This window comes from Rhinatrema bivittatum, chromosome 8, assembly GCF_901001135.1.
Source record: "Rhinatrema bivittatum chromosome 8, aRhiBiv1.1, whole genome shotgun sequence".
Lineage (NCBI taxonomy): Eukaryota > Metazoa > Chordata > Amphibia > Gymnophiona > Rhinatrematidae > Rhinatrema > Rhinatrema bivittatum.
The window spans coordinates 25,169,009-25,241,097 of NC_042622.1; the positions used below are offsets into that span (position 1 = coordinate 25,169,009).

The 72,089-nt window shown below is 45.0% G+C and overlaps 1 long non-coding RNA gene across 1 annotated transcript; it reads left to right on the plus strand.

The window, feature by feature from the left end:
• The first annotated feature begins 2,978 nt into the window (after nt 1–2,978).
• LOC115096505 lies at nt 2,979–49,926 on the plus strand. Its single transcript, XR_003858091.1, has 3 exons — nt 2,979–3,097; nt 48,585–48,763; nt 49,593–49,926. It is a non-coding gene; the product is annotated as an uncharacterized LOC115096505 (long non-coding RNA).
• The last annotated feature ends 22,163 nt before the right edge of the window (nt 49,927–72,089 follow it).

Here is a 72,089-nt window from a genome sequence, read left to right on the forward strand (position 1 = left end):
TTCCACATCCTTTGATCTAGATCCACCTTCCCTTTTCACAAAACATTGCCATAAACATTATATAAATAATTCAAATCAGATGATGAGCTTGTTTTTCACAATACAGGCCCCCCCCCCCCCCCCCCTATTTCTACACTCTCCTCTAAAGGTTTAACCAAGTACTGTACGTGGAATAAATCCTTTTGCAATTGTACCCGGTACTAGCCGGAATCTGAAATTCCTCCATTAAGTCAGAGGAAAATTAGTTCTTACCTGTTAATTTTCGTTCCTGTAGTACCACGGATCAGTCCAGACGTCTGTCTCCACCTGCTGGAAAGGAAGCTCAACCCACTGTTTGGACTGATCCGGGTACGTACAGGAATAAAGGTTTTAAACTTGCCCCTCCTCTCACAGTTGCCCCATAAATTGCATGTCCTGTGATGCCCAAATCCCAATATCCGGCAAGAAAGTATATTGGGAGACATAAGGGTTACGTGCTAAGGAGGTCATGTAGGACCAAGGTTTGTCTACTGTGCCAAATCACCGTTGTACTGCCCTCCACAATGTGCAGTTATGCGTTGACTACCGACCACCCTCCTTAGTATGTTGGAGGACCACGGCATATGTAGCAAGGCTGCCAAACTGCATCCTCCTGTCCACCCCTCCTCCAGGGTTGCCCATGCCTGTGCCAGGTCCATCCCAAGCCAAACCCGGAGGCAAGTTAGCCCACATGTCCAATAATGCCACTGAAAATTAGGAAGCTCCTCCAGATAAAGCTCAACACTATCCTCTGCAACGTCTGCAATACTGCAATCAGCACATCACATGGAAAATACGTAAGTGGGTAAATCTATCTCAGCAATATTGCCATTTTAATCAGGATCACGCTACCTACTAAGAGTATAGGTATATGAGGTACAATTTTGGAGGTCCACCTTAATACTATTTATGATAGGGTGATAATTATTCTTGCACAAGTGTTTATATTGTTTTGAGATCCAAACTCCTAGGTATTTGAAACCTGACCCAGCTGGCCGAGGATACTGTTGAGGTAGTGATCACAGCTTTTGAAGAGAGGGAATCCAGGTCATCACACAACAGTGACATCTAGAGGCTGGATTTTAGCTCAATGATTGCAGGCATCAAATCCTCAAAGTTGTGCACCTCCGTTCTGCAAAACTCAGAGGTGTGCAAAAAAAAAAATTATGCACTTTCAGGTCAATGCAATCTCAGCGCTTAGAAAGCAGGTGCTCAATGCTGAGCACCCACTTTCCTAATGTGCGCCCAACCACCTCTCCTGGGCACCCAATGTCATATTTAAATGACCTGCTGCGCTAAAAAGGATGCACTACGGAAAATTGTGTGTCCTTAGTGCATCCTTGGCATCAGATGCGTAGGAGACAAGGCTGGGCACCCAGCGACTGTCCTGACTTAAGCTCTCTCTCCCATGATCTGGCCAATATTAATTTATTCACTCCTACACTTATTGCTGATTGGTCCGTTCACTGTCACATGTCAGTGAAAGGACCAATCACCTTTCAGAAGGGGATTGGTCCTTTTCACTGACAAATGTCAGTGAAAAGGACCAATCAAGAACACCTCTGCCAGAGGAGGGTCCCTGGCAGGGGTTCCTGGCCAGGAGGGAGGAGATTTGCAGTCTGGCAAGGGTGTTTGTATGGTAAGGATCTCTGATTCTTGAATTCAGGTACTAGGCCCTCAGGTCTGACCCAGACCACCTGGCCCATTGGGTCAGACCTCGGAGATGGTCACACCATTAAAAAAAATATTTTTGTTACCTTTCTTCTTTTTCTGCTCCTCTGACTTAATATTGCCATGATATTAAATCAGAGGAAGTGCAGAAAAGCAGTATTTTCTGCTTTTCTGTACACTTTTTGGGCTCCTCCAAAATTAAGACATGCTCGGGGAGAGTAAAAATATGTGCGTCGGGTGCACTTTTTTTTTTTGCAACAGGGGACATGAATTTACGTGTGATGAGCGTTATTAGCTACGCGCGCAATTGGACGCGCTAACTCCAGTTTTGCGGCCAACCCTTGGTTCTTTATTGGCCAGTTCGTGGGACAGAGACAAATATCTCCTTTTCCATTCCCCACCCCCGATTCTCCAACCACTCCTCCTACACAGCGACCTGACCCAATGATCTGGTCCTGCTGCAGCAGAAAAAAAAATACAAAGAGCAGCACGATATCAGACCATGTGAGCAGCTCTGGGATTCTGAAGAACGGAGAGCAAAGCCCCCATCCCTCAGAGCTCACTAGAATGTAAGCCTGAACCTGAAGGAGGTTAAGTGGCTTGCTCAAGGTCACTCAATGGGTGGATAAGGGAATCAGGGCCTTCAGAGCTGCTGTTCTGTGCTTCCACCGCTACTTCTATTCTGCCATCCACCTATTGACCCCGTCCTCCCCAGGGCATAGACTGGCAGTGGACAGCAGGCTTCTTTGTTTTTGTTTTCCTAAATGTACTGTGGTAATGATTGCCAATATTGACTGACCCTGAGCTGCTTTAAGTTATTGAAAATTATTTTTTTAAAAATCTTTTCTTAAATTCAACAATAGGTTTCAGGTAGGACAGGTTATTACAGCCCTCTCCTAAGACTTGAACACTGTATCCAGGGCTGCTCTTTCCTGTACATGGAAATGTTCTCAGATTAATTTGCTATACTTATCTGCTGCTTTTTATTGTGCTCTCGGTAACATGCTGTTAATAATACATTTTACCGGTGTTACTTCAATAAATTTTATTTTTGAAATATGCTTATAGAAACACAAATGGATCTATCGCACCAGCTGAAAGTAAAGAGAAGTGAAAAAAAAAACCAACTCAGCAAGTCATCAGACTTTTCAGTGCGAAAAGGAAGTGGTCAGAAGCTCTTCAGCCATAAAGAAACTGCAGTAAAAAAAAAAAAAGTGACACAGATTGAATTCACAGGTTGACCTTTTTCTCTGGGTGAAGTAGGCACTTTTTTCTCTTTCTTTCTTTATTTTTAAAGTCTTATATATATATCGCTACCTACAAAGAGTTGCTCAGGGTGGTTTTCAAAGACTGTGCCTGGATCTTCTTCTTGCATAAGGCCTGAGGCCTAACCCAATAATTCACAGAGGTGAGTGGAAGCCATAGAGCCGGTTCTGGTTGTCTCAGGGGGGGGCCACAGCAGAGACCTACACTCAACCTTCCCATGTCCCCTTAAGCCCAAAGTCATTTTCTATCTGCCAGGTCATCAACCCGGAGTCTTTTCCCAGCTTCCTGCCTTTTCTCCGTTGGGTAACAGTGGAAAGAGGAGTCTGCCCAGTACGGTTTTTTTTTTATTGTGAAATTTAAGCCCTGGGGTGTTTTGTTTTGGGGGTTTGGGTTTTTTTTGCAGCTGGGAATGGGTGCAAGTCCTTTCTTCTTCAAATGCATGAATATTCCCTCTCGGATTTTACTCAGACAATCAAAAGGAGCATCGGGTTTGTTCAAATCTGAATTTTTAGAAATGAAAAAAAAAAAGGTAGACTGTTCTAGCATTTCATATATAGTTTTACTCTGTCAGCAAGGCCTGACTTACTAGGGCTTCCCTCCCGTTCTACATCTTAAGGGGTAAAAAAAAAAGCCTTGCTTTCAGCTGGGTCCTAGAGGCACAGGGAGGCAGAGTATTTCCCCCAAGATCACACAGAAGGGCCTTGATAGATACCAAGGTTGTAAGCTGACCTAGGCCAGTCCTAATTGGCTGAGCTCCCTCCTGATTTTGCCCTGGTGCCTCTGTGGGCTTGTACTTCCAGTTATCTCTTGGACAGACTGTCTACATATCTGTAAACACCAGTTCATGGATATTTGCCCTAACAGAGGCAAATCTGGAATTAATGGCCCCCGGACCTTTCCTGAATCAGAATCTAGTCCCTCCCACCTCTAGGCTGCACCTCCTCACCCTGTATAAAGAAGGGGTACGCGGCAGGAGACGTTGTGTTTGTGCGTTATTTTTCAATAGTCTGCGCACTAAAAAAAATTGGCTGCCAGCCCCAGTCCTTCCCATCCCCTACTGGTGGTTAATGCACCTAAATTATAAAGAAAGCTCCCCACTCCTTAACGTGGCCCCCATCTGAAGAAAATGGGGCAGGGGTGGCTCCTGCTCCGCTGATGCTGTACGGGCCCAGTGCCATTTTAAGGTGGAGCACTGGCAGGGCAGAAGTGCCTGGGGATCGCTCCTGCACCTTTTCCTTCAGATGGGGTAAGTTAAGGGCTGAGGAGGGTGGAGGAATATTTTTCCAACCCTGAATGGAGGGGGAGGGGGATGCATTTTTTTTTTTCAAAGTGGGGGTTTTTTGTAAATGAAAGTAAAAAAAAAAAAATAAATCTCTAACTAAATTGTATTCGTTTTCTTTTGTTTCGTTTACAAAACCAAAGGAAATAAAACAGGACGCTTCGATTCCAATGAAAGCATATCCCTATTATAAACGTGTCCCAACAAACAGAAGGTCTGAATGAGGTGGATATAGAGATTTGAGCTGGGAGACTGGTGCCGTGGAACCGAACCTGGTGAATAGTGGCATAGATCACGCATGCGGGACTCCTGTGGCTTTGCCACATTTTGCGGCAAACTCCTCTAGTCCATGGTGGGGATCTACTGTGGAATGTGCCAAAGACCCTGTCCTCGGAGTGCGTTGATTTGGTTCACAAGTGAATCCATAGCCCAGAGATTTTGCAGATTATTAGCAGATTTACTCTCAAATCAATTTTCTAATGGGCTGGGACATTCTTACCTTTGATTGTGCTGCGAATGTCCCAGCTTTATCAGAACTGACTTGCTGCATTTCCCAAATTGACTCTGTGTCCGAAGCTCTTTTCCTCCACCCTCCAGTTCAAATGGGGTTCTCGTTTGTTCAACATCATCTCGCCTATTTGGCATGACCAAGTTAATTGTTGCATTGAGAAGATTGAGCTGGTCACTGAAAGCAGGCAGGCAGAGAACTGCCCAATTAAAACCTCATGGGCCAGGGAGAGAGGAGAAAAATGGTAGATATAGTGCCACGCTGTTTGGACTCCACAGGTAGGCCTGGCCTTGAGCTGTCTCTTGACCTCTGCATCATCATGGTTAAGATAAAGGGAAATTGTAGATCACCCTGCTGAGTCGGCAATATTTTGGTAGGTTGGTTCAATTGATGTCTTCATTTTGCAGACAAAAATGGTAAAGGGTAGGGACCAGTGGAGCGAGGAGCCCCCTCGACTAATGTCTCTTTGAGCCTTAGGGGCAGATCTCCCTCCGCAATATTTTCTCAAATTTCTGAAAGACTGTGGGGCAGATTTTCAAAGGCTACGCGTGTAACATACGCGCGTAACCTGAGAAAATATGCCCCTGCATGCGCCGAGCCTATTTTGCATAGGCTCGGCGGCACGTGCAAGCCCCGGGACACGTGTAAGTCCCGGGGCTTTCAAAAGTGGGCAGTCCGGGGGCGGGTCCAGGGGTGTGTCCGGGGGCGTGATGGCGGTCCGGGAGTGTGTCCCGAGCCCTCCTCCGTTCCGGCCATGTCGGGGGTTCGCGCGCCGGCAGCTTGCCGGCGCGCGCAAGATACGCCTGCCAGAGAAATAAAATAAGGTAGGGGGGATTTAGGTAGGGCTGGGGGGTGGGTTAGATAGGGGAAGGGAGGGGAAGGTGTGGGGGGGGGGGCCGGAAAAAAAGTTCCCTCCTAGGCCGCTCCGATTTCGTAGCAGATTTGGGGGGAACGGGAACAGCCATCGGGGCTCCCCTCGGGCTCGGTGTGCGCAAGGTGCACATGTGTGCACCCCCTTGCGCGCGCCGAGCCTGGATTTTATAATATGCGCGCGGCAGCGCACGCATGTTATAAAATCGGGCATAGATTTGTTCGCGCCGGGTTGCGCGAACAAATCTACGCCCGCGCATAAGTTTTAAAATCTGCCCCACAGTGTGCAAAAACTTTCTTTTTGTGCAACTTTTTATAAGCCAAGTTCAAATTTGTGCACTACGAGCCAGTATAATGCAAATAATATCATGATCTGTTGTGTGCACTATGTATTGCTGTGTCCATGACCTGCCTGTGTGTGCACATGCACGCAGCTCAGAGGGAACAGCGGCCCTCACTCCTGTTGAGCAGCATGGAGCTGCTTGCTGACTTTGAAGTCACATGATGATGTCAGACACCAACAGTTGGTGGAGTAAGAGCCCAGAGTTAGCGCTGCAGTAGCTGCATCTCTGGAGCAGGCAGCAGCTTGCCCTGTGTATCCTTGATCGGGGGAACAGATGGAGGGTCCTGAATCCATGAAAGCTCTTTTGGAGAGGGTATGATCTGATGTGCAAGATTCTTTTGTTGGAGGCCCCTAAACTCTTAGCATTCAAATTTGGCTGCTATGCCATAGTTAGTCAAGTTTGCGGCTTCCTCCACGCCACTGGTCCCCAGCTCAGTTTCACTCCAGGAGATCTGGTCCATTGTGGCTAGGATGGAAGGCTCGCTGACTGGTCATGTTAACAAACTGTTGGGCCGATTCAGTAAAGTCCGCGGGAGAGCGGGTGAATGCCCGCTCTACTGTGCGCACGATTCTGTATTTAAATGAGTCCCGGCGGTAAAAACGGGCAAAAGGAGGCGCTAGGGACACTAGTGCGTCCCTAGCACCTCCTTTTGGACCGGAGCGGTGGCTGTCAGCAGGTTTGACAGCCGATGCTCAATTTTGCTGGTGTCGGTTCTCGAGCCCGCTGACAGCCACGGGTTCGGAAAACAGATGCCGGCAAAATTGAGCGTCTGGTTTTCAACCAGACAGCCGACAGCAGACTTCAAATTTTTTTTTCTTTTTTTTTTTTTACTTTTGGAAAGTTTCGGGACCTCAGACTTAATAATCCCATGATATTAAGTCGGAGGGTGCACAGAAAAGCAGTTTTTACTGCTTTTCAGTGCACTTTCCCGGTGCCCGAAGAAATTAGCACCTACCTTTGGGTAGGCGCTAATTTTAGAAAGTAAAATGTGCGGCTTGGCTGCACATTTTACTTTCTGTATCACTGCGGGAATACCTAATAGGGCCATCAACATGCATTTGCACGTTGCGGGCGCTATTAGGCTCGGTGGATTGGACGTGTATTTTCGGCCCCTTACTGAATAAGGGGTAAGGGAAAACGCCTGTCCAGTGGCGGGTTGTGCACTCCGTCGGAGCACACTGTACTGTATCGGCCTGTGTGTATCTTATTGAGTGATAGCTTTGAAATTGTATGCCCAGGATTCAAGAAGTTTATTGCATGATATTCATCTTCAGGGATGTGAGGAGAAGGTGATGTCCCTTCAGACAACCTAAATTTGCATCATAAAGTAGAAATATTAGAAAATACTTATAAAAGTAATCGTCCATGTTTTAATTTTCCTAAGTCTTCTTTAATTTCTCCTAAAGATATGTTAAATAAATATTTGTTGGAGATCTTGAAATTTTCCTTGGAGGTGTTGCCAGGGCCGGTGCAAAGTTATTAGGTGCCCTAGGCAAACCTTCTGCCTTGTGCCCACCTCTCCCCAGTCACGCCCGCCCCCCCATCATACCGCCCCCCCCAGGGATGAAACCCGCCGCACCACGGCTGGTTGTTACTCCCCCCTCCATCGACTTCCCCATCATCTGCAGTCTCCGGTGCTCCTCTTTGCTGCTCTGCTCGCGGCCCCACGTGGCTGCTCTTCGGCACCCCTAATGGTCGACGCCTAATGGGACGCGCCGGCCCCGAGTATTGTAATATATGACAGTGTTTTCCCAAGATGTTCCACGGGACTGTGGAGCAAAGGAGGTACCAGAGTCTGGAGAGAATGCTAATCTGAGGGCACTTGTGGAACGACCATGGGAAATGGTGGCGACGAGGGCACAATGATAGTTTCCTGTATGTTGGAGCTGGACAGGAAGTGGAAAATGATTTTTTGTCATAAGATATATATGTGTGTATGTGTGTGTGTTTGTGTTATGAGCTTTCTATTCTCAAAATTCAGAGGCAAACCATTAAGCACGGAAGTAAATCTTTGCCACGTGGAGCTGAATATCCCCAGGTCCTCCTGCGGCCCAGGAAAAACTACTGCGGGCCAGATGTTTCCAGATGTTCATCCACCTTGCTCAGCTCAGGAATTCTGCAGAACAGAAAGTGGATAATGGCCGGCGGAAGGTGACAGCGGCTTTCCCCCGTCCTGTTGTGGAATTAGTCAGAAGAGAAAACCTGTTTTTATTTTAAGTTCTGGAGTTTTGAGCGGGTCTGAGGCCGAGGCAGACAGAAAGCCTCCTCGCTGGGTGCAGGAAGTGGGCTGAAAGTGGCTGAGATTCCTTCTGCATTGTCGACCAGAAGCAGATGGTGGAGGAAGTGGCTCTGCACTGAGCTCTCGCTTTCAGGGAATTCATTCTTGCACTCCTCCTTGCTTTACTTCCGTTTATCTGCAGCCAAGGTGCCACTGTCCCTTCCACCCCCTTCCCCCCGGCTCTCTCCCCACCCCTTGTACGGTTACTGAGGGAAGGGGGAGGAACTTGTTTCGTTTGCAGTTTCGGAATTGACTTCTCTCTGCACTTATTGTAATTCTCCTAGCGTTGACACTTAGGTGGCCGAGAGGTGGCTCAGACACTTGCTAGCTAAGCAAATCTTCTTAATCAGAAGTGCACTTACTACAGTCATTACAGAATCGCTGCGGTTTGGAAGATTATTCTACATACACATAACATACAGGCAAAACTAAGAGAAATCGTTCATTAAAGGGGTTTTCGCGGCCAGCCAGTGGCAGACAGTACGGAGAGCCCTGTATCTAGCTGCTCGATCCTGTTCAGGACAGAGGTGCAGTGCTTCCTTGCTCAGTGGCGGGGGATATAGGAGGATCCTTCAGACGTCGGAAAAGTGCTCAGGACAGATTCTCTGAACTTTTCAGTGGCAGAGGGATGTGATCCAGATGTGTCCCAGACAGAGCTGCTAACCGGCTCTGTCTTACGAGGAACCAGCTAACCTAGTCCTGGCTTTACCCTCTTGCTTGCCTGCACCGGTACTTCTTCTGGTTTTCCTATTTGTGAATGAAGGGGAGGCATCCTTGGAGTCTGGAGGGGGTGGAGAGGGCCACGCTCGGGACTATAGTGCGCCTGCTGCCATGGTGTCCTTTGGTTCAGCAGATGCTGCCTTTCCCGACCCCTGGGCAGGAACTCACCCTCTGAATGGTCAATGTTTTCTCTCTGATGATTTGCAGGGCACATCCTAACTGGAGCATGTTTCAGTTTTTCTTTAGATTTTATTTCTCTCAGTTCCCCTTTGAAAGGGGAACTAACCCGGTCATTCATCAAAATGTGTTATGGTGTTAATGCATGCAAGGAGAATTGTAATGCAAGTTTTTGGAAAGGGTGCTATCATGTGATTTTAAGGATACCTTCTTTCCTGGCATTAGGCTGACATTTACAGAGAGAACCTATCTACAAGGCCCTTCTAGTAGTTATATAGTAGTTAAGTATTTATATCTCTATAGGAAGGCCATCTAATAGGTCGAGGTGAGGTGTTGGTGGTGGTTTAGTGTTTAGGGGCCAGTTTTGTATGTAGAGTGAGACTTACGAACAGTATAGTACATCTTGGAGAAGATTTGATGTCATTTGGAGTGAGGAAAGTCTCAGAAAGATGAAATTTTATACTATGTTATCTCACCCTAGCTTGATGGCACCCTGTTATAGAGTCCATCAAGCTAGGGTGAGAGAAATTAGTAGAAATTAGAGATGTGAATCGGAACCAGAATCGGTTCGGATTTCAGTTCCGATTCACATCTCTATAGATGTGAATCGGAACCAGAATCGGTTCCGATTTCAGTTCCGATTCACATCTCTAGTAGAAATTTCATCTTTTTGAAACTTTCCTCACTCCAAATGACGTCAAATCTTCACCGAGGTGTACTGTGCTAGTCGTACATCTCACTCTACATGAGAAACTGGCCCCTAAACCCTAAACCCCCACCAACACCTCACCTCGACCTATTAGATGGCCCTCCTATAGAGATATAAATACTTAACTACTATGAGGCCTTTGTAAATTCATTTTCTCTCTCTCTCTCTCTCTCTCTCTCTGCAGTAATTCAAATATTTCCATAAACACACTAGGTGGGATCAACAGTATTGCTCTAAAATAGATCTGTGGTTTGTTTTTTTTTCCTTTCCTTAGAGCCAGGATCCTTAAACTCAGCCTAATTCCAGAGCCTCTTCCAAAATAAAAGTAAATACTACCAAATGCTTCAGCAAGGCTCTTGTTAGGATCCAGGAAATTCCATCACATTACACCCTTGCTGATTTCACTACACTGGCTGCCAGTACAATCCCAAATCTATTTTAAATAGAGATGTGAATCGTGTGATCGATCGTCTTAACGATCGATTTTGGCTGGGGGGGAGGGAATCGGATCGTCGCGGTTTTGTTTTTTTTTAAATCGTAATTCGGGGGAGGGCGGGAAAACCGGCACACTAAAACAACCCTAAAACCCACCCCGACCCTGTAAAATAAATCCCCCACCCTCCCGAACCCCCCCAAAATGTCTTAAATTACCTGGGGTCCAGTGGGGGGGTCCCGGTGTGATCTTCCACTCTCGGGCCACGGTGCGTTAATAGAAATGGCGCCGGCGCTACCTTTGCCCTGTCATATGACAGGGCAAAGGTAGCGCCGGCGCCATTTTGGTTCCTGTCCCCTGACGTCACGAGCGCAGGAGATCGCTCCCGGACCCCCGATGGACCCCCAGGGACTTTTGGCCAACTTGGGGGGCCTCCTGACCCCCACAAGACTTGCCAAAAGTCCAGCGGGGGTCCAGAAGCGACCTCCTGCACTCTAATCGTATTGCCGTATTGCAAAATGGCGCCGGCCTTATGGCCATATTGCCGTATTGCAAAATGGCAATATGATTCGAGTGCAGGAGGTCACTTCCGGACCCCCGCTGGACTTTTGGCAAGTCTTGTGGGGGTCAGGAGGCCCCCCCAAGCTGGCCAAAAGTCCCTGGGGGTCCAGCGGGGGGCCGGGAGCGATCTCCTGCGCTCGTGACGTCAGGGGACAGGAACCAAAATGGCGCCGGCGCTACCTTTGCCCTGTCATATGACAGGGCAAAGGTAGCGCCAGCGCCATTTCTATTAACGCACCGTGGCCCGAGAGTGGAAGATCACACCGGGACCCCCCCACTGGACCCCAGGTAATTTAAGACATTTTGGGGGGGTTCGGGAGGGTGGGGGATTTATTTTAAAGGGTCGGGGTGGGTTTTAGGGTTGTTTTAGTGTGCCGGTTTTCCTGCCCTCCCCCTTCCCCTCCCCCTTCCCCCGATTTATGATTTTTGACGATAAATCGGGGGAATTCCTATTGTATATCGCCTCTAACGATTTTTGACGATTTAAAATATATCGGACGATATTTTAAATCGTCAAAAAACGATTCACATCCCTAATTTTAAAGTATTAATTCTAATATTCAAAATCATTTATTCTTGTAACTCTGGTATGATAGGTGTGACATTACAACCATACACACTGCAGCAACCACTAAGATCCCAAAATAAAGGACAATTGACTGTTCCAACAATACGAAGCACACACTGATGCAGGTAAGAGATGGTGCATTCTCCATAGTGGGCCCATAACTTTGGAATTCTTTACCTGAAATGTTATGTTTGATACCAGACAGAAAGAAATTTAAATGTGAACTAAAAACATGGCTATTCAAAAATGCATATAACCTAAATTAAAATCGTCTGAATGTAGAGATCTACAAAAACAAGAAGGACAAGAAATACTAATTAAAACATGAGAAAAAAAAATTAATGAGAGATTGTAAGAATCTCAATTCTACGTACAGAATAATATGTGAAATTTATTTTATTTTTGTACTTCACGTCTCATGTCCTGATATGTATTTGAACAATTCAATTGATAGATAGTAATGCCTGTTGATGAATACGTCCTATGTAACCAGGCATAATTTGCTGATTTATACCTAGGAACATTAATATTGTAAACCTTTGTGATCTTTACTTGGAACGAAGGTATTTAAAGTGTCTAAATAAATAAATACATAAATAAATAGTTCTAAAAAAATTTTTTTAAACCATTAAAAGTCTTGATTTAGGGCAATTAGATTCTATATGGATTTTTTTTTTTTTTTTTGCAGAATAAAAATTCCAACTCTGGACCCCAATCCAAAAGAAATGGGGCTCCAGAAAATTCCCAGTTTTCACCCTTCCACCTTGGATCCTGATTCTCAATATCCACCAAATGCGACTATCTCTAGCCGCAAGTGCATTTCAGCAGAATAAAAAAAACCAATCTATTTAGTAGCAATGGCAACTGGCTCCAGATTTTCAGGACAGGCTGATCCAGTCCTGGTTTTCTCACCTGCCTGCAGGTACTTATAGTCTTGCTTTTCTTAGGGAATGCAATAGGGAAATCAGAATAAGTTTCAGTGTGCAATGGGGTAAAACCAGGACTGGATCAACCTGTCCTGAAAATCTGGAGCCAGTTGGCAACCCTACTATTTAGGTCACAACTTGATAATCAATAGGTAGAAGAATCAAATATTGGTTACTTTGTGAGTTGTCTCTTTACCCTTCAGCAAAATCCTACGTAAGAGTGGTGTGGTATGCTGTAACAATACTGTTATCACATTTTTGGAGCATTGTGATATATTAAAAATGTTGTTTTCTGCCATATCTTTGATGGCAGTAAATAAATAAATACCGATACATGAATTGCTACACAGCAACTGGTGCCTGGAGGGGATCCCTTCATGTACAGGAAAGAACAGGGGTGGGCAATTTCGGTCCTAGTCCTAGTCGGGTTTCATGATGCCCATAGAGCCATATTTTAAGATGTACACACAGACGTATATTTGTGCACGCAACCCGCATGCATGTTATAAAATCCGAGGTTGGCGCGTGCAAGGGGGTGCACACTAGTGCACCTTGCGTGCGCCGAGCCCTAGGGGAGCCCGATGGCTTTCCCCGTTCCCTCTGAGGCCGCTCTGAAATCAGAGCGGCCTCAGAGGGAACTTTCCTCCCCCCCCCCCCCCCACATTCCCCTCCCTTCCCCTACCTAACCTGCCCCCTAGCCCTACCTAACCCCCCCCCCAACCTTTGTTTTACAAGTTGCGCCTGCCTCTGGGCGGGCGTAGATTGCGCACACCGGCCAAGTGCCGGCGCACGATCCCCCGGCCTAGCGGCCCTACGGAGGTCTCTGGCCCTGCCCCGCCCCTTTTTTCAAGCCCCGGGACATACGCGCATCCCAGGGCTTTGCGCACATTGTCGGGCCTATGCAAAATAGGCTTGGTTCGCGTAGGTAAAATCTGCCCCTTAATGAATACACATGACATTCTGCCTCAGTTGTAAGCAAATCTATTTCATGCATATTCATTAGGGATATCCTGAAAACCTGCCTGGTTTGCGGCCTTCAAGGATAGAAAACATTGCAACATTCTTTGAGGATCCATGCGATAAAGACATTGATCCTTTAACGCTGAGGCCCCTCCAGAGCACAGGTACTGTCAGAGGCTTTCTTTGGGTGGAGACAGAGGCAGAGTCATTGCTAGGACATCTCCGGGGACAGTTAATTTGATTTCAACTTAATATGAGACCATTACACATTCACCTTTTTTAGCACAGTGTGGGAAGGGGGAGAAAAAAAATGTACAAGAGACAAGAAGTTCTACATTCCTGAGATATATTCCCTGATGAATTTTCCCTTCATGTGGGCTGTTATGACTTTGGATTTCTTGTTTTCTGTTATGACTGATTTTATTTGTTGTTTTTTTTTAATTATTCTTGCTATTTCTAAGTGATGTTTCTTTTTGAAAATTTTTCTGAATGCAAATTTGGAAAAATTTGAAAAAATACAATTGGTAAACAGTTTTAAGAAATTAAGCCTATGTAACAAGTACTTGGGATAAACAAAAATTTAGCATGCCGTCAGTAAAAACTTTAAAGTGCATGCTAAACACCAGTTAACATGGCATGCGATACAATTTTCCATGTGCATGGTACGTTTTTTCCATGCTAGAATGGCTATGGTAGAAGTGTGTACAGTAGCCAAAACAATTTTACCATGCATGTTAGCCAAAATGCCTCATGCTAACTGGCCCTTTCATGTTGGGCTGCTTAACACAAGTGATTTCAGCTGGCACTAGACCCGCTAAAAAGGTAGCCCCTGGTCCAAGTCAGATGTTATGAGGTCCATGTTCAAAGGGCTTTGTACGGCTAAGTGTGGACATACCCGTTTTTTTTTTTTTAACTTCCCACCATTCTCACTGCCTCTGACTTCTCCGGGTACAGGCAACAAAGGACTTAGCTGGATAAAACTTAGCTAAATAAGATGGAGGTGTTCCGGGGGAGGGGTATTTCTGGGCAGAGTTAAGTTAGACAGATAACTCAGAAATTCAGAGTTATCTGGCTAACTTTGGACGTATGGAGAGGAGTCCTAAAGCTAGCTGGATACCTTTACCTGGTTAAGTAGGAATTTATCTGGGTAGATTCAGTGGATAAGGTCAAGACAATTGTCTGCTGGCTGGTTTAATGAAGATCGACCCCTAAATGTTCTGGCTCTATGGAGCTCACGGGACATAATGAGCATGGCCAGCATACTACATGGTTTTCTGTGAGACGGGTATAGTTTTATTTACATACGGCACTCCCTCATTTACATTCCGGCAGGTGCTAATTTTAGCACTTAAATGTTAATATGAAGGGGCCATCTTATCATGCACGTTAAAGCCTTACTGCATACAACAGTACCCTGTTTTTAGCATTCACAAAAGACCCTTGGTGTGCACATTAAACTGTATTGCATAGGCCTCCTTATCACACATACTGGGCATAATATTTCTTTCCACTTAAATCCCAAAAGGAAATACTTTTTTATACATGGAGAAGAAAAGAGATATAACCAGAGCATTGGAAGAAGGAAACTTACCAATCCTGTCTAGCCAGCACCGCCGCTGGAATCTAATCGAGCACACCCACTAAAGTCATTCATTTGGTAAATTCCAGCCTGAGCCTGGTGCGGAGAGCCCGGGTTAAATTCTCAGAACTGTCATTCACAGCTCCTGGAGGTTTGGTTGATGGGGAGGATAAAGGGGAGAACTGGCTTTTAGTCGACCGAAATTAGGGTGCACATATGTTGTGGCCTGCGATCCCCTGGCCAAGGATTGTCCCAGCAATTTACAGGGCTAAGGAAGTTTATAAAAACAGGGGGGAGGGTGGATTACCCCGCTTATGTGAAAGTGCTAAGGGAGTATGGCACATCAACTCAACGAAAACTGGTTCCAACTGAAGCCTAAGCCCAAAAGAGCAGAAACAGATTTTTCTTTTTGCTAGCTGAGCCTTCAGTGTGTAAGATGCTTCCCGTGTTACACCTCTCCGGGCACTTCTCCATGAATCTGCTCTAGGGGTCAGTGTCCAAGGGTCTTTTTTACAGTGACATGTGTTCACTTCTTTGTGATGTCAGTGTGAGGCCTAAGCAGCATTAATATACTGAGGGGTGAATTTTCAATACGTTTGTTTGTTTCTTTCTTTCTTTGTTTATTAAAATATCTTTATCGCCTACTGCGTACATTCTAAGCGATTAACAAATCACATACACAATAATTAAAAAAATATTTAAAAATTAACAAGCCACATTACAACAAATGAAGTCATATCATCAAAATAGCGACCAACAGACGAAAGGACCGGTGAACACCAGGAAATCTTTATTCTGCACAAACCATCATAAAAAGCCCAACTCAGGCCGAGTTTTGTTCAGATGAGCTGCTTCAGGGGCTTAGGTAAATCTGTCACGGAATGAAGCCTGCATGAACGCCGCTGGTTTGTGCAGAATAAAGATTTCCTGGTGTTCACCGGTCCTTTCATTTGTTGGTCGCTACTTGCAATATTGGACCGGTTTCTGGTTTGCTTCTTTATATCATCAAAATAGTCCAGATCCTAAAGGGCTAAGAAGGTTAGCTGAACGCACGCTCAATCAGGAAAGCCTTTAATGCTGCTTTAAATTTTTTTGAGCATTCCATGTCTCAGTGATGCAGGAATAGAATTCCACAGGGTAGGAGCAGCAACTGAAAAAGCAGAGTCTCTTGTAGAAGATAACCTCGCAGCCCGTATCGTAGGTATCTCAAGGAGGCCTCTCTCTTGTGACATAAGATTCCTGGTTGGTTGATATATACACAATAAAAAATGTATCCAAGGACATGAAGAGGTGCTTAGTAATTTATGAGTCAGGAGTAGAGTTTTTGATTGAACTCTGTAGTGGACAGGAAGCGATTGAAGATGATACAAAGATGGTGTGATGCGATCAGAGCATTTGGATCCAGTAATTAATCGTGCTATAGAACTGAGGAGCAGCTGAAGGGGTTTTAAAGTCAACTCAGGAAGACCAAGATATAGAGCGTTACAATAGTCTATGACTGGTAACAATGCTGCTTGGACCACCAATTTAAAATCATTTGGTTTAAGCAAATTTCTTAAATCATGCAAAACCCTCAACTTAAAAAAGCCATTCTTTGTCACAGTCTTAATGTGATGATGAAATGATAGCGATGAGTCAATCCAAACACGTTACGCACAAATGCGTGTAAATAGCCTTTACCCATGTGCTACGTATTTTGTAAATGTGTGCACATATAAGCATGTACGGTAAATAAGGGACGGTCTGGAGGAAATCTGGGGCAAGGCCAACATGCACGTAAGCTGCTATTTTAAAAAACATTTATGCACAAACTGGTCGATTTTAAAAGCCCTACGCAAGTCAAAGTCGGGAGATACGTGCATGACTCGCCCTGGCGCATGCCGCAAGGATTTTAAAAACTGTGTGAGTACACACTTATCTGCCGGTACGTGATCAACAAAAGTTTTCACAAAAAGGGGTGGGGCGTGGTCTGGGCGGGGCATGGGTGGACTGGGACTGCCCCACAAAGTCAGTGCGTAAGCAGTTACATGCACAAGTGCTCGCTGAGGGTCCCCTACTGGTCAATTTTAAAAGCCCTACGTGCGCCTAAGCTGGGAGATACGCACGTGATTCAGCCTGGTGCATGCTGTTCAGATTTTTAAAAGCGCCCAAGTACGCGCCTATCTCCCAGTAAGCGCATTCAAAAACTTTTCTCAAAAAGGGGTGGTGCATGGGCCTGGTCTGGGCAGGGCATGGGCGGGCATGGACTGCGCCATGAAGTCAGCACGTAAGTAGTTACGCACACAGGCGTGCGCCGGGGTCCCCTACAATGTAGATTTACTTCTGCTATGGACGGCATATGAATCATGTAACAAAAAAAAACCCAAAATAGGCTACTCAGTGGGATTTTAAGGATTGGGGGTAATAGGGTAAAAGGGAGGCAAGTTAGCTAGGTGGATTAGGAAGTCTCTGTACTGGAGCGAACTGGGGGGAAACTGGGAAAAAGGGCTATTGCATCGATGCACGTAACTACTAAAATTCCTCCCACTTGCGTGCGTAAGGCAGCATTTGCTTGCGTATGCGCATGTCAATATAAAACCGTGCGCATATGTATGCGTGTATAGCCAATTTTATAACACATGTGCGTATATGCGCATATACATGTGTATGTTATAAAATCGCCACGTCCATGTGCATGCACCAGCAAATGCACACATAATAAATACATAAATAAATATGTGCACCCGTGCGTGGGTCTTAATATCTACTTCATAGATTTGCCAACTTGTATGATTTTTCACCTGCTAAGTATGTGGCATAAGTGATATTAAAATGTTTATTGAGTGGCACTGACTGGGTGGGTGAACTGGGGGGAGCTCAGGCTGAAGAACCAGGAGGTCTTGATGACCTGGAGAAGGACTGGGCGAACTGGTGGGCTAATTGGTAAAACTGGTAATTTCCTTGACACCTGCATATTTTAAAATACACCGTGTCCTGTTTTATTTTCACGTGTACAATATATAGACATATATTTTTAAAATAGATGGGGAAAAGTCCACATTGATATGTGCTCTTTCAATGAATTGCATGTATTTGCAAGTAAGGCTACATATGCATGTATGTTGCGGGATAGAGATAAGTGTATTTTATAAAACGCGCTTATATCATCTGTGCAGGTTATAAAATACTAGAGATGAGCTTAAGGTAAAAATTTCATGTTGGGCTTCGTTTTGGCGCCCCCCCCCCCCCCCCCCCCCCGCGGGAATTTCATTTTTCCCGTGGTTCAGGATTGTTGTTTTTTCCGGGGGCCCCGATTTTCTGGTTAGTGCGCGCTATCGGGAGTTAGCGCGCACTAACTGAAAAATGAATTTTTTTACGAAATTTCGGAAAAAATTCAATCGTTTTTCGGTTCTCCCGAACCATTCCGAATTAGGCAATTTCATTGACATTGCCTAATTCGGGAAAAATGATTGCACATTCCTATAAAATACTAGTATAGATCCGTTCCCGCCCATATACTCGCATACTGTATATGCCGCCACGCGCAATTGTTTGAAAGCTAGTCAGTATACTTTTTTTCCCTACGGACACAGAATGGGAGGAAAGCCTTAGCAAACCAAGCCTTTGATGGCAATAATTATTGTTATCCTTAGTATATAAAGAAGCAGTGGTGTACACATCACTTTGGTCCTGATTCATGGCAGATGTGCTATTTATTGTACAGGTTCATTAGTAGGGGTACGCACAAACACCTTTTCTTGTTTTGTTTTGTTTTTAGTTTCGTTGATTTTGTTTCTTTTTATTTAAAATGAAAAAAAAAAAAAATCAAACGAACTCAATTAAAAACAGACAGAAAAAAAAGAAAAGAAAAAGAAAAATACATTAAAATGTCGGCCCCCATCTTAGAGGGGAAAAAAACCTCCCAGGCCTCCCCTCTGATCCACACCGCCCCCTCTTTACAGAGTAGGAATATGTTTTGAAATAGTGCCGGCAGGCTGAGGCTGCTGCCACTGTTAATCTGATCCATAAAAAAAATGCTGCTGCCGCGACGCATGAAACAAATTAGCAACAGTGCTGGCCTTGGTCTGCCGGCACCGTGTCTAAGCTTAGCACTGGTGTGGCAGGAGCACCTGAGGATTGCGCTTGCTCTATGAGCAAAGGAAAACGTGCTGAGAGTTTGTAGGGGTGGGAAGAAGAGCCACAGGCAGGCCCCTGCTGTTTTTTGTGTTTTTTTGCTACTGGCAACAGAGGAATAGCCTAGTGGTTAGAGCAGTGGGTTATGAACCAAGAGACCAGCGTTGAAGTCCTGCTGTTTTCCTTGTGACCTGAAAGTAAACCAATGTGAGGTATATAGAACAAAAAGAGTGAAACCCTCCCAAATTTTGTTTTTCTGTTCATTTCATTTTAAACATTAATTGAAACAAAGTGGGAAAGACCTGATATGTTTCCCATTTCATTTCAAACGAATGCACGTCCCCTTCAGTAATAGATCCGTACCTGTGTCCCATAATAGTCAGCGAAGGCAAATAGTGTGAGTCAACACTTAATGGCAGTTGTCTGCTTTTCGTTCAGTGTTTCCAGAGAAGGAACTGCATTTACAAAGAGACCTGTACTTGCTAAAAGGTTAAGGGCCGATGAAGACACCTTCATTCACAGCAGGGTGAGCCACAGGCGAAAGAATTTGGAGCCATGGCACTTAGCAAAACAATTGAGAGTCAATTGGAGAGAGGAAATCACATACTGAGGCGGGAATTCCAGCTCTTTCAAATCTTCATTCAGGACTGCAAAATCAGAATTGTACCTTATCAACAACTGGACGTGCATGGGAAAAAAATTCTGCTTTGGATTTTCTGTTTTATTTTGTTTGTTATTTTTATTTATTTTCAGTTTACAAGTAAAAAAAAAACACCCTAGAATCCCCCCCCCCCCCCCCAAGAAACAACAAAAGAAAATTAAAGGGCTGAATTCCCCCCTCTCCGTACCACCAATTCTACCCACCCCACCAAAATAAAAAATGTCAATCCCCCTCAGCCCCTCCCCCACCGCTTCCCCTTCTCAGTCCCATCTTGCTTCATTTGTAGGTCACAAAAAGTCAAAATGAGGGAGTAGTGATCCCCAGTTGCTCCTGCCTTGCTGGGTCTCATTTTCAAAATGGCGGCAGCCAGCCCTACAGCTCTGCATCAGAATGGCACCAGCCACAAGGCTGTCCGGAGCCATTTTAAAAATGGAACCCAGTGGGGCAAGAGCAACTGTGGATCACTTCTGCTCCTTTTTGACTTATTGTAACCCACAGAAAAGATATATCTGTTATGCGGGTCAGCCGCACAGCAGGGCATCCGACCTCGCTTACTGGCTCGGCGGGGACCTCATCTGCCTCCCTTGTTGCGGCGGGGGATCCCCGCCAACGCTCCGCACAGCCCTCAACCAGCTTCGGCCCCGCCGCGTTCCACAGGACACCGTGGCAGGGGCGCCGTCCAGCACGCAGTCTCTGGCCTCTTCCTTAGGCACATGCGCGCCGCTCTCCCACATTTAAAGGGAAAGTGCCCCTGGTCCACCTCAATGACGTCAGACCCAGAGGCCTTTTTAACTCCAGCCTTCACAACCTTCAGACGCCTCAGCAACAGTCGAACTCCTTAGGAGCTGCTAGTTGCCATGTCCCTGACTCCGTGTTCATGTTCCTCCATCCTTGATCCTGTCTCCGCTCCCTTGGCTTGACTTCTAGCTTCTGACCTCGGTACGTGTACTGGACCTCTGCTTGTCTTCTGCCTGCCCTGATCTCTGGAACTTCCTTGGACCTCAGCTTGACCACCGCCTGTCTCGACTGTAGACCGTGCAACTCCATCTTCTCCTCTCATCGTGGGATTCCTCATCACCAGAGACCCGCACTTAAGTCCAGTCAGCCCCAGTACCCAAGGGCACAACCTGTGGGGAACGAGGGCTGGTATTGGTGAAGGTCCAGTTGGGTCTCCGCACTACCCAGTTCCACCTGCTGATGATGAGGACCTGCCAGGGTTCCCCTGCAGGTGGCGCCAACCTCGTCTCAGCCAAGGGTCCACATTTTAAGTGTCCAGGAAGCGTGGGAGGATAAAAGATGGCCAATGTTGGGAGGGGGTCTGTCATTTTTTTTATTTTGGTGGTGGTGCTGGGAAGGTGTTGGGGGGGGGGGAGGGGTGTTTGAGGACCAAGCTGGGGCTATATTCCAAAAATGAAAAGAATAATTCAATGGATTTTGTTAGCGTTTTCTTTTCATTTTGCTTTTTACAATTATTTCTGGAATTTATAGGTCACCTATGCCAAAGCTCTAGGTGGCAAACAACTCTAAAAGGGGGATTTTAAAAGCCAGATGCACGCCACAACTGGGAGATGGGCGCACATCTAGAACATGTGCATATGCTCCTGATTTTATAAGCCATCCATGTACTCGCACTAGTACTGATACGCGAATATTTCGTGCCTGGCAAAAAAAGGGTAGAATGTGGCCAGGGCGTGGGTGTTTTGGGGTGCGGCCAAGAGATATGCTTGCACGTAGCTACACGCCTGGGCGTGCACCTAGGTCCATTTCAACGAAAAGTTACTTCTGCTATGATGAGGAGTAAGTCCAAATGAAATTATTTCCAGGCATCTCTGAAGTGCATGAGGGGAGTGCAGGCTACAGAATCAGGGGGGGTCTGGAGATCCTAACTCTAGACTGGGCAAAATGGTGGACAAATTGATGAAACTGGTCATGGCTTGGACACACACCTGTTATAAAATTCCCCTCGCTTGCGCGTCTCAAAGCCGAGATTGCCCTGCTATGCACTTATAAGCTTAAAATTAGGTGCACACAAATGAGAGCGGGGCTATGTTATAACATGCATGCATGTGTGTGTGCATAATATAAAACTACAGTGCATCTGGGTGTGCGCCTCTACTTACGAATATATGTGCCCCTGCGCACCCGTTTTAAAGTTACTGTCTTAATGAAATAGCGTTTCATTACGTTTTTTTCCTGTCAATTCAAAATGAATGTACACTCCAGTTTTTATCTATTGGCTACCGTAACTACTATTTCTTTGAACCTGACTTTTGAACCTATTAATGGTACTGGATTTACCTTCATAAGTGGCCATATGAAGATTTACCCTAGCATTGTATAAACTCTGCAGCAAGCTGCTGCACAATTCATAAAACATAGCATCGCTCTGCATGAAAGTACCCACAAATATACCAATTCAATGCCAGTACATATTTTATAAACATACATGTGTACATTTTAGATGCAAAAAAAAATATAAGGTATGTGTAATAATCCCGATTTATATGTGGAGGTAGGTATTTTATAAAATTTGTGCATATAGGGGTAAATTTTAAAAGCTATGCATTCATGTGCGCGAGCTACCTGGCACGCACACATGAATGCCCGATTTTATAACATGCCGGCATGTTATAAAATCGGGGGTCAGCGCGCACAAGGGGGTGCACAACATTAGTGCATCTTGTGCGCGCTGACACCTGCGGCCTTCACCCGTTCCCTTCCCCCTATTCTATCCTTCCTAGCCCTTCCCCTAACCTTCCCACCCCCTAGCCCTATTCTAATCTCCCCGACCTTTATCGTACCTCTTGCGCCTGCCTCTGGGCAGGCTCAAGTTGCGTGCGCCGGCAGCCTGTCGGCACGCGATCCTCCAACACAGCGGCAAATTCCGCTGTGCCGGAGGCCTCTGGCCCCGCCTCGCTTCAGAGCACCCCGCCCCTTTTTCAAAGCTCCAGGACTTTATGCACATAAGGGCTTTGAAAATCTGCCCCATATTGTTTTGAAAATAGTTACTTGTGCATATATTTGAAATGACCAGTTCAGCAATACCGCTGCCAGGTCACCCAGTCCGTTTCCAGTTCACCTAGACCCTCTAGCCCTCACCCTGAGCCCCCACAAGTTCACCCAGGCCTCTCACCCAAAAATTGCTTTTGAAGTGTCATACTGGGTCAGGTAAAGTTTCATCAAATCCAGCATCCTGTCTCCGACAGTGGCCAGTCCGGATCACAAGTACCCATCAGATCCCCAATAGTTGATCGGTTTCTTGTGACTCAGTTCCTGGGATAAATGTTGGCTTTCCCAAGTCTACCTGGCTAACAATTGTTTATGGACTTTTCCTTCAGGAACTCGTCAAATCCTTTTTTTGAACCCAACTAGTGAATTAGTCTTGAGTTCTCAACCAGCTCACTGTTACCTGCCTCACCCTCACTTCTTTCCTCTACCCTTCCCCAGCCTCCGCCACTCTCTCCTCCTTTTTTTTAAGTCATGGGAGAGGAAACTGCTGGTCTTCTCTCTTTCTCCAAACTCACTACTTGCTTCTCTGACCCTGTCCCTACCCAATTCCTCAGCTCTGTCTCCACTGCAGTTACCCCTTCCATCTGTCACATCCTCAATCTGTCACTCTCCACTGCTACTGTTCCTGCTGCTGCGGTCTTTTCTGTGTGTTTGTACAGCACTGTGTATACTGTGTAGCACTCCAGAAATGATAAGCAGCAGTGGCAGTGGCAGTAGCGCTATGTTAGTTGCCTTATCCTCTGGCAACAGATTCATAGCTTCATTGAGCGCTGAGTAAAAAAAGAGTTCCTATGATTTGTTTTAAACCTTAGAGTTGCTGGTGTCATGGAGTGTCCCTTCGTCCTAGTGTTATTTGAAAAGGTAAATAACCATTTTCTATTTACCCGTTCCACCCACTCATGATTTTATACATTTTAAACATCTCCCCTCTCAGTCATCTCTTTTCCAAGCTAAAGAGCACTAATCTGTTTAGCATTTCTTTATAAGGGAGCTTTTCCACCCCATTTATCAATTATGTCATTCTTCTTTGTACCTTTTCTATGTCTGCTATGCCTTTTTTGACTTGGGGGTGGCCAGAACTGCACACAGTATTCAAAGTGCGGTCACATCACGGATCTATGCAAGGGCATTATGGTATTGTCAGTTTTGTTCTCTGTTCCTTTCCAAATAATTCCTCACATTCTATTTGTCTTTTTGACTGCACACTGAGCTAAAGATTTCAAAGTATTGCTCACAAGGAATCTGGGTCCTTTTCCTGGGTGCTGACTCCTAACTCGGAACCCAGAATCATGTACCTGTAGTTGGGTTTATTTTCTCTATATGTGCATCACTTTGCACTTGTCCACATTAAATTGCATCTGCCATTTAGAAACCCAGTCTCGTAGTCTCACAAGATCTTTCTGCAGTTCTTCACAATCTGCTGCTGTTTTAGCAATTCGAATTTTGTGCCACTGGCAGATTTGGTCCCCCTTCTCCAGATCACATACGAGTCTGCTAAATAGCACAGGTCCCAATACAGGTCCCTGGGGCACTCTGTTAAAGACCTTTCTCCATTTGGAAAACTGACCATTTAATCCTTCCCTATGAGGAGGCCCAATTTCTTTTTCTTTTTTGTTTTTGTATTTTCTTTATGTTTATTTCATATCTGCAAAGAAACAGAAAATAAAATAAACATTCAACGAAATTATACTAAGGAAAAACTGGAAAATCACCCCCCCAAAAAAATGACATTTTTGAGACTGCACACCCCTAATACATATTCATTGTGGTACGGATGTAGCAGCCATATTACCTTTCTTGCTCATTTAGGGGCTGATTATAAAAGCCCTACGTGCGTAAATCCAGAGGATTTACATGCACGTAGGGGGGGTATGCGCGCCGGGCCTATTTTATAAAGGCCCAGCAACGCGCGTAAAGCCCTGGGACGCGTCTAATTCCCGGGGCTTTACAAAAGGGGCGTGGCAGGGGTAGGGCCAGAGGCCTACGGCACAGCGGCCATTTGCCCCTGTGTTGGAGGATCGCGTGCAGGCAGGCTGCCGGCGCGTACAACTTGCGCCTGCCCGGAGCAGGCGCAAAAGGTAAGTTAAAAGACTTGGGGGGTCGGGGGGTTTAGGATAGGGCTAGGTGGCGGGAGGGTTAGGGGAAGAGGTAGGAAGGTTAGTTTAGGGGGAAGGGTACAGAGGAAGGATGCGGGCATGGGCACGCACAAGGTGCACTAGTGCGAGTGCATGTTGTAAAATCGGGTGTACATGTGTCCGCTTCTCCACCCTGCGACCTTAGAAAATCCAGGACTATGTTAGCCATACAAGTAGCCACGACCCAGAATGCCCCCTTCCCGCCCATCACTTAGATGGATAACTATTTAGCCAGATAAAATAGGTATCCAGCTAAGTGGTGGCCGCTGAAAGTGGCAGAAATAATAAGTGTTGCACAGCATAAGTTCTTTTAATGGACACCACTTTAGCTATTTTTGTCTTTTTAGCTGTCTGATTATAAATGAATGAACTACATCACTCATCTCACAAAACAGTTAGATAAAAGATTGATATATGTGTACAAATACACACACACACACCAATAAACCTTTGCAACACAAGTGTAAGCTCCTAGCAATGACTGAGGCTTGCAATTAAATACGTTGGGATTTCAATGTGTAATCTGATTTTGCTGCTAAACTGATTAGGTCATTTTTTGCTCATCTAATAATTTTGTTTCAGTTGGATTTCCATGATTTGCTTTTGCATTTTTATTTTCCTTTGTCTGACTCCAAAGAGCCTGATGCACTGAAGGTGTTGCGCTGGAGGTGGACCCTTGGCCTGGTGCAGGATTGGTACGGCCCTCTGATCGGACCCAGACAGCGCCTGCCACCAGGAGGTGGAGCACGGGAGGAGGCAGAGGCTGGCTGGAGCTTCACCAATAGCAACCCGGGGTTCCCTCAGGTTGAGCCCTTGGTGACCCGGGCCACCTGGTCTTAGGTGGGCCTCACAGGGTCTCCTAGAGAGGAAGTACAGAGGAGTGCCCACCATGAACAAGGGTGCGCAGATGATGTCCAAGCAAGAATGTCCAGAGGTCACAGGAGGCCAGAACAGAGAGTCCGAATGGATAGCGAGAATCAAGGTCAGAGTAACAGTTCAGAATGGTCAGCCGAAGCAGGGGTCAGTACCTGTGGGCAATCCGGATGTAGTCAGGTCAGGCAGAGGTCAAGTTCCAGGCAGCAATCAAGAGTAGTCAGTGTTCAGTCAGAGGTCAGTTCCAGTCAGAGAACAGGCAGAGGTCAGGTCCAAGCAGCAATCAAGAATAGTCAGGAGCAAGCAATGGTCAGTACTGTGAGATCAGTCCGAAGGGTACTACCAGGGATGGAGAGATGAAGGAACAGGAGACGCTGGAACAGGAGACACAGGAGACGCTGGAACTGGAGACACAGGAGACGCTGGAACAAGAGATGCTGGAAGGCAAACTAGACACATCAGAGTGTACGACCCAATTGCCAAGGCGAGGAAGTTGTGTCTGACCACTTCCTTTAATACAGCCATCAATCAGGGCGCATCTCAGAGGTGGGATCTGCCCCTGGCCCTTTAAGAGGCCGGGCGGTCCGCGCGCGCACGCCTAGGGGCGGGGCCAACGCCACACAGGACGCCGAGCCCCACCGTGAGGCCTGGACAGGAGCCTGAGCACGGGGGAGCCGGGGACGCCGCTAACTGGCTGCGGCTCAGGCATGAGAGAGCCCAGAGCTCGTGGACAGATGGGAAAGGTGAGCAGGCCCGGCCGCGGAGCGAACGCAACCGGGAAGCGCAACAGAAGGGCTTCCTTCACTTTGTGCCTATGAGGAAAACAAGTTTAGTATGTCTGGTCTTTAGGGGTATTTTCAATTTACCCCCTTCTCCCAATTCCCTCCCGTCACCCTGCTTTTTTCCCTTCCATAAAACTGGGTTCATTTCCCTTTCTTTTCAGCATGTGGAGAAATGCACTTTTGCGCTGCCTCTCCAGTTAGATCCAGCGGTTTTTGCAGGACAGAGAATGTATGCAGGTTGCACACAGGGATATCTGCAGGGGTGAGCACGTGATAGAAAAAAAATTCTTTAAATATTAAGATTTTAATATCATCCGATTATAAAGGCATCAGGGATTTTTTTTGTAAAGAAAGAGCATCCCAGATTCAGAAGTAATTTTTCTACTCCGTGACAGCGTGATAATATATTTGCCATTCAGTTCATCCTTTCAGAAGGTCACTTTTATGTCTGACCTTTAAGTGCTTTAGAAGTTTAGACTTTCAACAGCTGGAAATTCCTTATCATGGTTTGATTTGCTTCCGAGGTCTATTCATCAGGTACTCTCTGAAGTTTTATATCATGTGATCTTCTTGCAGACCATAAGGGGGTCTGCTCTCTCAAGGGGGTTATGTGTCCAGGGTGAAATACATTTTTAAATTAGAGATTTCCAGGACACAACTATTACCCACAAAACATTCAAAAACGTAGACTGCGGGGGGAGCACTGTTCGGTGCACCTGCTGACCCTCTGTGCCAGAGCTCCATCTGCAGCCAGCATTATTCCATTATAGTAGTGTTTCCTCACCACCCAATCACAATAAACTTTGGCTACGCCTGCTGAAATCAGGGAGGATAACTTTAACACATGCGCGAGCATACCAATGAGCGCACGTTGATGGGTGCGCATGCACAATTGCACATATTTGTATCGAGCGTGCAAATACGCGTACACTATGTAAAATGCACTTAAATCTAACAAACAACCTGTTCTTTATCTATTGACTTATTGTCCTCTGCTGAAAGAGGATGGCCCAAAAAGGAAATGAATGTATCTGAGATGGTTGGGTAGGGCAAATGCAATTCATATGAATTGGCTTCCTGGAATTATCTATTTATTATATGCCATAAATGTTGCTTTCCTTCCTTGAATAAGATGGTTTCTAATTTGTTATGGGTGGGTAAAGTATCACAAATTAGCTTGAAGGTTTTACAGAGAGCTAATGTGGATGGGGGCTTCAATTTGCCAAATTTTCATGACTATTATACAGCAACTCTGTTTACTTTCTTAGCCCATGGACTTCCCCTAGTGCTGGTCAAAACTGGATAGAATCTGAACAGAGGGAATTAGTAATAGAAGTGGGAGATTCCCTTGGTGAAGGTGCACACAGAAAAAGATATTCTGCTCTGAGATTGCTACACGGGAATGGTCAGAAGTTTGTTTTTATGTTTTTAGATTTTCTTTTTCAACAAACATTATTGATTTCCTAATTTTTCAAATTATTTACTTTGGTATATATTTTTTTTAGATACTTTTAACTTTAGATTTTTTTTTAATTCTCGTCTTATGTAACATTTTATTTTCATTTCAAAATGATAATTATGTCGGTTTCTTTTTTGACAAATTTTATTGTACCTTTTTAAGTCCTTGTATTTTTAATTGTACACCATCTAGATTGTTTTACAGATTGACGGTATATAAAACAAATAAACAAATAAATAAATAAGACTAGGGGTGGGAGCCATATATTGGTTGTGTGACCCATTTTAGGATGTGAGGAGCTATGTAAGATTTGGCACACCACTGTTTGTGACAGGATTCGCCACTCAACTGTTTGTCTAGGGGACTTTTTTCAATTGCATGGATTTTCAAACAAATTTAACTTGGACTATTTTCCTTTTTTTTGCATTCCTTCAGTTGAGGGACGTAGTTACTAGGACTGAATTACATGCTACATTGACTAGGGCCACCTCGATGATAGAGTGGATGATTTTTCTTAACAAACAATCCGAAAGGATGAATCAGTAAAATTTATAAAGCTTTGCAGTGGGCCAAAGATTACCCTCAGTTCTCTAGGACAGAGATCTGGGTCAAGAAATGCAACTGGAGGATTGAGATCAGATGGTTGATATTTGGAAGTGCCCCAGGTCCTTAGATATTGTGGAGCAGAAATATCGGAACCTCATGTAGGCCAATTTTATGCCCTCTCACATGAAGGGCATAGAGAAGTGTCAGTCAGATATCTGTTGGAGAGCCTGTGGGTAGAAAGGCACTCTTACGTGTCCTGTCCTTAAGAACTAATGGAGTACTGTTACATAAGAACATACAAATTTGCCATACTGGATCAGACCAAGAGTTTATCAAGCTCAGCATCCTCTTTCCAACAGTGGCCAAACCAGGTCACAAGTACCTAACAAGATCCCAGACAGTAAACAGATCCCATGCTGTAGTGACTAAAGTCTACTTGGTTAATAACAGTTTATTGACTTCTCCAGGAACTTGTCCAAACATTTATTAAACCCAGCTACGTTAACTGCCTTAACCAAATTCTCCGCAATGTATTCCAAAACTTAATTGTGCATTGAGTGAAAAAGAATTTTCTCCAATTTGTTTTGAATGTGCTACTTACTAATTCCATGGAGTCTCCCCTAGTCTCTGTATTTTTTGAAAGAGTAAATGATTTACATTTACTCATTTTATTTCACTCATGATTTTATAGACCTTTATCATATGCCCCCTCAGCCATCTCTTCTTCAAGCTGAACAGCCCTAATCTCTTTAGCCTTTTCTCAAAAGACAGCTGTTCCATCCTCTTTATCATTTTGGTCGCCCTTCTCTGTACCTTTTCCAATGCATCTATATCTTTTTTGAGATGCAATGACCAGAATTGTACACAGTACTCTATGTGTAGCCTCACCATGGAGTGATACAGAGGCATTATGACATTCTCATGACCGGGATGGCCATTCAGGGGTTAAGGAGGGTCAAAGAGGACAGAAAAAGGGGAGGAGAAGCACTTTATGTCAAAAACAATATCAATGCAACCTAAATACAAGGGACGTGGGATAGGGAGGAAGCATTATGGGCTATCCTAAAACAAGATGATGGTTCTTCCATTTACACTGGCATGGTCTACAGCCTCCAACCCAAATTGAAGACCTGGATCGAGATCTGGTGAAAGATATCCAAAAGTTGGGAAAGAAAGGAAAAGTGTTGATTGTTGGAGGTTTTAATCTGCTGGATGTGGATTGGAATATCCCTTCTGCAGAATCAGCAAGAAGTAGAGAGATAGTGGATGCCCTTCAAGAGGCTCTGCTCAAACAAATAGTAATGGAACCCATGAGGAAGGGTGTGATACTCGACCTAGTGCTCACTAATGGGGGTAATGTCTCTAATATCCAGACAGGGGCCCACCTGAGCACCAGTGATCATCAGACAGTATGGTTTGATATTGAAAATAAGAATCAGAGAAGTCACACGAGGAGCCGAGTTCTGAATTTCAAAAATACAGACTTTGACAAAATGGGGGTGTACCTAGAGGAAGAATTAGAACACTGGGAGAAAATGGGGGAGGTGGGCCAAATTAAAAGGACCTATTACAAAGGCAACAAATCTAGATGTTACAAAAGTAAATACATGTACAAAGAAAAACAAACTGATCTGGCTCTCAAAGGAAGTGGCTAAAAAATTAAAGGTAAAAAAGAACAGAATTCAGGAAATATAAAGGAGCCCAAAAAGAGGGACCTAGGGAAGAATACCTGGTGAAACTGAGGGAGACAAAGAAAGAAATCAGGAAAGCAAAAGGTCGTGGAAGAAAGGATTGCCAAAGAGGTAAAGAGAGGCAACAAAACATATTTCAGATATATCAGAGAAAGAAGGAAGGGCCTAAGTGGTATAGTGTAAGGCCATTGCAGAAAGAATAAATGAATTCTTTGCTTCCATGTTTACTAATGAGGATGTTGGGGAGATACCAGTTCTGGAGATGGTTTTCAGGGGTGATGAGTCAGACGAACTGAACGAAATCACTGTGAACCTGAAAGATGTAGTAGGCCAGATTGACAAACTAAAGAGTAGCAAATCACCTGGACCAGATGGTATGCATCCTAGGGTACTGAAGGAACTAAAACATTACATTTCTGATTTATTATTTAAAATTTGTAACCTATGATTACAATCATCCATTGTACCTGAAGACTGGAGGGTGGCCAATGTAACTCCAATATTTAAAAAAGGCTTCAGGGGCGATCTGGGTAACTATAGACCAGTGAGCCTGACTTCAGTGCCGGGAAAAATAGTGGAAACTATTCTCAAGATCAAAATCGTAGAGCATATAGAAAGACATGGTTTAATGGAACACAGTCAACATGGATTTACCCAAGGGAAGTCTTGCCTAACAAATCTGCTTCATTTCTTTGAAGGGTTTAATAAACATGTGGATAAAGGTGAACCGGTAGATGTAGTGTATTTGGATTTTCAGAAGGCGTTTGACAAAGTCCCTCATGAGAGGCTTCTACGAAAACTAAAAAGTCATGGGATAGGAGGCGATGTCCTTTCGTGGATTACAAACTGGTTAAAAGACAGGAAACAGAGAGTAGGATTAAATGGTCAATTTTCTCAGTGGGAAAGGGTAAACAGAGGAGTGCCTCAGGGATCTGTACTTGGACCGGTGCTTTTCAATACTTATATATAAATGATCTGGAAAGGAATACAATGAGTGAGGTTATCAAATTTGTGGATGATACAAAATTATTCAGAGTAGTTAAATCACTGTTACGATTGGGTGTTCGCCAAGTGTGGTGAACACCACCTGCAGGAGTGACTCAGGATAGAGAGAACAGGAGTCACAGTAAAGTCTCTGACAACTGCTGGAGAGGAATCTCTGGTGCTGAAGGAAGAGTCTCTGATACTAGGTGCTGGCTGGAAGGAGTCTGCGGTGCTGGGAACTGGCTGGAAGGAGTCTGGTGCACGCTGGAGTCTGTAGAGCTGGGTGTTGGCTGGAAAGGAGTCTCTGGAACAGGGTGCGTGGGGGTAAGGGTGAGCTTTGTGATACACTGGAACAGCATGGGGGTACGCGTGGAAGTGAGTGCAGGTATACGTGGTCTGAACACTGGAACTGAGTGCAAGTAAGGGTGGACTCAGGATAGCGTGCAGGTAAGTGTGAGACTGACTGTAGGTATGTGTGAACTGGAATGAGAGAACCAAGAAAGCAGGACAGACAATGACTGGACTAGACAAAACCAAGACAAGACTTACATTGAACAGAAAACACAAACGCCCGAAGGCAGCAAAGCAGGGAACCAGGACAGGAAGCCTGAAGGCAGCAAGGCAAGGAGCCAGGACAGGAAGCCCAAAGGCAGCAAGGCAGAACAAGAAGGGCAGAGCCACAGACCACGGAACAAGACAGGAGCGCAATGCCCGAAGGCACACTGAAGGAAATAGGAGGCTAGAGCAGGGAGCCCAAAGGAACTCGATGCTGAAGCACTGAGGCATTGGCTAGGTGGGGTTATGTAGGAAGACCAGGTCATGGAGCAGATAGGTAGGCCAGACTGGGCCAGCCAAGAGAGCATGCTCGTGAGGGACCTCTGGTGGTGAGGAGGCTGCACAGCAGCCATAGTCGTAACAATCACAAGCCCACTGTGAAACATTACAGGAAGACCTTGCAAGACTGGAAGATTGGGCATCCAAATGGCAGATGAAATTTTATGTGGACAAGTGCAAGGTGTTGCATATAGGGAAAAATAACCCTTGCTGTAGTTACACGATGTTAGCTTCCGTATTAGGAGCTACCACCCAGGATAAAGATCTAGGCATCATAGTGGATAATACTTTAAAATCGTCGGCTCAGTGTGCTGCAGCAGTCAAAAAAGCAAACAGAATGTTAGGAATTATTAGGAAGGGAATGGTTAATAAAGCGGAAAATGTCATAATGCCTCTATATCGCTCCATGGTGAGACCGCACCTTGAATACTGTGTACAATTCTGGTCGCCACATCTCAAAAAAGATATAGTTGCGATGGAGAAGGTACAGAGAAGAGCAACCAAAATGATAAAGGGGATGGAACAGCTCCCCTATGAGGAAAGGCTGAAGAGGTTGGGGCTGTTCAGCTTGGAGAAGAGATGGTTGAGGGAGGATATAATAGAGGTCTTTAAGATCATGAGAGGTCTTGAACGAGTAGATGTGACTCGGTTATTTACACTTTCAAATAATAGAAGGACTAGGGGGCATTCCATGAAGTTAGTAAGTAGCACATTTAAGACTAATCGGAGAAAATTCTTTTCCACTCAACGCACAATAAAGCTCTGGAATTTGTTGCCAGAGGATGTGGTTAGTGCAGTTAGCATAGCTGGGTTCAAAAAAGGTTTGGATAAGTTCTTGGAGGAGAAGTACATTAGTGGCTATTAATCAAGTTTACTTAGGGAATAGCCACTGCTATTAATTGCATCAGTAGCATAGGACCTTCTTAGTGTTTGGGTGATTGCCAGGTTCTTGTGGCTGACAAGGTGATAGCTAAAACCAGAAGAATGATGGCCTGCATAGGGAGATGAATAATCAGTAAGAAAGGAGGTGATAATGTCCTTGTACAGGTCCTTTGTGAGGCCTCACCTGGAATATTATGTCCAGTTCTGGAGCCCTTATCTCAAAAAGGATAAAGAGAGGATGGAGGCGGTCCAGAGAAGGGCAACCAAAATAGTGTGGGGTCAGTATCGGAAGACTTATGAGGAAAGGCTAAAGGATCTAAATATATATACCCTGGCAGAGAGGAAGTTCAGGGATTTGAAAAGTTTTAATGATGCACGAACTTCAAACCTTTTCCATTGGTGTTCTGTTTGGCAGTCTGCAGGCTAATTCTGTGAATCACCACCTTAACCTCTTGACTGGACCCCCCACTGCCTTCACTCATCGCTGTCTCTATGCGGCAGAATACCGCTGGCCCAAAACTGCCAGGCCTTTGACCAATGCCATCACTGTTCTCTTCGCAGTCAACGCCACTGCCAACTCCTTCACCGCATAGGCCCCTTTAGGCGCACGTGCACCCTCAGCCCTGAATTTAAAGGAACCGAGACAGGAGCCGCCCATGGCCCTATTGATGACATCAGTCAGCTAAGGTCTAAGGAAACAAGACAGAAACCAATCCAAAGTGGCAAAGTAGCAACCGAGAAGAAACAATCGGTAAAAAAAGACTGCATAATAAAAGATTCCTGTTTTTACCGATTGTTTCTTCTCGGTTGCTAATCAGTCAGCTAAAGCCTATAAAAGCCCTCCAAACCCTGATTTCCATGCCTCGGCGATAGGTCCACTTCTGCAAGAAGAGTTAATTGCCTCAGCATGTTCCTGGGCTTCGTTCCTGTGTTCTTGGTCTTTGTTCCTGTGGTCCTAGTCTTCGTCTCTTCAGTCCCTAGTCTTCATCTTCATCATATGATCAGTCTTCAGTTCTTCGCTGCTTTCTCATCTTTCTTGTGGACAGTCTTCAGTTCTTCAGTGTCTTCTGTCTCATTGCCTACTTGCCTGTGCTGTTTTTGCCTCTCTGCCTGCCTATCCCTCCCGCCTTTCTTCAGACGGACTTCTGGTTCTGACTACTTGACACTCGACTCCACAGGTTCTCTGCCTGCCACTGATCACTGCCTGATTCACAGCTCTGCCTGAACTCCGCCTATCATTGACAACTGCCTGACTCTTGACCACGTCTGAATGCTGCCCGCCTTGGCCTACGTCTGTCTCTGACTATGCCTGAACCCAGCCTACCTCAGATCCTGACCTGTAACCCGACCATGTCTCCGGACATCCAGCTCATCAGCAGAGGTCTCTGCTACAGATCTGCTGGCCCCGGCACCCAAGGGCTCAACCTGAGGGGCATGCAGGCTGGTACAAGTGAAGCTCCAGTTGGGCCTCTGCTGCAGCCATCTCTTCCAGCCGATGGTGGGGATCTGCATGGCTTCTCCCTGTAGGTTGTGCCAACTCTACCTCAGTCCTAGGATCCATGCCTGCAACAGATTGCTGAGGTCATGGACCCAACGGACTTGTCCGTGCTATAGGCCATTCTTGGCTTGGCCCAGAAATTACAAGTACTACAGACGGCCTTGGAACTTGTCGCAGATATGAATCCCGCTGCACAGATGGACACCTTGTCCGTACCCACCGCCTTGTCTCCACCAGTAGCAGTACCAGCGTTGGCCCCAGCAGCCAACCAGCCAGTTCTCCAATTGGTGCTTTTTGAATCAGTGCCATATGCACTTTGTACCTCAGGCACTCCTATTTCTGGATGATCTGACCAAAACCACCTATTTTCTGTCACTGCTGGATGGAGCTGTGCTAGCATGGGCCTCCCCCCTCTGGGAGCTTGTGTGTCCTCTGCTACATAATTTAGAGCACTTCGTGGATCAATTAAGACAATTTTTGAGGAGTCTGGTTGGATGAATACCAGAGGCTCCAATTTACTCCATTTCCGCCAGGGCTCCAGGTACGCCATTGAGTTTGAATCCTGGCCACACAGCTGAATTGGAGGGGAGGCAGCCTGCTAGTGATCTGTTTAGAAGGCTTATCACCACAAATCAAAGATGAGCTTGCTGCCCAAGAGATGCCAACTTCACTGGAGGCGCTCATTGACCTCACCGGGAAGATAGATAGACGGCTTCAAGAAAGAGCTTGAGAGAACCGCTCGAAAAGCAATGATACTCCTCTGTCACCCTTCCAACCCATACCTATGCCTGACATAGCTACTCCGGTGTCTCTTCAACTAGGCCGGAGCCGCCTCTCTCCAGAGGAAAAGACCCAGACAATTAGGCCTATGTTTATACTGTGCAGCCTGAGATCAAATCCTAGCCCACTGCCCTGAAAGGATACGAAGTGCACAGTGCACCAGATCAGTGGATCGTGTAACCCTTGGATTTGCATCATCGTCATTCCAGTTCACCTTACCAGTCACCATTGAACAGTCTCGAGTCTGTCTCACCACCTGTGCCTTAGTGGATTCCGGCTCTGGGTGAAATTTCATACAAGACCTGATTGAATGATTCCAAATTCCTATGGTGCCCACGCATCCGCCCCTGGAGATCTTGTCTGCCTTTGGAGATCCTCTTCCCAGACACGTGACCTGGTCCACAGTGCCCCTCAAGTTGCACATTGGGACCGCACAAACTGAGCTCATCAGTTTTTATGTGCTATCTAGAGCAGTAAGCCCAGTTATCTTAGGCTTCCCATGGCTGCAGAAACACCAGCCACAGTTTGATTGGTCCACATCTGGGTACAGAGTAGTTGCAGATTTTAGCCCTCGATGGGCTGTTTGTAAATTACCCTCTAAAAGTCTGTTACTGTTTCAGCATCTAACACCCACTCCTGGAGTGCATACCACGTATCCGCCACACCTTCCATGAGAAAATATTTCCTGAGGTTGCTCTTCCCTCCTCGGAGCCTCATATCATGTCGTCTTATTTTACAACATTTCTTCCATTGAAAAAGGCTTACCCCCTGCGTATCATTAATTCTTTCAGGTATCTGAATTTCTCTGTCATAGCCCAGCTCTACCTGCTCTCCTCACATCATTTTAATAACCCTTCTCTGGACTGCCTTTGGTCTGTCTTTGTCCTTCTGGAGATATGGCCTCCAGAGCTGGACTCGCCAGAGGTCTCACCAACAACTTGTTAATGGTATAATCACTTTCCGATTTCTACTAGCACCGTGGCATCCCTCTGACTCTGGCCACCATCTTCTCCCACTGTTTCACTACCTTGAAATTATTGGATGTAATAATCACTCCCAGTTCTCTTTCCTGCTTTGTGGCTTTTTGAACTCCAAAGGCATAACTCGTCATTTTTTTTTTTATTATTATGGAAAGTGAGCTGCTAAGCATATGACTTCAGCACTCTTCGGTCTTTTTTAGATCACTTCTTGTACCATTCATGATCGTGCCCTCTCTGTTGCAAATCTTTATCATCTGCAAAATGGCAACTTTTGCTTCTAATCCCGCCACAATATCGCTTCCAAAGATATTGAACAGAACTAGCCCTAGGACCGAACCCTGAGGCCAGGAGTGGCTCAAGGCAATCTGCTGACTGAGGTGAAGCATGAAATGACCCCCCACCCCCATGGTCCAGTGCAGGTGAAATCAGCGAGGGCCAGGGAAGGAGGAAGGCAATGGAGGGTGAAGTGATTTGCCCAAGGTCACAAGGAATGGCAGTAGGATTTGAACCCTGGCTTCCCTTGTTTGCAGCTCACTGCTCTAACCACTCAGTTTTTGGGCCTGTTATTTTTTTGTTCTCAGTCTTCAGCGTCTGCACTAGGGGGCACTGGAGAAATGTTTAATGGGGAGGGATGGACTTTGGCCACCCCTCCTCCTGGGTCTAGATATAGGACTCCTCCATTCCCTGTTGCCTGCCTCCCACCCTTCTCCAGGATCTGCCCCCTGGGGGTGTGAGAGGTTGATGAATGGTGGGACACACTCTCTCTAAGGGCTGATACAAGGGTATTAGATGCCCTAGACAAACCTTACAGCCTTTCATTCCCCCTGTCCTCCCCTTCCCACATAATTAAAACTTGTGCATTATTTTCCATTTTAAAATTTATTAACTTCCCCAACCTAAAAAGGCAGAGTGCACATGGAAAACAGACAATCTTCTGAAGTAAAAATATCACTTACAACATATATATTATATAGGCATACACTGCACCGCGAGTGGGGAATATCGCGGGGCCAGCACTGGAGGATGAACTGAAGGATGGGCTTCCTGTGCTGTGGGCTTCTGCCACCTGTGGGATCGGGTCCACCGATGGCATCATAGGCCTCCGCTTCTTCTGCCGCAGGTGGGATCGGGTCCACCGGTGGCAGCACAGGCCTCTCCCCGCTCCCAATGCTGCCCTGTGCAGTTGCACGGTTTGCACACCCGGTGGTACTGGGCCTGAGGACAACAGGCTCTGACCCAGTCTTTCCCAAACCGATTTCATCAGAGACAATGTGTGACATCAGCTGATTGCCAACCCTGGAAGAAGCAACACATTCTGTTGTGGGACTACAGGGAAGTGATTGTTGATTAGGAAGCTGGGCAAATATCATAGACCATTAGTGGTGAGCAACTAGACATAGGTAATATAAATATCTACTTTCCCAAAGTGATTTTAGGTGCATCGGCATTCTGACAAAAAAAACCCAAAAAGCAGACACCATCCCCTCTCACGTGAGTATGCAAGGAGAGAAACTAAAGGGACTGGTATCAGTCTTCCTCCTTCGTGACTCACCATAAACGGGAGACTATCAACCAAAGTAACAGTGGGAAAACCTTCAACCCAATGAGTTATCCACCAAGCCCAACGCGCACAGTGTCAGGACGTGAGCAGCGAAGGCTCCCATTCTGGCTGGGGCTACAGTTTTTGTGGGGGACTCTCTCCGTACACGGTGACTCAGCTGAGCTGCACAAACCCAGCTCCTGCAAGTCTGTTGTTTTTTTTATTATTATTAAAGATGCAGGCCTCTGCCTGCTGGCTCGCTGACTTACCCTGCCCTACATTTCTCGGTGAGCAGCCTCTTCCGTAATAATGCAGGCGTAAAGTGATTCAATCTGAATAGTTTATGTAGGCGAGTATAAAATTAAGGAGGGGCAGGTTCAGGGAAAACGATTACAACTCTGACGCTCACCACATCGCCCCTAAGCACAACAGTGAGGGTGGGAAAGACAACCGGCTTTGCATAGGCCGGATCCTACGGAGAAACATTTCCAAAGCGAGCAAGCACAAGGCTTACAATTGGAGCTCTGTCCACTAATATTCTTCAGATCTTTTTTTTTTTTTTTTCTTTTAAAGCAAGTAACCGAATGCCTTAGAAACTTAGATTAGTATTTATAAAATCAAAAGTCCTGGTTTGGTGCCCAAAATGAAACCGAGTTGCAATTTCTTTTTCACATTAAAATACTACGTCTCATATCCTGCGATCCACAAGGCTCTCGTACCAAGCAGTTCACTGCCTTTACCTCTAAAATTATCCTTTTTTCCCCCTGATATCTGATAATGTCACACTGGTACACGCCAGTCATTAATCTAGCAGCCCTGAAAGCTACAATTTAAGAAAACGGTTCTTTAGAAACCTCTGTTTTTGATGTGTTCAGGCCTTCGGTAGCTCTATGAGCTCTTTATTGGGAATCGGTTAGAAGAAGCAGACACGTTTATAATGAAAAAATGCACCCGTGGCACTTTAAGGGCTCAGGACAGGGCAATTATAAAGATATGCTGCTGGTTAGGTGGAGCCGATAGTGCTCCTGACTAAATGGGAACCTGTTTGTTTTACCTAAAGTAGCCCGCCTGGTCAAGAATATGAGGAATATGTGGCATTTATTTCCCATCTAAATAAGATATACTTAAACATTAAAAAAAAACCCAAAAATGTCAAGTGCTAAGATTCAAATCTTCAAGTTTTGCAATACTGCATTCTGGTTCTGGTTCTGTCTGATTAATACAGTCCATAAGGCCCATCCAGCCTGCCAGTTCTCCTTCCCGGTCCAACCTTGTAAATACCAGTCGCTCTCTGGCTTTCCTTTCATTTCCATCCCTGGTGGATGATCCCAATGACTGGAAAACCAGGGCTGGCTGACCCTCTCCCTTTTCACCTCAGGCAACTGTACTTGTGGTATTGATTCTGTAACCTTCTGATCATCAGATATGATCATCCTGAGATCTCTCTCCTGCTTATTGTGGACAAGGAACTTAAAAGAATCGTGCAGTGTTCAACGGAAAAAGCAAAAAAAAATTGCCCCAGAGTACTGCGTCCCAGGGAGAATAGTAAGACTATTCAATAAGCATAAAATCTAGGGATGTGGAGTCCTTTCAAAACATAAAAACAACAATATTACTTCTTATCTGAAAATAACTTAAAAAACCTCGCTAACAAAACAAAATCAAAACAAGTGCGATAGGTGAGGAAATGAAACAAAATAGATGGAAAATAAAATGAAAACTCAAACAATTTTTTTTTTCATCGTGTAACCTGAATGGAATCCCAGCAGAAGAAATCCTACTCCTTAACAACTATCAAATGGGTTCACCACTTCAGCGACTTACTCCAAGTAAGAACCACGGGGCCGATGCAATAAATCTGCGCAGAAAACGGGAGCTGCGTGTTGAGTTTCCACTTTCCTATCGCGCGCCCAGCCACCTCTCCTGGGCGCACGACTGAATGTTTAAATGAGGGGTCGCGCTAAAAAGGAGGCGCTAGGGACAAATGTGCGCCCCTAGCGCCTCCTTGGCAGCGAGCGCCCAGGAGAGGTGGCTGTCAGTGGGTTAGGAAACGGACGCTCAATTTTACGAGCGTCCCTTTTCCAAACCTGACTGCCGGCACGTTTAAAAAAAAAAAAAAAGTTTTTTTTTAAAACATTCTGGTCCTTTTGATTCCTCCGACTTAATATTGCCACGATATTAAGTCAGGGGAAGTACAGAAAAGCAGTATTTTCTATTTATCTGTACACTTTTTGGGCTGCTCAGAAATTAACGCCTTCTCTGGGCGCACATTTTTTTTTTTTTTGAATTGGGGGAGAATACTTAATAGCGCTCATCAACATGCATTTGCATGTGATGAGCGCTATTAGCTTTGCAGGGGATTGGACTTGCGTTTTGGATGCGCTATTCCCCTTATAGAATAAGGGATTGTGGACGCGCGTTCAAAACCCACATCCAAGCACGGGTTAAACACAGTGCGCTCGGCTGAGCACGCTGAATTGCATCGGCCCCCATATGTACACACACACGCACATGCACACACACAAATCTGCAGGGCTCTATGAGCTTCTTACGGTGACAAGGCAGCCGCAAAGAGTAGACGGTGAATACTAAACCTGCCTGCCTGGCTCTTCTTGATGGGAGGTCTCTTGTCTTAGAAAACCAAGCCAGACTCCTAAATCCTGACTTACAAAAAAAAAAAAAAGAGTTTTTGATCACATAAATAAAATTAACCAGCATCATAGAACTAACATCTGTAATTCAATCCGAAAACTGGCACAGATGTGATTTTCTTCTTGCACTCAAGACTCTTCAAATTGTTTAAAGTAATATAAATTCCACTCATAATAAGAACCACTAATGGAAGAAGGTAACTCTTAACAAAATGATCTTTATCTTCTCCCAAAGTGTTCCTATAAAAGGAAGCCGAACCCTGAAGCTTGGAAGCACGCAACTTTCACTCCTATTATTCTTTAACCAAAAGAAAACAAACCAACAAATCCAGAGTCCCGTCCCCCTCCCCAGCAGTTTAACTATCACATTTATGGCATTTTAAACAAAGGGTGACTTTGCATATACTTAGGGTGAAGCGAATATACCTGCCTTCCAGCAGCAGACAGTGCATTTTTTTAACTTAAGGCTTATATAGTTAAAACAAAATACAAAATTAGCAATAGCAGAAGTCGCAGATCTCATTTAGGCTTTTGAAAGAGATGCAAATTATAGTGGAAATGCCTTGACTGCTGAAGAGCTCTCCCCATTAATATGTTAATGTCTTGCTGCTTGGATTCCAGGAGGTAGAATCTTAGCCTCTCCATCCATTGCTACTTTTGGATGTGGTATAAATAAGTGAAGAGGGGTAACACTTTAACTTTTTTTTCCATGCGTTTTTTGAAACTACCGTGATGAACTTGAAATTTTGAAAAGAATTCTGGGTTGAATTTTTTTTTTTTTTTTAAAGAAACTGTGAGATCCACATTCAGACACAATCCGGATAGCAAAGTTAGCTGGATAAACCTATCTTAGGTGGGGGATCATTTTTCAAATCGCGTTAGGGCCCTAATGCCCATGATAAATATCACATGGCAAAATGCAAATTTATTCAAGTGGGAGGAGTAAATGGAAATCAGGGCTGTTTAATGTTGTGTGTGATAATGCAATGCAGGCTATTGTGGGATTTAACTATCTTTTTTCTTGGTGATATGCCTGCAACAGGATTTATTGCAAAGCCCATTTGGGGTGTGAACTTTTTATACCACTGTAAGAAGGGGACATTATGAACTCGGGGTGAGGCTTGTGGGGCTGAGTTGGATTTTAGGGGGCGGTTTAACATGCACATTCATACATACGAACAGAACAGTTACCAGCTAGGTAGAGAGAACATGGTACAAATCTACTCTTATTTCACCTTCCATCCCCTCCAAATCACATAAAATCTTCACTGACGGTAACTGTTCTGTTTGTATGTATGGATGTGCAGGTTAAACTTCAACTCACCCCCCACAAACCTCACCCCAAGTTACTAACACTTTAACACTTTTCTATTTAACTTTTCTATTTACTAGTGCCCCCTCTTACAGTGGTATAAATAGTTAACTTTTTTGGGAGACTCTAGAGAGGTGCTCTCTCTTTCTCCCCCCCCCCCCCCCCCCCCCAGGTGGAATGTGAAAATATCCCAAGTGCAATAAATTGAACACATATCACAGAAAAATAGCTACATGGTACCTGGAAAATTACCCTAACCACACCTCTTTTCTATCACAGGTGTTATTTTTGCTATATTTATAGCAAAATGATGAATCTAGGCCTCAATTAATTATTCAGCTAACTATAGCCGGCTAACTCAACTCCTCCCAGTTATGCCTCTGGACCGCCCATAACTCATCCGGCTAAACTCTACCCTTCCAACATTAGTCGGCTAGAATTTAGCTGGAAAAAGGCTGAATATAGCTGGGTAAGCCATTTAGACGGATAACTATTACGCTATCCATCTAAATGGCTTTTGAATATGGACCTCTGTTTTGTTTTTTTTTTGATAAATAATGTACATACTGGAACAAGGAATGGATAGGGAAGATATTGATAGAAGCATTCAAATATTTCACGGGCTTCAATATAACACTGGAAGGTGATTTCCTTAGAAAAACAAATAGGTGTAGAAGAGGTCATGATGTGAAGTTGCAGGGAAGAAGGATCCGAGGGAACATGGGAAAATATTTATTTACACGTCTGCGAAGGAATGGCAATTAGAACCATGCTAGAATGTAAATATGCTTGGGACAGACAGAGAGTGGAAAGGTAAGGGCAGATGGGGGTTATAGCTACAATAAAGTCGTTCTTGCTCAGTCATACCTAACTTCAGAGGACCAGCGAGGGGAGAATACAAGCCAATGGGCAGAGAGTGGTGGGATGGCTGCATTAGGCTTCCAAGAAGACTGAGAGAATCTGCATAAAGTGGCAAGGCTAATTTTGCTGGGGGAGGACGGGGGGGGGAAGGAACAGGACAGTTTTCTTGGGGGTCTCAGCCCCGAAAGGGGCCCCTCAGCAAAGCAGGGTAATGTCACTGAGGCAGAGCTTCAGAGAGCCTGCCTGACCCCTTACTGTGTCTAACCTCAGACCTGAAGAACAGCCATGGCCATTATATCTTTAGATTAATGAACATCGGGGTGGCTTTTTGAACTGCAGCCTTAACAGTTTTGGTGGCTGTTTGTATTATTAGAAAAGCCTGGTGGTAAGACATGGGTATTGGATTAAGCACTGGATTTATAAGACCCACAGAGGAGGATGGCGGAGGCCAGCATAGTAAAAGAATGTTAACATGTCTGGGACATATTATAGAGAGCTTGGGTAAAAGTCAAAAGACACAAGGGGAGCTGCCGTCGGAATAAGTATGGCACTGTATATGCTCACCTGTCCAAAGTGGTAGAGGACCAGAGAGGAAGAAAACTGGGCAGATGGGACGAGCCGGTTTGTTTTTATCTCCCATCATCGAGTATGTTACTATTTTACTACCGTATGCATAATGTATTAAAGCACTGGGATCATTTTTGTCCCGTATAGCTGGAAATCTTTCATCTCAGGGAGCTGTTATTTCTTATGGCATTTGCAAGCACAGAGTCACTCCCACGGCCTCCCCGCACCACTGGGAACTGCCATGGATAGAAGGGGCAGACACCTTTCACAGCATTTAATAGCACACGTGCTGTTACCCTGTGCACTTACTTTTGCCTGCACGGAGGCCAGGCAGCATTCAGATGCTTGTTTTACATGCAATCACAAATGATCTCCCACATGATCTGCAGGGAAAAGTGCCACCTTTATGTTTCTTGTAAGAAACACATAATGAGATTAACTTTCAAACAAATGCGTATGGCTGCATATATGTGCATACATGGTCGCGAGCAGATCTACGTAAATATTTTATAATCCTTGCATATTATATGACAATTGGTTCTTACCTGCTAATTTTCGTTCCTATAATACCATAGATCAGTCCAGAAAAATGGGTTGTGTATCCCTACCAGCAGGTGGAGTCAGAGAACAATTAGAGCTTCCCCAGCCGGCCTTAAAAGACTCAGTCCCTCCTGAACCTCTCCTTGCCTCAGCACTGAAGACTGTCAGTCAGCTGCAGTGAAAACAGGGTTTTTTTTTTTTAAATTAAACTTTACCAAGACAGAGAAAAGCTGTTGCAGGAGACAAGGGAGCAGCTGTAGCAGAGACGGTGGTGAGTAGCCAGGAGCCCCTGGTCGTCAGACACCGAACTGTGGCAGGCGAAACCCTGACAGGAATATCTAATTCCCCGGACACCCGGCTTCTACTGAGGGATGGCGCATGAAGGCACCTAACACCTCAGGAAGCGACCATAAACCATGAAATTAAATTCAAACTAATTAAATAAAAAATAACTAAAGACTGCAGGAGCTGCACCCTATCACCTGCTGGAGTCAGAGAAATACTGAGGGACTGCAGGTGGCCCTCTCGTTATGTAGCAGTGCCCAAAGTTCTAATTGTTCTCCGACTCCACCTGCTGGTAGGAATAGACAACCCACTTCTCTGGACTGATCTGGGTATGTTCAGGAAATACCCGTTTCTACCCTGCAACATACGTGCATATGTAGGCTTACGCGTGAATCAGTGGCGTAGCCACGGGTGGGCCTGGGTGGGCAGGTGCCCACCCAACTTAGACCCAGGCCCACCCAACTGGCACCGGAACTGCAAGGCTGTCGCAGGATCCCATCCCCGCGACAGCGAACAAGAGAACCCACGCCTCGCGCGCCATCACGGCACACATGGGGAAGCGCTGCTGCGACCGTATGGCCAACCGGTCTTCCTGTTCGGGGGGGGGGGAGTGGAAGCACCGCGCGCAGCTTCCGCTTCCTCCCCCCAATGCAGGAAGATCAGCTGGCCTCTCCTGCTGCCACCCGTTCTCCTGCTATCTTCGGGCCAAACGGCCCGCCGAACTTCCTGTTTGGGGGTGGGGGAGCGGAAGCGCCGCGCGCAGCTTCCGCTTTCTCCCCCAGAGCAGGAAGATCAGCTGCCTCTCCTGCTGCCACCGGCCTCCTGCTATCTTCGGGCGTCGGGCCGATCTTCCTGGGGGGGGGGGGGAGGAAGCGGACGTTGTGCGCTGCGCTTCCACTCCCCCCCCCCCCGACAGGAAGTTCGGCGGGCTGTACGGCCCAACGCCGGAAGATAGCAGGAGTCCGGTGGCAGCAGGAGAGGCAGCTGATCTTCCTGCTCTGGGGGAGAAAGCGGAAGCTGTGCATGTGCTTGAATGTGTATGTGTGGATGAGAATGGGAGTGTGTGTGGGTGAAAACTGGAGCCTGGGTGTGTATGTGGGTGAGAATGGAAGCTTGAATATGTGGGTGAATGGGAGCTCGAATGTGTGTATGTGTGGTTGAGAATGGGAGCCTGGGTTTGTGGGTGGGTGAGAATGGGAGCTTGAATGTGTGTATATATGGGTGAGAATGAGAGCCTGGGTTTGTGTGGGTGGGTGAGAATGGAAGCTTGAATATGTGGATAAGAATGGGTGCTTGAATGTGTGTATGTGTGGGTGAGAATAGGACCTTAAATGTGTATATGTATGGATGAGAATGGGAGCTTGAATATGTGTGGGTGAGACTGGGAGCATGGGTTTGTGGGTGAGAATGGGAGTCTGGGTTTATGTGTGTGGGTGAGAATGGGTGCCTGGATGTGCGTCTGTGTGTGCATAAGAATATAAGACATGGATATTCACACAAGCATTCCCGGACTCAAACTGATCTACCTCTTCCACGCCAATCCTTACCTTCACATACACCATGACTAACCTTCTTGTTTGAATTTTATATTATTTTACACTATCGTTACATGTTTGAATTAATAACCTGTCCTTTCTCTTCTCTCTCTGCCAAGTTCTAATCTCCCTGTTATTTGTAACTGCCTTTTTCCGCACCATTGTTTTAGTTTTGTTTACGATGCACACTTGTTTTAATGTGAACCAGCATGATGGGACTGCGTTCTCGAATGCCGGTATATAAAAACCCTAAATAAATAAATAAGCCTGGGGAGGGGTGAGAAAGTGAGAACTTGTATGTGTGTCTGCAGAGAATGTGAGCTTGTTGAGGGGGGGGGGGAGAGCATATGAGAGTGAGAGCTTGAGTGTGTGAGAGGGAGTCTGTGAGAGAAAGCGTGTATGTGTGTGTGTGTGTGTGTGTGGAAGGGAAGAAGACAGTACTAGAAGAAAGACACTGAAAAGGAATTAGGAAATGAGCTATAAGGGAAAAAATGGGAAAAAGAGACCAGGACCAACTGATTAGAAAAATACAAAGATCAGACAACAAAGGTAAAAATATATATCTATATTTTGAGATGTTAGCAATTTAAATATAAGCAACACAACCGCTCTCTCAAAATTTATGGACAGGTAGGAGCCGTGTATAAAATCGTAATAATAAGAAGGCTAAAGTACCACAAATCACCGTGAATTATGTTTGTATCATTAAGTAAACCTCATACTTAGGCGTAGATGTGAATGCTATGCTGCATAATTTGGCATTATTTATCAGTAACAAAACAACTAGTAGACCTGCATGCCTACAGCCCACCCATGTTAACCTTGTGCCCACCCAAAAAATCAATTCTGGCTACGCCACTGGCGTGAATACATACAATGCATTGATAGAGTGCACATCAATGCACTGAACACTCATACTTTTCCTACCTGTTTTAAAAATATACATGTAAAGTACGACTTACTCAGGTAAGTCCCCCAGTTTTAAAATATGCACGTGTAAATTAAATCGACCAGTCCTTTTGCAGGTCATCGACTTCTTTCTGACTCTTCAGCCCGAAGTCCCCCCAGTTCATCTAGACTTCCTACTCAGTCAGCATGACATACTAAACATGTTTATCACTTACACCAGATAAACAGCAGGTGTTAAAAATACACAAGCTGGCAAGTGTGCACGTGTCTTTTACAACAGCAACTTACGTGTGTAAATATTGGCCCCGCCCTGGAACCCGCCTAGACTGCCTCTTTTGTTTACGTGAATATACATGCTCCTATGTGTGACAATACGCTCCCATTTCAGACTTTTCTAAAATATGTTATATGAGAGCAGAGGTTACTTACACGCGTATAATACGCTAATTTTTATGAGCGGAATGTTTTGAAAATTCGCCCTTTCGTTCGTATTCTGTGTTCAAGTAAGGTTTTTAAGGAACAATTTTTGGTGCACTACAACTAGTCGTAAAAATCTTCCGCAAACGCAGCACAAATATGGTCACTGGCGAGTGACACAGAGAGCGACCAAAGCACAAATGAAGGCAGAATTAAATAGAGATTCTTTCATTTCTTTCACCAGTGTTCATTTAAGCTCTTGGTTTCGGTTTGAGACTGGGGAAGTGCATTCACTTAGCAGACTGTCTCAGTGTTAACAAGCTGATACTTGCAGAAGTTATTTGCAGGAGCAGGTTTTGCTGAATTCCTTCCTTCATCAGTTTATTTGATGCATGATAAAAGGGCTATTACAGGTGCACGTGTAAATGATACTACTGCAGTATTTACTTATCCTGCAAATTTGGGAGTGTCACTTTCTGCTTAACTTGCTTTACTTATGGCAAATAATTAAATCAGATCCTTTGTTTACTAAAAATGTGGGTGTCTACATCATTAACTCTTTATCCCCCATGGCATCTTTTCCTTCACTTAGCTACCCACCTCTCAACTTGGAAGCTGGATGTCATCATTTTGATGGGCTATTTAACTCTCAGGGCCTAATCCAAGTTAAAATATTAGGTCACCTCGGCAGGTTACTTTATATGGTAGGAAAACATTTACTGCCCAGTCCAATTGGCCTATTCAGAGTTTTAAAGCATCCTATGAGGCTAATATTTCAAACACAAAACATCGGTCCAAGAACTTTGTGGACACCCAAAGGCGAAACCTTCAACTAAAGTGAATGGCTTAAACAGACCTTTGTCGGAGTATTAAAAGCAGGACGCTTGTCCTGCATGGGGAAAGATGCATTCCCCACCCAGTACTTCAATTTGAATAAGACTCCCAGGGCTCAGCTGAATGGCCTGAACAATGCAGGAGCTTTACAGATGTTAATTAACACATAGACGGGTAACATTAACCTGTTATCTCTTCACGGGTTTTTAGCAACCCTGACAACATTCAGCCTGTTTTAATCTGGATACATGAATAACCAAAACCCAAACACTGGATTCAGTGCATTATGAACGTCTTGTCCCCTGGAATTACATTAGCTTTTTCTATGCATTAGTGAACTGCTCTGCATTCCAGATATATTAGCAATGCCTAAAGTGTTTACTGATGAAGAACAAAGAATGTGTTAGGCTTTATGCCAGCGGCTCCCAAACCTGTCCTGAGGGACCTCCACCCAGTCAGGTTTTTAAGGAAATCCGCATTGAATATGCATGAGACAGCTTTGCATGCACCCAGTGCATGCAAATGGGATTCACTGCCAGCCACGAGCAGTGTGGGTGAGAGAAATGTGATTTGGACTCGGCCTTCCCTGGGTCTTAGCTTGCCGCTCTCACCTCCTGGCCATTTCTCCACCTGAGATGGGTGTGGGGCAGGGATGGAGGGAGGGGACACTTTGCTGCTGAAGGTGGCACATTTCAGATAAGAAATTAGACAGATGTTCTGTCTAACTCTTTTGGAATTAAAGATTAGGTGGCTTTCTTCAAGGAATGGAAGGTTTATCTAGGGGGTCATAGCTAAATTCCAGCATAAATTATGCGGACACACTCCATGGGGTGGGGTGGGGGTGACTGGTGACTAAATGGACTGATGTAAAGGGTCTTTTTATTCAAAAAAACACTGTGAAAATACATTAACAGCAGCAAAATTAGCAAGAAGAATAAAGATATGTCTTTTTAAGTTCCTTTCAACTTTTTGGTCTTAGTTTTTCACTTTTCATGTCATCTGAAGTCACTAATAACTGTAATTTTAATTCTTTATAAAGTGCATCAACTCCTATTGCTTTGGGTCTGAATTAGCGTGGACAGAATAATCCGAAACGACCGTGCGGAATATCGGAGATGGGCCTCCTCTCCCCGTAAAGGTTTGCCCATTTGTTTATCAGGTCTTGCGTTTGCCTGCCGGGAAGCCCTTTTGAATGTCTTTAACAAAGGTGGAAAGGATGTAAGTAAACACAAATATAAAATATTATGCTTTGCCAGGTCAGCCCTGTGGCTCAGGAGGAGGCGCTGTGCACTGGGAGGAAGGGAATCCAGGTTCACCATGCCCTCTCCCTTAGGGCCAGTTGAGCTAGGGTGGAGTTGGCGCACTCAGAGCCTGCGGAGGGAGGGAGGGAGGGAAGATGACTTCCACTATGGTGGTGGCCCCCGCCGGTTAACGAGTAATGCTGAAGGTATTTATCAACAGTTACACTCCTTTCAGTCCTAGAGGAAGGGAGATCCAAGAAGGGGGAAGAGAGGGTGAAAGGCAACAATAGATATATATTATAGGGAGAGGGTGGCAGGATTTTCGTACTCCCTGTGGTGCTTGCAAGCAAATTTTCAAAGGAAAACTCTTGCAGATTTTCCTTTTAAAATACTCATGGGACCCTGGGAAACATTAGTGCCTGTGTATCCGCACACTGGGCAAGGTAAGCGGGGAAACGTACCCAAGGGGATTTGAAAATGAAATCCTCCTCTGAGGTAGACTATGTCCATCATGATGGGTAGAAGCAGGCATGCCGCCGTGCGGGGCAAATACTTTCCCCTGCATTCACAGGAGGCAATTTTCAAATGGCATTTTTATGTGGAAAAGCACAATTAACCATGTAAAAACTTCTGAAAATTGACCTCAATATATAGTTTGTTGTGTGTATATAATTGGAAAACTAAAGAACAGACTCATAACTCTGCAGTGCAATTTAATGAAAAATGTTGTCTTTGTCTGTTGAAATACCTTGCAATTTAACACCATCGGGTTTTTTTTGTTTCTGTCTTGTAATCTTTTCTTACAGGCACAATTGGCATGAATGCTTGCAGCTGCTGGACACTGTGGGCCCAGTAATGCAACTTCCATCAGCTGCTGACGGGGACAAGTGGTGAACAATGTGTGAAACTGATGGATGTGATTCTTCAACAAGCAGATTGATTCTCGCCAAATGACTTCATCAAATTACAGTTACCAAATTTGAAATCCCAGGATTATTATACAACAATAGTGCAGGAGAGTTCATGCACAACAGAAATAGTTGCTTGCATAGAGCATGCAACGTTCAGTCCTATTCGCGGTACAGCATTTGGGCATGTAAATGGATGTACGGAGATTAATGCTAGCATTTATAAACTGTATAGCGGGAGATGCAGTTTATAAGATACTGTACATTTCTATTTCAAAAGCACGTTTCAGTATGTGCATATTTCCTATGCAATAAACCTATACTTTCTTTATCCTTATAAACATATGTGTGTATATTTTACATGAGAAATAATGGTGACACTGCATGAATAAACATCCAGAATAAAACGCGGAGGCAGGGATTGTATAAAGGGTGCACAGGATTATATTGTGTATTTTAAATGTTAAAGGTTCCCTGGTTTGTATGCTTTTGTAATATATGTTTTAATAGGATTTTATGAATGTATTTTTTAATCTGCATTAAATATTTGCTTGGAAATTGCAGAACAGAATGACAGAGAAAGAAAGAAAGACCGTTTTGAAAATTTTTACTTGCATGAGTACTTGGAATCACCAGTTTATCGATGCCTCTACCAGTTCACCCAGTCCTTCTCCACCTAGACCCTCTAGCATTTCATCTTGAGCCCCCACAGGTTAACCCAGACCTCCCACCCAAAAGCTGCAAACAAAAGACAAGTGTGATTTCATTCGCGCAAGTCAGAAAGCAGGTATAAAAGTCTAGGAACAAGTTTGATAATGAGGATGCACATATCTCTTGCACAGTAGCACCTAGCATGGGTATTTCCAGACCCTGCCTGCAATACCCCAACCCGCCCCTTTTTCCCCCAGTAAAATATCTGCGCAAAATCAAACGCACATACGCGCGAACATGTTACTTATGTGTGGCTATGCTATTTTTATGCTTAAAACCCCTTCAGAAATTAACTCCACTCTATGCAGAGAAGCACAACAAGGTGGAATTCAGTCACTGGAGAAGGGTTATATTGTGAGACAGATGATATCCTGGAATGCCTTATTATAACATCGAACTATAGATTTGAATTTATTTATTTTTTTCATTTTAATATTGTGTGCTTATTTTTCAGAAGCTTGTTTGGTGGGAATTTGCGTAGGCTAGCAGAACAAGTTCATCTCCAGAAGGGAGGGGGAATGTGAAGTTTATGACACCAATTATTTTACTATTATTGTTCACATGACAAATACTAACCAGTAACCTGCTGGATCCATTGATTTCAAAAGTCTGTTTCCTAATGCACATTGATGTCAATAAATCCTTTAGAAACTGACAGGAATTTTACCCCCAACTGTATGTTGTATAATGATTAACATTATAAAGCATGTATGCATGGGTCAGTGACTGAATATCATGAAGTACTTAGCATCTGTTAAGACTTTCTGCATTCAGTAACAGACAGATATTTCTTTCTTACAATGATGGTTATAAATCTCCTTTATGAGTTACACCCTCGCATAATAATGCTGTTAAACCATACTGCAAGGAACAATATTTCAATAGCAATTTAATGATGTATTAGCATTTAATAACTTGTTCAGAATTATGATACAAAACATTTTAAGGTCAATTTTGTTTTGGGGTAGATCCCTGGGGCTGAAAATGATCCCTTCCCCGTCCCCATCGTTCTGTGGCTGAATCTGGAGCATCCGAGTTTCACAGGGGAGATTGCGATGCAGAGAAAAAGGGGCTGTCCTTGGGGGTGAGGGAATGATGAGAGAGGGAAAGCACATGCAGGGTTTTATTGTTCAAATCCACATGGGTAGTTTTGTCATGCAGAACCTGCCCCAGGGAAAATAAGAAAGCAGCTGCAAAGTTACACAGGAACCACCACTGTACCCACAGCCCTTGCAGCTCCAATTCTCAAAGGGGCAGCATACAGAGAGGATTCCCTTTCAGAATGAAAATCTCGACTGGAGTCACACTGCTACTGTCTGCGGAGCTCCTCTGGGAATTAGGTGGGGTAGGCCAGAGATAGGCCTAAGGGTCCTCGTCCAGTGTCGTATTCTGAGAACGCGGTTCTCAGCCCAGTCCTCAGGACACACCGAACCGGTCGAATTGGCCAGATATCCACACTGAACATGCATTAGATGGATCTGCATATAATGGAGGCAGTGCCTGCACTTCCATCTTCTGCAAATTCATTGTGCACATCCTGAGAAAGCAGGCTGGCTGCCTGTGTGTCCCAAGGAGAACCACTCTTCTAGGATCAGGGGAGGGAGGTGGCAATATTGCAGGGCCAACTCCCGTCCTCGAGAGTCACAAAAAGGTCTGGTTTTCAGCATATCCACAACGAATATGCGTTAGCTAAGATCTGCATATGATAGAGGCAGTGAGAGCAAATCCTTCTCATGCAGATTCATTCTGGATAACCTGAAAACCAGATTGATTTATGCCTCTTGAGGACCAGAGTTGGCTAACCCTGCAATATTGCAGTCTGTTAGGAATATGCTTTTATTTGAAATGAAACAGTAACAAAAATGAATTGAAAGTAAAATGACCAAAATTTTTAGTTTTGTTTAAAAAAAAAAAAAAGAAAAGGCAGTTGCAGTGAGTCCTGGGGTCCCCATCCCCTGCCGTAAAAATTGCAGTTCTCTTGCGGATGTGGACCCTTGGGGCAACCTGCAGGGAGGAGCTCTGCAGGTTCCCACTGTCGGCAGGCAGAACCGGCTGAGGCAGAGGCCCAACTGGAGCTTCAGCACATGTTCCCCTTAGGTTGCGCCCTTGGGTGCCGGAGCCGGCTGGTCTTAGGTGTGAGCCTCTGTGGAGGTGAAGATCCATCGAAATGAAGTTGTTGCAGGCCAGCACGAAGAAGGAAGTGGAGTTGGACAAGCAACGGTCGGGGCAGGCAGCAATCACCAGGGTCAGGTTCAGGCTGTGGTCAGAGGCAAGCAGTGTCGTGGTCCAGGCAATGGTCGGACAAGGCGGAGTACAATCAGAAGCGGAAGCAGGCAGTGGTCAGAGGCAGGCGGAGGTCAAGCAGGGTCGAGGTCCAAACCAAAGTCAAAGCCAGGAGTCCAATCCGAATGAGATGAAAAAGGGGGGACGAAGAACCAGAGGAGCAGGACGAGACACTGAAGACAGGTGAAGAAGAAACTGGCCATGAAGATGAGAAGACAGAAGACAAAGCAGACTGTCAGGGACCAGGACCAGGGCACAGGAGCTCAGAAAGAAACACAACGGAGACAGGAACCAGGAAGCGAGGATCAGGAACCCGGAATCAGGAATGCAGAGGCAAAACACTACTCCAAAACGGAGTTGGCCTATTGCTGAGGCATTGAGGAAGTGTCCTGGCCTCCACTTTAAATAGTGGAGTTCCTGTGACATCATCAGGCAGCGCCAGCTGTGGCTTCTGGCCACTGGTCCTTCAAAGGGGACAGAATCCGCGCACACACCCGCCTAGGAGGGCCCAAGACAGAGGCAGCATCAGAGGCTGGCTGAATGAGGCGATCTGCTGCGCCGATGAGGAGCAACTTCGGAGTGCAGAAGGCCAACGGCTCATGGCAGGCTGTAGCCAAAGAGTTGGGAGGTCTTCCCCGGTATCTGCAGGAACCGGTTTGGGTCCGAGGCTGGAGGTAAGAGTGGTGGTCCACAGGACAGGCCCGAGGATTGCCGAACGCAACAAGTTCTAAAAAATAAAATAAAATCTCACCTGGACCCTCTGCCAGCTTACCTGCAGTTGTAAACATCTTCATGGGACAGAAGCAAACCCAAGATGCACCTATTCCATTAAAGCTCTATTCAAAATGGCACTGGTGAATCCTGAGGTCACCATTTTGCTGAACGGAGATACCTCTGTAATGGTATGCAGATGTACTTCTGAATAACAAAATGGCACCAGCTTCAGGGCCTGCTGGTAGCCTTTTGAATAGAGCACCAATGAGGGCAGGAGCACCTAGGGATTGCTCCTGCTCCATGAAGACACTTACGATTGTAGGTAAGCTGAAGGATGGGGTCCAGGTTGGTGGGAGGGAGTTGTTGAGATGAGTATGGGATCTTGATGCTCATCTGCCCAGGATGGAATAGAACCAATCAGGAAGAAAAGAAAAAACTGAGGAATAATAGGCAATATCCTACAAGCAGTCTAGTTTCTATGACTGGTATTTTGGGTTCTTCCATATTATTCTTTGTAAACAGATGGGGACCCTATGGAATAAACTTACTTGCGTAGCTCTTGAATGCACAGAAATAAAAGTTATGTAGCCCCTGGAAGTCAGTAGTAAGAAAAAAGAGAAAAAGAAAACAGACCATGCTCATTTAGACAGTAACTTTCAAAGGGAAGCGTGTATACACATTGGCATGTGTGTTGGTGTGCACCCAGGGACGCAGATATTTTATAACATTCGTGCACTTACACACATATGTTCTAAAATACCCTGGGTGCACATATGTGTGCACCCTATTTTGCAAATGGACATGCAAGCTGTGCACAAGTGGGGGAATTTTATAAATGGTGCACATTCACGCCATGGCCAGTTTCACTAGTTCATCCACCAGTTCGCCCAGTGTAAGCTAGGTCCTCCAAACCCCCCTGGTTTAATAGCTTGCACCCTCCAGTTATCCCAGACCCTTTAAATGCCTCAGGGATGGCTGGGGGTTTTTTTGTTTTTTTTAAAGACTTACTCTTCTTCCGTAGCAGAAGTAAAGTTACGTAATACTGAAACTGGGCGTGCGCCAGGGCACGTAAGAATTTGCGCGCACATCTCTTGGCCCCGCCCCACCCACAACACTCCCCTTTTAGAATCAGAGTGAGATATTTGTGCATCGGGAGATGAGTAGGTGGCTTTTCAAATCTGCTGGGCACGTGAATGTCCTACAGGCTTGCACATCTCCTGATTTTGGCTATTAAAATTCACTTCTTAGTGTGTCTAGCTAATGAGCTTGCCCTTAGTAAGTACTACTACTACTACTGCTGCTGCTGCTACTACAACTACTATTTATCACTTCTATAACACTACTAGGTGTACACAGCACTGTATAAAAATGTGAGACATAGTTCCTTCTCACTAGAGCTTACAATCCAAACAAGTCAAACATATAGGGAAAAAGAGACTTTCGGAATTTCATTTATTAATAAAAGAAATGCAGCATGTATATGCTAATTAGGAAATGCATTTTTAGCTTTATGTGCCCAAGAACAGTGTTAATCAAGGCTATTTCTGGCATTTATTGTTACTATAAGTATGCTAAATCTTTTTCTATCCCTCATTCAGGGGCTTTTTAACATGCCAGTTCTATTTTCTTTTTGCTAGCCCATGCTAAAATGTGTTTTCTTGAGTTTGATTGCCTAGGTAGGCCTCATGGTCTGAGACTGACTCATCTACACAAGCTAGGTATTGGCTATCAGCACTGTTAATTAAGTCATTAATAAAATACCACAAAAATATTTCCTAAATTCTGCATTAGTCTATCACCGTTTTCCCCTATTATGGCGTGTCCGGTATTCTGAAGAGGCTGGTGGCTTAGTCAGTAAATCTTCCCAGCACAATCAACCACACCTATAAGTGTGGATGTACACCGGGCTGATGTGTCATGGCAGGGTACACAAAGAGTAGGAGAACAGTTTGCATTATACAGTATAAAGAATGTACTTTTAATAAACTGATGTGGGATGTTACACAGTGATCTTGGCCTCATGTTGCAGGACTTGGGAACAGCACTTTGGCTTTTCATGAAACCACCAATCCCTGATCCCAGGGAAAAGAAATGAAAAAAACTAGAAAGAAAAAAAAAAGCCTCAGGGAGTGTCAAAAATTACCTTCCCTCCACCCGGTTAACCGTAGCAAAACACAAATCCCCTCCTTCACGAATGGTGAACCCAACACATCCAGCCAACGAAGAACGTTTAAGAACAGGTGTTTACTTGCTGCTCGGTTTCACCAGGTCGCAATGCATGGCGAGTTTTCCAGAACATCTTTTTGCGACCTGTTCCTTCGGGAGGTGAAAAATCAAATGCAGAACCAGAGGCTTTAGCCTGGCTCCTGCGAAGGTGCTGTACAGGGTCCAAAGCACAAAGTACATTTGGGGCTAGGAGATTAAATCGATCCTGTTTTAGAATTTCTTCCGCCTTCCACCTCCCACCCCCCTCTCTACCTGGGGTTCACTTTCAATGATTTTTTTTTTTTTTTTGGGTGGGGCGATTGGAAATGTTTTTGTCCCTTCACCACTACTTGTGAGAAGGAAGTAGCCATAGGGACACTTCCAATGCAGAATTTTATGTGAAAAGCTGTACAGCAGGAACATCTGGTTCAAGCTAAAATTACAATGCAGGATCTTTTCAGTATTTGTTTTACTACTGTTTAATTACAGCTAAATGACTTCATGAAAAAGAGGAAGAGCTGCGCGGAGTGACACAATCACAAGCAGGACTGTGCTTTTCCTGTTACGCTCATGCTCAGTTACTTATGTTGCTTTTGACATTTTATTCTAGCACAAATTATTTGTGCCTACTTTATATTAAGCTTTTTAAGGTAGCCTCATTCGCGGTTTTAATTGGGGTAAAGATTCAGAATTGAATTAATCTGCGCCAACAGTGTGAAGCCTATTAGGGGACGAGCACAGTATAATTCAGTTCTTCTTTGCTCGTGAAGTGCAGAAAGACGGAAATGAATGATTAAATACTTTATCTGCACCGATACCCTTTTAAATCAAAAGTGTGCACGGAGGTGCCTGAATGCATGTTTTTCTCCATGACGATTTTTTAGAGCTACGTTTTCATTTTAGATTTCCAATCTGTCGAGTCATTTATCATCCACTAGCCTATCGCTTTTTTTTATAAAGTCCAAAAGAGATAGAGATGCAAATTGAGCTTCCTTTGAGGGAGCCCTTCTTAAATATCCCATCACTCTCCCTGTAAAGCTATAGCATTCCTGATCGTCTGCAGTGCAATTGTTTGCTTATATTACATTTTACACAGTTGTGCAGGAGAGCACTTTTCCAAATAATAATAATAATAAAAAGATCTTTTATTTTTCAACTTAAAAAAAACCACAAACAAACCAGAGGAGGACGCTAGGCTCTTTTGTTTAGCCTTAGAGGCACCTGATCGACGAGTGGAAGGGACATCGCCATGGGAACAGATGCAGGTCTGCTCTTCACATGAACCGTATTCCCCCATTCGGGGCTGCAACCTCTCGCCTTTTATGTCTGGCCAAACGATATGACGCAGCGGGTTTGAAGGATATGAAACGACGCGCAGCCTTTATTTATAAGCTGCCCCTGCAGTGGTGGGGGTGGGAAAAAAAAGCAGCCAGAAATCTAATATTAAACAACTGCTGGCAGAAGCTTCTTTGATGTTACTCCTGCTCGGTGTTCTGGGGGGGGGGGGATTTTTGCATTTTTTTTCCAAGTTCTTTGTTTTTCGGTGGCATTAAACAGTTCTCCTATACTGTGCAGAAAGGCTGGGTGCTCGTAGGGCACATGGCTCCTTTGTCATTTAACAGCAGTTGCTCAATGTTTGCACGTCAACAATAGCTCCAAGTATTGGTGAATCTCAGCGATTTAGTACATTTCCTAAAAAAAAACCAAAAAAACTACTAGCTTAACTCTATAACTTTGCTTCACAGTAACTGAACAATCTCCTTTTTTGTTCTTAATTTTTCCAGGAGTGATTCCTGCACATTAAAACTGTAAGGTTCTTTATCTAGAGCAGCTGCTTACGAGGTCTGCAAGGAATGTAGCACATCAAGTGTGTGAACACTGCAGCTATTGTATCCAAACGAGCTGATTGAACCCTGGATAATTGGCATGTAACCTTCCCTATTAATAGTGCACACAGATATGCGAATTAGCTGAAATACCTCCAACATATGCCATGTATTAACTCAAGGGGCTTATAATTCTCATAGCAAAGTGCAAAGTATTACATCAGCAATTACTCTTTCTAACTCGATAACTTCAGAGACAAATCAATGGGATCACATTATGGGTTGCTATCATGCTGAACAATTTATGACTAATGTAGCAGGAGGAAACACACAGGCAGGCTGGAAATGCATTGTCCTAGAATGGAAGAAATGGGGTTTTGTTGTTGTTATTTGCTTCTTTGGTTTAGTGGGCACTATATTAAAATAACTTGCATTAGAACATTTTATTTGCCTTGGGTCAGCCGGTGCCATTTTGAAGGACGGTACCAGCGGGGCAGGAGGGACAAGGGATCACAGGATGGGTGAACCATAAGGGGAAAGGACCCGTGGGGATGAAAAGGATGTTTGGGAAGACCAGAGGGGGATGGATATGTGTGTGCACGCGGGGGGGGGGGGGGGGTGTTGCTTTTTAAACATTTTAAAGGATAACTTTCAGAGAAATGCACACAGTGGCATTCACGCGCATATATGGCCACAGCAGATCTACACTAGAATTTATAACCCGTGCGTGTATGTGTGTTTTATAAAATATGCCTATCTCTACCCCGCAAGACATGTGCATATGTAGGCTTGCGTACATTGAAAGAGCGAATGCATTAAATGCATATACTTTGCCCCCTTAGTAGAAATATACACGCATATATTGTTTGCGCAAAAATAAAGTAGGACTTGCTTACGCGGTGTATTTTAAACCATGAGCACATCAAGGAAATTACCAGATTTACCAATTGCTCCGCCAGTTCGCCCAGTCCATCAAGACCCTCTTGGTTCTTCAGCCTGAACTCCCACCAGTTCACTCAGATACCCCCACTCAGTATTTGCATTTAGCATCCCTTACATCAACCACATAATTACTCAGGCAAGTTGGCAGATCTAAGTGCTTGTCTTCTGGAATAGCAATGTATACACATAAATATTAGTCCTGAGACAGAAAGCTCCAAGACTGCCCCTTTTTTTACATGAGTATATGTGTGCTGAAAAAGTGAAAAAACGCGCATATTGTTTACTTTTATAAAATATGGAATACATGAATAGCGGGTACTTACCCACATGTATGCTACTTTTTACGCATGCACTGTTTTGCAAAGTCAATCCTTTGTACCGTACGTTTAATTGGCGGGGGGAGGGGAGTGCGGTGGGTAATAAAACAAAATATGAATGAAACTTTGCTTATTTTTCTTTCATTCTGTTTTCAAAATGAAACAGGGAATGTTGACTTTTCCTGTTTGTTTTCACTGAAAGCATATCCCTAAGAAGAAACATGCATAAGAAGCTACATCTGGTTTTAGCAAGAATGATCTTCCTGTTGTGAGGCTTAAACAATTTACAAGTATACACACAGATAAAATTCTACATATATATATATATATTTATATATATACTAAGCCGTTAAGCCCGTAACAACGGGCTAATTTAAAAAAATTTTCGGTCTATTTCCTCCATATCTTCCTCGCCCCACCCCACCACACAGATTCCTCACATCAACCCACCATATTCTCCAGCTCCCTCCGCACACCTCGCGTAGACGAAATCCCCACCCCCCACCCCACTAAGCACACCCCACCCCCCCCCACTCCCCCTATTCTCCCTCTCCTCCCTCCCACCTCTATTCTCCCTCTCCTCCCTCCCCTCACTCTCTCCTCCCTCCCTTTTCAGCTGATCCATAACTGTCCCTCCCTCGCGCGCGCGCCGCCGCTGCTCCCGCTCCTCCTGGCCACCGATCCTGCTCCTGCTGCCGATCCTGCTCCTCCCGGCCGCCGCTCCTGCTCCTGCCGCCGCCGCCGCTCTTGCTCCTAAGGAGCAGGCGCCATTTTTTTTGGGGGGGGCACGCTCTGCTCTGGCCGACGTGCTCGCATGCGTGGTAGAGCTGCTCTCTACTGCACATTTGCGGCACGTCGGTCCGGGCTCCCTTATAGGTATGATGTCTATGAAAGGCTTGGGTATATCAGTCACACTATGGTGTCTTTCTGTGGCCACTAGGTGTCACCCTGAATAGTGGCAGGTGCAATGTGCAAAGAAAATATGCACTGTCTGCATAGCCCTGTCTTTCTCAGGCATCCAACACACACATAGGCTCGCTCTCTCTCCTCTCACACACACATGCATAGGCTCGTCTCTTAATTTAATACACTAAAGTAATATTTTTCTTTTCTATTTTTGTTTGGTTTTGAAAATTTATATCAGTTGTGAATCAGACAACCTGACCCATGCCAGGTACTTTTCGCTAATATGCTGTCTGCAGAGCCCTGTTTCTCAGGCTCCCACACATAGGCGCACACAGATGCTAATGCACACAGGCTCCCACACACGTATATACTCACAGAGGCTCCTACTCACACACACACACGCACACATACAGGGCGTCTTCTTCAGGCACCGCCAAACCCCTTCTTCAGCGGCTGCGGGACAGAGTCCATAGTGGCCCTCTCCTTCTTTGGCTGCTTTGAGATGGGTTCCTGCAGTGGCCAGCTCCTTCTTTTGCCGCTGCGGGGTAGGAACTGCAGGGGCAATCCTGCAGGCCTCATCTTCTGGTGTCGGACGGCCCTGATTGCATAAGCCTGAGCCCTGAGCGGATGGCCATGGATTGGGAACTGGTTTAAAAGACAAGAAACAGAGAGCAAGACTAACTGGTCATTTCTCTCAATGGAGGAAGGTAACTAATGCAGTGCCCAGGGATCGGTACTGGAACTGATGCTTTTTAATCTTCTTCTGTAACATTTACTATTGAGCACACTCTAGGGTTTGACAACCAGAGACGTCTGATACACCGTCAGTGTAGTTTATGGAGAGGTTCCTTGGGTTTCTGTAGTGTATTCCTGCTGTTAATCACTTAACAAAATTAAACAATATTTGTCATTTTCAGTTTTGTTCCATTTTAAAATGTGTAGCTGTTACGGATCAGACAACCTGGGCAATGCCAGGCAATTTTCGCTAGCAAATATACACACTGCATTGCTGAAAAGTGGCTTTGTTTTTTTGGGTTCCGACACTCTCAGAGGGGTAAGAGCAAGTGACGCTGAATGGATTAATATGAAATTTCCATGGGAAGGAACTGAACACACAGAAAGAACGTTGTTTCTATACAGTTTATGGACTTTTGTTTGGCTCTGCAAGATGTCACAGAAATATCAAGGCTGGACAGAGCATTTTAAGAACTGGAGAGCCAACATGTTATAAAGTAGGTCTAATTGTCAGATTGTAAAGGAATAGAGATCCTTTTTCATCCTAAACCAGGAGATGTCTGCATTAGTCCATAGTTAAGGTAATGACTCAAAGCATTCTCTACCCTTTTTATTTCTCTTTCTTGTGTAGATGGCTCTTGTCTCCTCGAATGACCGCCATACAAAATCTGGAGACACACACAGTGTGACATATTTCAGAACAACTTAAAAGCTTCTAGGAACATTGTGACACAGAGTTCTCTGGTGGCTTCTTTTGACAAGGAAAAAAAAAAACCCAAAAAGCTACAGGGATGCATTGTCTTCTAAATTTAATCCATGGGGGGACTGGTGTTCTCTGAATCCAGAAGTTCTCTCTTTTATCAAGAAAAGTTACTTGAAAAGGTTGAAACTCTGGCGACTGGTGCTCCTGCTCACGAGCTGCAAGCTTGTACTAATTCAACCTTTTTTACTATGGTTCTCTTTTATCAAGAACTCCCGGTTCTATTTGTCTGCTCTGTGGAGAAGATCGGCAAGGCTATGGGCCAGATTTTCTAACATGCGTGCGGGCGTAGATTTGTGCGCGCAACCCAGCTAGCACAAATCTACGCCCGATTTTCTAAAATGCGCGCGCAGATGTTATAAAATCCAGGGTCGGCGCGTGCAAGGGAGTGCACACTTATGCACCTTGCGCGCACCGAGCCCTAGGGGAGCCCCGATGGCTTTCCCCATTCCCTCCGAGGCCGCTCCAAAATCGGAGAGGCCTTGGAGGGAGCATTCCTTCAGCTCCCCCCCACCTTCCCCTTCCTTCCCCCATCTAACCCGCCCCCCCAGCCCTACCTAAATCCCCCCCTACCTTTGTTGTCTTAGTAACTTGCGCGCGTCGGCCAGCTGCCAGCAGGCGATCCTCCGGCACGGCCGCCGTGCTGGAGGACTCGGTCCTGCCCTCTGACCGGCGCCCTGCCCCCGCCCCCTTCCCTTTTTCAAAGCCCTGGGACACACGCGCGTCCCGGGTCTTGCGCGCGTCGCTGAGCCTATGCAAAATAGCCTCGGGGCGCAGGGGCAGTTTCTTGGGGTTATGCACGTAAGTTACGCACGTAACCCTTTGAAAATCTGCCCCTATGGTTCTAGGACCTGAAATTCGTAGCAACAGTTTAACCACAATCATAAATTCCTGAAGCTGGTTCAAAGGTCACTAATGGTTTTCCTTATGTAACATCTGTTGTACTTAGGACATTATTTTATTTATTTAAATTTATGTGCCATTTTCTCATGCAATACAATGCTCAAGGCAAGTTATGAATATTAAAACCACAAAACAATACATGAAGTGGTGGTTGTTTGGGATGTGCAGAGGGACGGCATACGTTGCATTTGTAATTCGTATTCGTCGGGGGCAGATACGTTGCATTCGGCAAGGGGGGCCCCCGATACGTTCATGCGTTCATTCTTAATTCAGTTTTAGCTGGGAAACAAATAACTACAACCCCCACCCTCCTGACCCCCCCAAGACTTACCAAAACTCCCTGGTGGTCCAGCAGGTGGTCCAGCAGGGGAGGCCCCGGTCGGCCCCTGTGACATAGTGAGGGCAAAGGCTATCGGCGCCATTTTGAATACCGGCAGCCGACGGCCTGAGTGCAGGAGATCGCTCCCAGACCCCCGCTGGACCACCAGGGACTTTTGGCAAGTCTTGGGGGGGGGGTCAGGAAGGTGGGGGGGTTTGTTTAAATTCGCTCCTTTAGACGCCGAATAATTCGGTGAAGATTCGTTGTATTCGTGGGGAATCACGATACGTTTCGCTTCCTCACGAATACAACAAATATGGCCCTATATGTTGCGGATTACCAATACATTGAAAACGAATGCACACCCCTAGTGGTTGTCCCGCTTCACAAGAGTGGGAGCAGAGAGGAGGCTGGAAACTACAGGCCAGTTAGCCTCACCTTGGAGGTGGGAAAATTAATGGAGACTCTGCTGAAGGAAAGGATAGTGAACTATCTACAATCCAATGGGTTGCTCGACCCAAGTCAGCATGGATTCATCAGGGAAGGTCTTGTCAGATAAATCTGATTGATTTTTTTGATTGGGTGACTAGAGGATTGGATCGAAAGAAGAGAACTTGATGTGATATACTTGGATTTTAGTAAAGCTTTTGATACGGTCCCACATAGGAGACTGGTGAACAAAATGAGAAACTTGGGAGTGAGTGCCAAGGTAGTAGCATGGATTGCAAATTGGTTGACTGACAGGAGACAGCGTGTAATGGTAAATGGAACCTACTCTGAAGAAAGAACGGTGTTGGGTGGAGTGCCACAGGGATTGGTTTTGGGACCAGTTCTGTTCAATATCTTTGTGAGTGACCTGGCGGAAGGGATAGAAGGTAAAGTTTCTCTATTTGTGGATAATAATAAGATCTGCAACAGAGTGGACACGTCTGAAGGAGTAGAGAGAATGAAAAGAGATTTAAGAAAACTTGAAGAGTGGTCAAAGATTTGGCAGCTGGGATTCAATGCTAAGAAGTGCAGAGTCTTTCATCTGAGGTGTGGTAATCCAAAAGAGTTGTATGTGATGGGGGGTGAAAGACTAATGTGCACGGACTGGGAGAAGGACTTGGTGAGATAGTATCTGATGATCTGAAGATGGCAAAGCAATGTGACAAGGCGATAGCTAAAGCCAGAAGAATGCTGGGCTGCATAGAAAGAGGAATAACCAGTAAGAAAATGGAGGTGATAATGCCCTTGTACAGGTCCTTAGTGAGGCCTCACCTGGAGTACTGTGTTCAATACTGGTGCCCATATCTCAAAAAGGATAAAGACAGGATAGAGGCAGTCCAAAGAAGAGCAACCAAAATGGTGAGGGGTCAGCATTGGAAGACTTATGAGGAGAGACTGAAGGATGTGAATATGTATACCTGGAAGAAAGGAGGTGCAGGGGAGATATGATAAAGATCTTCAGATACCTGAAAGGTTTTAATGATGTACAATTGTTAAACCTATTTTTTGTTGGAAAGAAATCATTAGAATTAGGGGTCATGAAGTGAAATTTCAGAGAGGATGACTCAGATCCAATGTCAGGAAATATTTCTTCATGGAAAGGGTGGTAAATGCCTGGAATGCCCTTCCGCAGGAAGCAGTGAAGACTAGGGATGTGAATCGTTTTTCTGACGATTGAAAATATAGGAAGATATTTTCAAACTTGTCAGAATTCAGGGGCCCCCGAAACCCGATAGGAAAACCCCATGAAATTTTTTGTGGGGTTCTCTTATCGTTTGGGGGGGGTAGGGAAGAAAGGGCACTTAAAAATAAACCCCAAACCCACCCCAACCCTTTAAATTTAATTCTTTCGCATCCCCCACCCTCCTGACCCCCCCCCCCTCAAATTTTTAAAGTACCTGGTGGTCCAGCGGGGGTCCTGGGAGCAATCTCCCGCTCTCAGGCCGTCGGCTGCCACTAATCAAAATGGCGCCGATGGCTCTTTGCCCTTAGCATGTGACAGGGTATCCATGCCATTGGCCGGCCCCTGTCACATGGTAGAAGCACTGGATGACCCGATGTCTCAAAGACAGAAGGTGTTTACAGTGTTTAAATTCTGGAAGTGGACCAAAAGGTCTCCAAACGTCAAATTGAAGGAGATGAAAGAAACCCACGTCTCAACCGAGATCACGGTTGTTTGAAACAAATTTCTTCCATACCGGGTCCAGCAATCGTGCCCAATTTGAATCTGAAAATGATTTAAATGATGAAATTTTAAAAACTTCTTTGAAATTTCCTGACTTAAGTGGCTTGCCTCTTAAGTCAGGAAAGTGCTTCGAGGCACCAGTAGGACCTCTTAAAGTCCTACTAGTGCCTCGAAGCACTTCTCTCCACGATGTTTCCAAGGCTCACACTGAGCTTCACATCTTAACTTTTAAGCTGGTTTCCAGTGGGTGTCTCAGCTGCTAAAAAATATATATATATATATTGCTCCTTACACAATATACAAATTTGGAAATTTCCAGTCCCCCTAATGCAGCTTGATGTGAAACAAAGCCGTATCAGGGTCCTTAGCATTAAAACAATTGTTTATTGTGTATTTAATTTTGTGCACATTGTTCAGTGTGCATATGTAAAATAAACATTCTTTGTGATGTTATACTGTTATTGTCCAATATACTTTATGCCATACATTTTTTGTTGTGATTTCTCTATGTGTGTGTGTGTAGTTCACTCCGCCCTCCTCTTGTGTTGGAATAAACAATGGCAGCAGTAAAAATCTGAACAGAGGTAGCTGGACAGAGAAGAAATCTAAAGCTGCACAATCATGTGTCTGAGTAACACTGAAATCCAAAAAGAAAAAAAACCAAAACATAATCACAACAGATCATAGAACTGCAATAACAATGTAACAGCCCTATCTCTGACAATAACAACACAACTTGCAAATGCTTGTGTGAAAAGATAAACTTTCAACTGCATCCTAAAAAATAAGGGCAGGAATTTCTCGGTTTTAAGAGCTCTAGGCACAGCATTCCACATCCGTGGACCAGCCACTGAGAACAAGACGGTAATTTTCAAACTGACATGGTGTATACGTCGGCCCGCGCCCAGGGATGAACTTTTTATAACATATGCACATGCAATTGCCACTTAAGAACATAAGAACATGCCATATTGGGTCAGACCAAGGGTCCATCAAGCCCAGCATCCTGTTTCCAACAGTGGCCAATGCAGGCCATAAGAACCTGGCAAGTACCCAAAAACTAAGTCTATTCCATGCTACTGATGCCAGTAATAGCTGAGGCTATTCCCTAAGTCAACTTGATTAATAGCAGGTAATGGACTTCTCCTACAAGAACTTATCCAAACCTTTTATAAACCCAGCTACACTAACTGCACTAACCACATCCTCTGGCAACAAATTCCAGAGCTTAATTGTGCGTTGAATGAAAAATAATTTTCTCTGATTAGTCTTAAATGTGCTACTTGATAACTTCATGGAATGCCCTCTAGTCCTTCTATTATCCAAAAGAGTAAATAACAGATTCAAATCTACTCATTCTAGACCTCTCATGATCTTAAAGACCTCTATCATATCCTGCCTCAGCCGTCTCTTCTCCAAGCTGAACAGCCCTAACCTCTTCAGCCTTTCCTCATAGGGGAAATGTTCCATCCCCTTTATCATTTTGGTCGCCCTTCTCTGTACCTTCTCCATCGCAATTATATCTTTTTTGAGATGCGGCGACCAGAATTGTACACAGTATTCAAGGTGGGGTCTCACCATGGAGCGATACAGAGGCATTATGAAATTTTCTGTTTTATTCACCATTCCCTTCCTTCTTCCACTTTTACCACCTAAATTTGGGGATTTTAAAATGGACGTGCCAATGCTAAATCCAGCTTTACCAGTTCTTCCCCAGTTTGCCCAGTTAAGAGATAGGTCCTCCAAACTCCCCCTAGTTTAATAGCCTTCACTCCCCTCCACCCCCCCACCCCCCGTTAGCCCTGACCATTAAAACCTCGCAGATCTGCCTATTTTTCTTTATTTTTTAACTTGCACGTCATCCAGAGCAGAACTAAAGTTACGCGGCAGGGGGCCTGGGCGAGCGATTGATCGCTTAAGAATTTACTTGCACATCTCAGGTTCACACCCTGAAATGTCCATGCCCCACCCAGACCACACCCCCTTTTTGAAAACCTTCGAGATCTGCACGTTCCGGGAAATAAGCGCGTATCTCGGCGGCTTTTAAAATCTACTTGTCGTGAACGAGCCCAACGTATTCACTCATCCCCTAATTAATGCACATGTCAGGCTTTTAAAAATTCACCTTTAAGTGTTCCCTTGACTCAGTCAGACTTACGGAAGATTCTTCCAGATGAGGACCATAGAACCTGTCGTGGAAGGTAAGACTTTTAAACAGGCGCACGGGGCATACAGCTGCCCAGGGTCGCAGCCATTTTGTAACATAGGCGTGTATGTGCACACGTTATAAAATAACGCGCAATTTTAAGTGGACGTGCCCTATGCGTGCAAATGCTGCTTCTACCGCGAAAGTGGTGGGGGGATTTTAAAAGATGCGCGCACCGACATCATTACCAGTTTTCCCAGTTCGTTCCCAGTTCACCGAGGTAAGGAATGGGACTGCCAAACCCCCTTAGTTTAATTGCTTCCCTTTTCCCGTTAGCCCCAACCATGAAAAGCCCGCGGATCGCCTGCGCAGGGAAGTATTTATGCGCAAATTTGAAGTTGAAATCCAGGAACGCCCATTCCCCGCCAGGACCGTGCCCATCCCTCTCCCCCTTTTTTGGAGCTTTTCATTTGTGCACGCAGCAGGAGATACGCGCGTACTCGGGCGGCTTTGAAAATTGGCTCGGCGTGCGCCAGCCCGACATATTCGCGTATCTCCCGGTTTTGGCACGCGCTGGGCTTTTAAAATTCACCTTTAAGTTTTTAAGACGTATTTAAAACATCTTGCTGCTAGGCCATTGATAGCTTTGTAGGAAAAAAAAAAAAAAGCACAAGTACCTTTAAATGGTCACATGAAGTAATCAGTAGCCGATGCAGCGCTTAATAATACAGGAGTTAAATGGTCTTATACCCGTGTCCCAGAGACAATCCGAGCTGCTGCGTTCTGAACTAATTGCGAAGCAGGTAGAAGCAGGGTAGACCACGATCAAGAGCACAAGAGCATTGCAAAACTCCAATAATGAAATGACCAGGGATTGAACAATAGTCCTGAAATCAGAGCAGTTTAAAAAAGGTTTCACGTGATGGACATGTAGTTGAAATCAGATGTAGTTTAAAAAAGGCTTTTTTTTTTTTAACCACAGTCTTAATTGAAGACTGACATGAAAGAGAAGAACCCAGTAACACCCCCAAGTTGCAAACGTTAGAAGAAATGGTAGTATGTGTCCCATCAAATAATGAACCCACTGGAGAATCAGCCTTGAGGAAAAGTGCCAAATATAGAATTTTGGTCTTGTCCAAATTCAAAACAAAATAATCTGCGGTCATCCACTTCTTAATCACATCGAGACAGAGTAAGAAGGCCTTCGCCAATTCATCAGGAATCGAAGTCTCAATGGGGAAAAAAATCTGAATATCGCCAGCATAAAGTCTAAAATTGGCTTCCCAGGTTTCTGAAGGACTTGGCAAATAGGAAAAAATATAAATGATAAATAAACTAGCATACAATCTTTAAAGAAAACAAAGAAGATGTGACAGTCCTCAAAGAAGCCTTTTGATGGCAGGTCCTGCAGAAAGGAAGAAAACCAAGAAAGAACACCAGAGAAAATTCCCAGAGCAGATCTAAAGCAGCGAACAGGGCTGAGACTTCTAATAGCACCAGGAAAATAACTGTTCAAGCATTAATCCCCCCATGCATGAAATTCAGAAGACAATGCACCTTCACAATCTCTTCTTGTCAAGATTACACAAGTTAAAATAGAGTTGGATTTTAGATTTCATTACTCCTAATTGCAAATCTGAGCTCAAGAAAAGTTACAATTTCAGGGACAATTGGTATGTCCCCACCCCAGAGGGCTTACAATCTAAGGGGGTCATTTATCAAAGGCTTATTGCACGTGATATGGCCCTATTGCATGCGAAAAGGGCCTTTTCGCATGCGATAGAATGCAAATTAGGGGGAGGGGAGGAGTCGGGGCGGGGAGGGGAGGAGTCAGCGGTGTCTTCGCTGCCGGTGATAATGTTACTAACATTATCGTCGGCAGTAGCGCACCGAATAGCGCCACCTTTCATGGTGGCGCTATTCGGTGCGAAAGCTGGCAGCCGGCACACCTCCGTGGTGCGAAGGCTGCGGGCTTTCGCAGGGCCGCCCCCTCCCTTCGCCCCCCCCCCCCGTTTTCGCAGGATTCATCATTCTGCGCGGAAAGATGAATCCAGGCCTAAGGCGTGAATTTTCAAAGCACTTACATGTGTAAAATTAGCATAACATGCGTGTAAGTAGCTTGCACTTGCATAATCGCTATTTTACAAAACATCAAAAGTGCAAACATATACATGCAAAAAAAGGGATGTCTAAGGGTATTCTAGTGTGGGGCCAACAGTTACGTACATAAATTGCTATTTTATAAGGCACTTACACCTGTACATTTGGCCACCTACTCGCATACATTTTTTTAAATCTCTTTATTTATAAACGCGTGTCATTTTATTCCTGCTAACTATCTTCTGTAATTGATATCAGATTTGTTTATTGTATACTACTGGCTGGGTGGGAGGTCTGAGTGAACTGGGGCGAGTTCGGGCTGAAGAATCAGAAGGGTCTCGATGACCCTGGCAAAGGACTGGGCAAACTGGTGGAGGTATCAGACAACTGGTAATTTCAATTCCACGCGTGCGTTTTAAAACAGACTGACCTCCGTGCATAAATTGGCTTTTACGCGAGCAGCACATGCTCACGGAATACGCGCAGCGCCGTGAAAGAGCATTTCAGTGCACTGAACATTTGTCCTTTTAGGCACGAAAAAAAAAAAGGGCACCTGTGCTGCGCAGGGTTCCCCCGTCCACCCTCGCCTGCGTTGAAAATCAGCGGGCGTACGGGGGTAGCCTGCGTGGCACACGCTAGGGAGCAGTTATTGATGTGCATGTAATTCTCGCCCATCTCTGCTCCCCAGGAAGGCCTCTTTCAAGTCCGCAGAAAAGCATGCACAAAATCGCTTTACACATTATCCTTATAGCAGGGGTGGTCTCAACTGGCCGCCTATGGCAGCAATATGGGTAGAGGGTCTCACAGACCCTCCCCCCTTTGATTGATGTCAGTGTGATAGTGAGGCATATCACTTCCTACTGGACGTGGGGGGAGGGGGGGGGTCTGTTGATTTAACAAAACTCCGGTGTGCATGTGACGCAGGCAGCGGGGAGAACTGGAGAGTCAAGCACAGGGTAGAGAGAGTGTCTCTCCTCGTGGAGGACCCTACTGTGGGCCTGTCCCTCATAGGAGCAAGAGTGCGCTCTCTTGTGGGCAAAGAGGTGCCTGGAGAGAGGAAGAAATTCAGAACTCTAGGAGGAGGAGGAGATCCTCGGAGCCCAGAATTAATTCCTGAGACAGGATCAGAGTCCAAGCAGCCCCACAAAGAAAGAGATCCTTCAGAAACCGCTGGATGAGAATACTGGGGAAGTTTCAGAGCGAGACTCGGCCTAGGAAAATCCACATTTAGTGAGAGACAAAGAAGATCTTCCACTCAGGAAGCATTGGAAGGGCCCAGGGAGGAAGGGTGCTTGCCCATAAGAGCTTACCTTCCTGGGAACGTATGTGAGAAGGTGAAAGAGACAGAGTTTGGAGGGGGGGGGTTTGTTGTTGTTGTGCTTGTTGGACTTTGTTTGCTGGAATGCACGTTGCTGTACTGTCACAGACTTTGTTTTCACTCTGCCAAAAGTTCAGTGAAAGCTTTGAGGTGAATTTTAAAAGCCTGGCATGTGCCAAATTTGCATCCAGCAGATTTTAAAAACTGCCTACATGCGTGCACGTTTCCCAATGCACATTAATATCTCACTCCGATTGTGGGCGGGGTGTGGGTGCTCCAGGGCGGGGCCATGAGATATGTGTGCAAATACTTACGCGCCATGGTGCACACCCGGGTCCAGTTCCGCGTAACTTTACTTCTGCTATGGAGGAGGTGTAAGTTTAAAAAAAGAAAAGAAAAAAAGAGCCATCTCTGAGGAGTTTAAAGGGTCTGGGTAACTGAGGGATGGGAAGTGGGGATTGCAGGCTCTTAAACCAGGGGGGAGTGGAGGACCTTGCTCTACACTGGGCGAACTGGTGAAATGTTCATGGCGTGGCTGCGAGCCAGTTAGAAAAATTCCTCACTTGTGCGGCTCATACCCAGATGTGCACGCCCACGTATGCACACCCAAGCTATGTTTGTAACATACACGCGTATGTTATACAATAGCCGCATCCCTGAGCTCGCGCTGACGTGCACGCATCAACGCGCGCCTGCGCGTCCCTTTGCAATTTACAATCCCTATTTTTGAACAACAGTTGTAAGTGGGCTGTGATGTTTGGTGTGATTGGATTGTTGTGCGGAGCAACCCCAGAGCGTGACCTTAAAAAGCAAATCTTTTTCCCCCCATGCATGGGAACTCTGGGAGGTCATGGGGGGCCTTGCATGGTCCATGACCTTCCCCATGTGTGCTCATGCCCAAGAGCTGATCGGGACAGCGGTTACATGCGCATACAATCCCAGGCTAATTTTCTAAAAGCTCTCCCACAGGCACAAAACTGTTTTATGTGTGTAAATGCTTTTGAAAATGATCTCCTTGGAGTTTAAGCATCTTCCCGTGTCCATGCATGCATGGAGCTGAATAAGAGTTTTGCTAGCTGTTTAGTCTTGCAGTGACATCTGGCAAGGACAGAATAAAATGCATGCAACAACCTTCTAGGTGGAATCTGAAACTGGCCCAAGTAGGTGGGACACAGGAAGAGTAGCGGTTTTGGCATTTAGTCCAGGAAGTCAGGGAAGGCAATAAACCTTCCAAGAGGGTAATAAACTTGCAATGGTAGGAGTGAGTGAGAAGTAAATAAACTAGCCAGTAAAACTATCGCAGTAGGTCAGTACAAAAGTCTAATGAGTTTACCATGCCAAAGTACAATTTTTTCCCATGTGTTAAACAGAGAGATAAATACATAGGCAAGTAGATAATTTTATGAACTTATATTTAAGCAATAATCCTCTACAGACCAGGAATGTACTGCCAGCTAATGCCATGCCTGGGAGAACTGAAGACCCAAGGCAAAGTATTAATTGACCACAAATGATCTGCCCAATGGTCTTTTTTTTTATTCATAAAGCAACATAGTAATATCTGCATAAAAGAAGCACAACCTTCCAACAGTGAGGATATCTGTAAAGAGTTAACGCCATAGGTTCCCACCATTCAGATTAGTCAGGCTCTAAATGTTCTTTTTAGCTTATAAACATGTTTCTAGTAAATTCATTTTAAACAAGTCTCCAAGAGGCAGAGCCCAGCATTTTCAATTTATCAGATAAAGAGGATGCAAACACTGCTAACCATTAAAACTTTATAAATTGGTACAGTCTCATCTACGTTAACAACTTAAGAACATAAGAAATTGCCAAGGGTCCATCAAGTCCAGCATCCTGTTTCCAACAGAGGCCAAACCAGGCCACAAGAACCTGGCAATTACCCAAACACTAAGAAGATCCCATGCTACTGATGCAATTAATAGCAGTGGCTATTCCCTAAGTAAACTTGATTAATAGCCATTAATGGACTTCTCCTCCAAGAACTAACCACATCCCCTGGCAACAAATTCCAGA